The 72,089-nt window shown below is 36.8% G+C and overlaps 3 protein-coding genes and 1 long non-coding RNA gene across 6 annotated transcripts in view; 1 reads left to right on the top strand and 3 right to left on the bottom strand.

The window, feature by feature from the left end:
• Positions 1 to 21,968: 21,968 nt before the first annotated feature.
• Positions 21,969 to 24,220, bottom strand: LOC140978873 (indole-3-acetic acid-amido synthetase GH3.6-like). The gene is made up of 3 exons (XM_073444111.1): positions 23,842 to 24,220; positions 22,833 to 23,746; positions 21,969 to 22,736 (listed from the first exon to the last, which is right to left on the bottom strand). Exons 1-3 carry the CDS (start codon positions 24,162 to 24,164, stop codon positions 22,150 to 22,152), a joined length of 1,824 nt encoding a protein of 607 aa, XP_073300212.1. The 5' UTR covers positions 24,165 to 24,220; the 3' UTR covers positions 21,969 to 22,149.
• Positions 24,221 to 34,993: 10,773 nt separating this feature from the next.
• Positions 34,994 to 38,236, top strand: LOC140979075 (uncharacterized). The gene is made up of 3 exons (XM_073444428.1): positions 34,994 to 35,742; positions 36,411 to 36,631; positions 38,007 to 38,236. Exons 1-3 carry the CDS (start codon positions 34,994 to 34,996, stop codon positions 38,234 to 38,236), a joined length of 1,200 nt encoding a protein of 399 aa, XP_073300529.1.
• Positions 38,237 to 47,950: 9,714 nt separating this feature from the next.
• On the bottom strand, positions 47,951 to 50,239 carry LOC140979665 (uncharacterized). Of its 2 annotated transcripts, XR_012175785.1 has the most exons (4): positions 50,141 to 50,239; positions 48,301 to 48,464; positions 48,143 to 48,220; positions 47,951 to 48,068 (listed from the first exon to the last, which is right to left on the bottom strand). It is a non-coding gene; the product is annotated as an uncharacterized lncRNA (long non-coding RNA). The 2 variants fall into 2 exon arrangements; XR_012175784.1 differs by having other exon boundaries at positions 48,143 to 48,464.
• Positions 50,240 to 69,274: 19,035 nt separating this feature from the next.
• The window catches only part of LOC140979609 (uncharacterized), a 4,472-nt gene continuing 1,657 nt past the window's right edge, over positions 69,275 to 72,089 (bottom strand). For both annotated transcript variants that reach the window (XM_073445093.1, XM_073445092.1), the window contains exons 3-4: positions 71,660 to 72,089; positions 69,275 to 69,798 (exon numbers count right to left, since the gene is read on the bottom strand). The exon at positions 71,660 to 72,089 is cut by the window's right edge and continues 55 nt beyond it. In XM_073445093.1, the coding sequence (XP_073301194.1) occupies positions 69,427 to 69,798; positions 71,660 to 72,089 (802 nt within the window). In that variant the 3' untranslated portion in view covers positions 69,275 to 69,426. The remainder of the gene's footprint in view (positions 69,799 to 71,659) is intronic.

The following is a 72,089-nucleotide window of genomic DNA, read 5'->3' as shown; positions in this document are numbered from 1 at the left end:
CGGGCCGTGATGCGGCCTCTTATGCTGATGCTGATGCAGCTGAGGAGGAGGAGGGCGGTGTGGTACCTGAACTGGTCGCTTTCCCAAGCGATCCCTCTCTATATCGATCAGATCCTGCTCTGCAGCCAGAGCTCTAGAAACGGCAACCTCAAAGGTATTAGGGCCAGCAACCCTAACATCACAGCGTAAGATCGGCCGCAGTCCATCCAGAAAGTGCCTCAGCTTGGCACTGGCATAGTTCGCAATCAAGGGCACAAAGTGACAGCCCCTCTCAAATTTACGGATGAACTCCGTAACAGTCAACTCCCATTGCCTCAGGGTCATGAACTCTCTGGTCAGATGAGAACGCACCTCATCCGTGAAATACTTGGAGTAAAACACCTCCGTAAAGCACACCCATGACAGTGTAGCCAAGTTAAGGGCTACTGATGCTCCTTCCCACCATAGGCGGGCATCTCCTCCGAACAGATAAGAAGCACAACGAACTCGATCTGTATCTCCAAGCTCCATAAACTCGAAAATAACCTCGAGGGACTTGATCGATCCCTCAGCAATCATGGGGTCCGACGTCCCTGAAAGCTCCTTTGGACGCATCTTCATGAATCTCTCGTACACAGCCTCGGGCCCTGTCGGCCTGGTCGCCACGACGTTGTTCCCCGCAAACTGTGCGAAGAACTGCGTCATCCCAGCTAGCATCTGGGCATTCATATCTGGAGGAGGGGGTGGAGGTCCGTACCTCTCCTGCCTCTGCTCATCTCGGTCCTCCTGGCGAGGCTCATCCACTCTCGTACGCTCGAGGATGCGTCTAGGGGCCATACTGTTCCATACACAACCCATACGTAACTAAAATGCATAATTCCATAATTTATTTACATTTAAATACTGAACAATAAAAATATGGGCGCAAATATCTCATGAAATCATGCTGCTGAAATTAATTCATGCTTTAAATAAAATACGTAAATGAAAAACTTACAGACGAAGAATTGACTTCGTGAGCTTCTTGAGGTCAGTAGTAGTACAACCCTTTACAGAACCATTGCTCTGATACCAGCTGTAAAGGCCTAAAAATCCGTGCCTGAAAAATTGCGGAAAATTTAAAAATTTTCTTTTTAAATAAATAAAATTGCCCCATTCGTAATTGAACTGATAAATAAAGTTTGATGTTCAAAGTGGAAGCTGAAGTAATTAACATTTTTCGAAACAACAGTTAAAAATTTATTCAACAATATATAAAAATGTCTGAGCAATCAAATAATAATAAATGCTGAACTGAGGTCCTCGGGTCCTACTACTGCCGACTCGAGCTGGCTCACTGGTCCCCGCCCTCGATCCCGACATCATCATCAGCACCTACAACAAACAAGTCTAGTGAGTCTAAAGAATCAACATGCATATATCGTAAATAACAAGTAGATAAATAATAAGCTTTCATGCAAGTGAGGATATCATGTCATGAGGCATATCGTAAAAATAACGTGTCATGATTAATTATAATACGTGCATAACTGAACTAAGAAATCATAAATGAAAATGGTTGCTCCTTGGAGCCCTGTCATTAAATAACTTGTAATAATTTTCTGGTGAGATTATGGTCTACGCAAGTGGTCCCTGAACTGAGCTGACCGGTAACTGGCGACCGGAATGAAACTGAACTGACCGGTAACTGACGACCGGACCGGTAACTAGCGACCGGGTTTAATAATGTACGTTTGATCAGACTACTGCCACAATATACTGGGTGAAACAACTGAACTGACCGATAACTGACGACCGGATTTAATCATGATAATAGAGTGACCACAAGCAATATCGCATAAATCTCAAAATTAATATTTTTTTTTACACGTAATATAATTAATTAACATAATTAAATATCATGTCATAATTTTACTGATTGGATTGGATCGCTCCCAAGCTCGCTGCAACCTAAATGTGCCATGAAAAATATGCAATAGCTTTATAATGTCCAACTATGCAATTAAATCCGAAAATGCGACAATTACGTCCAACGACTCCGTATTTAATCATGACCCCGAACCAACCCGAATCAACACTAAACCATCATATAGTCATGATTAAAATACGCTTAGAATGATGAAATAATGCTCCAAAAATGGTGAGGGTCGAAATTTAGGTGAAATAGAGGCCAAAACATGAAACGCTCTTTCGAGAGTCAATTTAGCACATCGCACCGTAAATTCTCGTACGACCTCAAAAATGATCCGAATCACAAACGGTCAAAAACATGACTTTCCTAACTCGATGAGGCACTGTCCAGTCCAAGGCCATATGCTAAAAGCCAACCGAGAACTCGAAACACGCCTGAGAACAACAGCACCAATTGCTGTCAAATTACAGCAGCTGTGCAATCTCATTTCTTGTGTCGTTCTCGAGACTACCGGCCATTGGGGCTTGAATCACCGACCAGAGACTCTTACCAACATCCCAAGGAATGATTTGAACCATGGCTAATGGCCCTAGGCCAGCCACAATTCGCAACATTCCAGCAAACATCAGAAAANATAAAAACCGATTCACCATAGACCAAGCCACCAAAAGGGTGACTTAGTCACGTCTTAGACATGCTAGGGAAGTGATCTAACCATGGCTATAGGCCTTGGGGCAGCCATGATCAGAGACTTTTCCCTTTTGACAGCAAGCTGGATTTTCGAAAACACAAATGGCTAAGATTGAAGAGTTGCTGTAAAATTCGAATTCTATCATGCATGGGGCTTGTTTGAATGGACCAACATGGTCTTAAAGCCTCCTATTACATGTCTAGATGTCTCCTTAGGAGCCTGGAATCGAACCAATACCTGAAACCATCAAAACAATTGAAACCCGGGAGGAGCACAATGAAAGCCGAAATCTGAATCTTTATTTTCTGAAAAGTTTTTGATAGATTTCGGTTTTTGCCATGGAAATGATGATCATGTAATGAAAATAAATGATAATAGGACTTGATTTAAGAGTCAAGGAAGAATATATGCATGCCTGGTTTCGTTTGAAAGAAAAACGAAAGAATGAGACGATACGGCGCGGAGGTGGTGGAGCGCTTTTGCTACTGATTTTTCTTTTTCTCTTGTTTTTCCCCTAGCACCTCACGATTTTTAACTCAATATACGCTCTGAAATCTCTCAGATTTCGGTGATGGGGAGGGGAAGAAATGGTGGTTAGGGGAATGAGGGAGATGGGTGCAAAATATAGGGAAAATGCAAGACCAAGTCTACTCTTTTTGAATTTTGAATTTTTTGTTTGATATCAAATATTTTTTGGGTGTTTTGTTAGAGGCAATGACCGAATCCTACATGTTTTACAAGGCTAGGATGTTGGTTATTAATTAATTAATTAAGGGTGATTAATAATTAAAAAGTTAGCATGCTAAAAATATAACAAAGAATGGGTCAAATGGTGAGTTGGCAAGGTATTGCTTAATATTCTAAGGTGGCCGAAATTTATAGATTAAGTGGAGGGGAAATGTTGATTATTTTGTAAATTTATAACCTTTAAAAGCCTTACCTATCTTTTAAATAATTTAGTGAACTAACCCCTCAATTATGGAACTTAAATGAATTAATTTCCTACTCACCTCAAGTTGCTTAAATAATTCTCTAAACCTCCTTTTAACTTAAATTAACTTACTAGCTAGCTAAAATAAATCCTGGGAACGTTTTCTGAATCTTAAATTTTATCTCAAAGCTCCAACTCCAGTCCGGCCTCACTGAATTAACTGAAATGATAAAGTTAAACTACTACGTAAAATAATTAAATTTAAATACTCATGCAATAAAAATCATTTTAATTTAAATACTAGAATTATGCATGGCTTATACGTAGTCTAAGTTACGGGCTCTATATTTTGGATTTGATAAAGTGCTAGTATCCATTTGTACGATACACATAGTATTATTTTATGTAATTAATTATTAAAATTTGTAAAATATTAGCCTTTAAATAAATACTCATGTTAGGATCGGAGATTGATTTAGAGAGAGGTGAAAAAATAATCTCATAAAATTCTAAGAATATTCCGGTTGGGCTTAGCAACACTAAAATGAAATTCTCGTCAGTTTGATATCAATAAACTAGCAGTTGAGTACTGCACAGAAAGAAGTTCACTGACATGGTTTGAACACATAAATGAGTTAATAAGTAATAATCAGTTTGAATATGAAATGAAAGCTAAAAGCAGGGTAACTGAAAATCAAATAATATAAATTTATTTCTGGATGTTCGGAGATTTGAATAATTCTTATTGCACCATTTCTTCCTCACGAAAGAATTTTCACTAAAATACTTTTGAAATTACAATATTTTGCAACAAACTGATTGAGTAGGTCTTACAATTGCCTAAGTGAAACTCCTCGTATCTCACAAACTTAACAAAACTTTATCAATAAACTTTTACTGTCAGATTACAAGTATTTCATAATGAAAATTCTATGCACAAAAGATTCTTGATGATATAATATAAACTCTTAAGTTTGTGCTTCTGAAAATCTTGTTCAATTTGTCTCTTAATAGCTGGCTATTAATAAATGATTTTTTTTAAAGTCAAAAGCTCGAGACTAATTGCTTACTTCTTCTATTTATAGTCTTTTACACAATTGTCGGCAAAAAAAAAATTTGATTACCTTTCCAAAGAAGTAGTCGTTGCTCACATTATTTTCCATGTCACTGTCCTTTCTGACATTTGAACACTGCAAATAGTTCTCTCGGAATTCTGACATTCTACTGGTAATTAATGATTGCTTTATGACGAAAAAATTTATCCGATAAATCATGGAATAAACTGATAGTTTTCAGAGAATGTTTATACGAGGAGTTTGACTAAAATTAAGTATGATGATCATCTCACTTCACAAATTAGTTGCCCTTTAATTTCAGTCTGTTCCTGATAATAGGCACACTTCAGTTCGGTAGAGCTCGAAAATCACTTTATCTTATGCAGTTTCAACTTGTCTCTATTTAAGATAGTCGTTTATTTTGTCTTTTGTTAAACTCCAAAACTTAATTGATCTAACAACTTAAAATTATTGATATTATGTAATGATATATTTAAATTTTAAATATTATTATAAAGAATTATTAAATCAAAAATATTATACCATTTGAGATAATAATCAGACGAGGATAACAATCTGTTGCTGTCAAATCGACTTCTTTACGATTATGCAGAAACTTACATGTTAGGATCAAGCACTTACCACTAGGCCAAAATGTATAGCTGTCAGCCAATGCATAACTTTATTTCCTTATACTTGTGGCAGCGTAGAGTGCACCTACTTGGGTGCTAATAGGTCGGGCTGTTAGGCCCATGAGTCCGGAGAGGTGCGTGTCTATATGCTGATGTAGTCTCATTTCCCTTAGAGATCAGTCTTACCCTTTCCCTACCGTCGGCCATATCCCCAGCAGACACAATATTTGAAACGTCTACTACTAAATTACTGAATATTTTTTTTAAAAAAAATAATTCAAGCCTTGACCGAAACCAGCATATACATAAAACTTATAAAATTCGAAACATGGTCCATAAAATAATTCCAACTACCGAGTAAAATCAACTTAAAAGTTACTGCTTAAAATAAACACCAACATATTACTAAAAATCTGTCAACCATGACAGCATAAAAATCATGAAATTTTGAAATACTGTTTTAACCATAACCCTCATAAAATCATAATCCGCAGAAGAATCGCAAGGTCCTCGGGCTTCTCTTGCACCACCAGCTTAGTCCACTCAGTCCTCAGCACCTCCAGTCTCCTCAACAACATGCTCACCTACATCAATCACACCTAGTGAGTCTATGGACTCAACACACCTGAACCGTATAACAAAGTACATATACATATCAAGCAACAGTGAAAAGTACCGTAATTAAAATAACTGTTATGATCTTCAAAAGCATGAACATAAACATAAGCATAAACATATTCATATTCAAATCATGTCATCTTATACATATTCGTTTTCCTTTTATCGAATTTTGATCATTAGTTGTGACTCGTATCAGCTGTTGGTCGATGGATCCATCTACGTATAACCATGGTACCAGACGGCGGGGACATCAGCGACACTTTCACCCATCAACTGAGCATTGGCCATACATGTTTCGTGTTCATGTTTGTATCTGTCACAACCAATTCTCCTCCTTCATATCATGTCATCATATTCATCACTTATAGAAATTCATTCATATACATACATTTTCTTGAACCAAGTATGCAATATATTTTCAGCATTTTTCATAAAAATTCCATATTCATATAAAATAAAAATTTTAAACATGCATTTTCAGTCGTCAGGGCACTGCCAGGACTGTTAACTCAATTCAGGTGCAAAATGACAATTTTGCTCCTGAAACCCTAATTTGACAATTTTACCCCTGGACCTTAAAATTTCGACCCGAATCCATCCAAACTTATTAAAACACCTTAAAATATACTTATAATCATTTCTTAGATGTAAACTCGAGTCATGCATTAAATTCTATAATTCGTTTTAAAACTTGGACCGAAGTCCTTGTTTTAACCCGAATCAAACCGAAACGCAACCAAACTTTTCCAAACTTAAACCATGACTTAATGACACCTAACCACACCTAAAACAACCATGTCCAGACCATACAAGACCCTCGAAAATCCCTTGCAAGCCACTGGAATTTCTGCACCCAAAACCCGAAGCCCTAACTTAACACTTAGGCTCTCACCGTCGGCCCTAGCCCCAAGCCGTCAAGACCAGGCTCTAACCAAACCACCCTAGGATGTCACTGGACCCTCCTGGACAGAACTAACCATGGTCCATAGCCCCATGCATGCGGACGCGCATGGTTCACCCGAGACAAGCCAAAGCCGATCCTTACCATCCTTAGCTCCCTCGATCTGCCCCTAGACCACAACCAGCTGTGCATGAGCCACCCTGGGCTAGGTCCCAGACCCACCAGGGTCTGATACAAGGCCTGGAACAAGCCTTGCACCACCGCTCCCCTCCTATAACCCAATCGAGCCAAAACCGAGCCAAACCATGAAGATCCGATCGCACCCTTCCACGACTCGTTCCAGATCTGAACCTAGCACTTAGAACACGTAAAAACCTGCTGTAGATCCTGACTCATACTCAAACCTGGCAGCCCCCTTCAAAGCGTGGTAAAAACGTGAGAAGCATGTCAAGAAATTCCATATTTTCATGTAAAAACCACACAAAACCGATTCATATTAGTAGATCTATTAGCTACCATGCAAAATCATTCCAAATACATATTATGATGTGATCGATGAGAGACAAAGGGTATAGGGCATGCCTTTGCGTCTAAACACTCGGAAAATCAAACCAACAAAGCGAGAGACGAACGTCGGAGGGACGAGACAATAAACCTACTGAATTCACCTTGAAAACGAGAAAAAAAGCTGCTGGTGTGCATGTGTGAGGGAGCGACCGAGAGGCGAGGTAGGGAATGCTAGGGTTGAGTGTGAGTTTTGGTAGAAATACGAGTGAATATTGGGCCTATGTTTTAAAATAATAAGGTGTAGCGGGTTTGGCCCAAAATATATTAAGACAATCCCATTGGCCCAATAACACACACGTAAAATATTTCGTTTTGGTACGTTTTCAAAAATATTACTCAAGCCCTCAAAAAGTCCTCCATTTTGTCAAAAATAACTATCGATTTAAAATATGGATCGACGTGTAAAAATATCCTAAAATCCCTATTTTCAAAAATCACCTATCAAATACATCATATATTAAATAATTAAAAATAATTATTTAATAAAAACATTTTTCTTAAAATATTCTCGGTCTCCGTTCCTCGTTTGAGCTTCGAATACAGCAAAAAGTCATATTACATGCAATCTAGTAAATGATGCAGTAAACATGTAATCATGTCATAAACATGCATATAATGCATTTAAAATATTTAATCAATTATTTTAATATTACCTTAGATTCGCATACAGTCAGGTTACGTCGTTTGAATTTCTAGGCCTTACAGTATTAGACGATAAGATCTGGTGTCACTCTTTTATGGCCCAATTAGCCAACCAGATCAATCGACACAATGTCAGCAGCTTGAAGCATGAGAACTTCCCTGGAGATCACACATCTCAGCACTACTCTCACTCATGCACACTTAACCCAACATTCCCCCCCAAGAAATACTTAAACCCATGACCTCGCTCTGGTACCAATTATTGGACCAAGCGCTTGCCACTTTACCAAAAGCTATACCTTGTGGTAATGGTGCAACTCAAATCTTTTAAACCGCACAACTTCAAATGCATGTGAATCTAAAAAAAATGAATAATAGCTAATTAAATTATTTTAATTGCTAAATTGATTATGTTGATATGTTTATATGATTTTAAAGTATTTTTCTACTTGAATGCATTAAAATATATTTTTAAAAGGTTATTCGAGTTGCGATCGAGGAACGGAAACCGAGTGCTGAAAAATGGAAAATAATTTTGTTAAATAATTGTTTTTAATTATTTAAAATAAGGTTGATGCTTTTTATTATTTTTTAAAATAAGAAGTTTTGATGTGATTTTATACGCTAAGACGTAATTTTTATCGGTATTCGATTTTCTAAAAAAATACGAACGTTTTGACAACTCGGCTAATAATTTCACGAACTTTCCTAAACGAAATAATTTTTAAATGTAAAATTGGACTTATTGGGCCTAGTATAGCTTTTTAATGGGCCCAAACTTGCACACTTATTATATTAAATAATAAAGCCCAAAATCTCTACCCCATCTTTTATCAAATACACGCCCACACCCCCAAAAATTCACAAGGACTCTTTTCCCTCACATACTACACGGCACACACAAGATTTCAGGCTAGGAAATCTTTGGTTCTTGAGGAAAATTCAGCCAAGGTTTTCTCGTCGTCGTTCTTCGCATCGTCAACAAAATTTCGTGCGTAAAATACGCAAAAGCATGCCATATTTCTTCCTTTACTCATCTATCATACCCTAAATATGTATTTGATTATGATTTGCATGAAAAACAAGTATATCTTTATTTATTTTCGCTTTTATGCAAAACATGTATTTTAAAGTATGATTTTTGCATCAAAACTTGTTAATTACTTACATGGAGGGGCTGCCGTGATTAGGGATTGTTTATGGAACATTTTTACACGAGTTAAGGGTCCTAGAAAGCATGTTGATAGGCTGCACACGAATTTGGAACAAGCTAGAACCATGGATGCACGTTTTTGTGTCTAGGGCTCGGTTAAGGGGTTAAACCATGCATGGCTCAGTTTGGGCGCGACCAGGGCTGAGCTGGGACATGGTTGGGTCAGGAGAGGAGTCCTAGCGTCGAGCACAATTGCTGGGACCGAGGCCATATCGCGAGGGGCTGCTGTGCGCTTGGGCATGTGACTCGGCCAGGGTGGTTAGGGCTGAGCTAGGCTAGGTCCCTAGAGTCCTAAGAGGATTCACGAGGGGCTGGGCTCATGGTTGGATAGAGGGCAAGGGTCCTAGGCGAGTTGCAAGAGTCCTAGTGCATGAGGGATTCTCGGCCGCAGCTTTCTTCTGATAGGGGTGACTTCGGCTCAGGCTAGGGTCGAGTCCTAGGGGTCCAGTAGGGTCCATAAAGGGTCTAGGAAGGGCTTGGCTTGGGTGGCTTGGGTGAGGTTTGAGGGAATTAAGAGATGGTTCGAGGGTTTAGCTTATTGTTCGAAATCAAGGTTTTAATGGTTAAGGCTTGAACCGTGGGTCCACGGGGGTGGTCCATGGGTCATAAGGGTAGATTAAGTAATTAAAAGTTTATGTTTAAAATTTAGAAATTTTATATTATATTTTGAATTTAATTCAGGATTAAAACGCATTAAGAATTTATAATTAAAGAATAAATAAAAGCCATGAATTTAAACTAAATAAAAAATATGAGAAATTTAATTTAAGCTTAAATAATTATTTAAGATGGTCTAGAGTCAAGGTAAATAAGAAAAAGTTTAAATCGTGAAATTTTACGTCAAGGGGTAAAACGGTAATTTTACACCTGAAAATTAGTAAACGTCATTGCAGTGTCCTGAATGCTGTAAAATATGTTAATATGATTATTTTAAATGTTTATGGAATTTGATGATGAAACATTAAAGCTAAAAGATATGTTGCATGCTTGGTTAAAAGAAAAACGATTTATGCATGTTTAATTTTTATAAAGTGATGAAAACATGAAATGTTGAAGGAAGTGAAGTAATTGTGACAAATACGATGATACGTAAGGCCGAGGCTCAGTTGACGGGTAAGAGTGTCGATGATGTCCCCGTCGTCTAGTACTGTGGTTACATGTAGATGGATCCATCGAACCCCTAATACGAAAATCACAATTAATGATCTGAATTCAACGAAAGGAAAATGTATACGTATATGATGAATACGAATATGTTTATGGTGATATGAAAAATGTTTATATTCATGCATGATTATGAAAATGATATTTTACGTAAAAGTATTTTCACTGTCCCATGTGATCTGTATACGTATTATTTGTTATCAAGATTATGGTTTGCTGAATCTTTAGACTCACTAGGTGTGATCGATGTAGATGAATAAGATAATAATGATAATTGAGGTCTTGATGGTTGATCTTGCTGGACCGAAGGTACACATAACCCGAGTATCAACGCTTGTTTTTCCGCACTTAAGTTTACTACTTATGACTTATGCTTTTAAATTTATGTTAAAGATATTTTTACGACTTTTATTATGCTTTTGAGTGGTTTTTGAGAGTTGTTAGTTTTAGCAATATTGTTAAGTTAGGAGTTGCAAACGTTTAACGATTTTATTATTTGAACTATTTCCTTTGAATTTTTTAAGCTTAGTTGGTTGTTTATTTTCAAAATAGTGTCAAAAATATTTTAAGTAAAGTTATATGTATTTCGGCTTAGGTTTAATGAGTAAAAAAAATTCTAGTACTTTTTAATAAATCGAGTAGTGGGCGTTTCAGTCGCTTTTCCAACAGGGACAATTATTGCACTCATCAATCTTCCTCCCAATAATTGCACTCTTTGCAATCAATGAGATCGAACCCGTGATCTTGGCTCTGATACCAATTGTAGGACCGAACGCTTCCAGCTTTACCAAAAGCTATAGCTGTTGGTGTGCAACTCAAATCTTTTAAACCGCATAGCAGCTCAAGTGCCACGGTTATATCGCTCTTCCAACAGAGACAATTATTACACCCAACATTACGTAATATAATCATTTCGCTTTTTAGCAATTTCATTTTGATATAAAAGTGTAATTATGTTTAAACTATGTTGCTCCAAATCTAGCAATCCAAATACAAACTTAAAAATATAAACCTTTTTACTGAATACGTGCTTCCGAAACATGTTTGTCTTTCCAACTTAAAGAACCTTTGTCAGATTGATGTTTCACTGAGAATTTATTTTAAAACATAGAGGAAAAAATAGAAGTTAATTAAGATATGAATTTCCTTTATAATATCTAAGCTAACTAGAGATCTTATATCATGATCAATTTTATAACATATAATCCGAGAAGTTGTAATTTATAAAGATACATATTGAATTAAGAACAAATTTTAAAAAAATAGTTATTTTTTTTAAAAAAAATAAAGACATAATTATTTTCCTGTCTGGAACCACTAATAATAGTGATATATGTGGATTATTTTTAATCCAACAATGATTGCACATGCAATACAGTTAGGATTAGTCAATCGCACGTAAAAAAAAATGTTTGCTCAATTAATATTATTATATAAAAAAAGAGGTGATATTTTCGCTCCATTTCTTGTTATTTACATTCTATTAGTGAATAAATTTGATACATATATTACACGAGTGGAGTTTATTTAACATAAAATAAAGTGTAAATATCAACTCTCATAAAAATTGGAGTCGCTAAGTTATTCAGATCAATAAAGCAACACTTGTTTATATACTATATATTATAAAAAACCATTTTCTTTTTTAACAAAAAGAAACCATATGTTATGGGTAATTTTGCTTAAATCCCACCCAAGTTTTTAACTTAGACATAAGTTCTTTTGTTAAAGATTATTATTAAGAGCTCCCTCCTGTCACTATTTTTTACTTCTAACTCCCAATGCACTTAAACGACTTGATATTTAAATTGTTTTGTTAATCCATTTCTCATTTTCTCTCTCCCCTCACTTTCGGCGTGGATTCTCCTCCGGCGAGCATCTTCAACAATTTTCCCTCCATGCACCTTCAGCAACATCTTCTGTGCGTCAATTTCTCCTCTTCCAACGTCGATTCTCCACTTCCGACGTCTACTATCCTCAATCGGCAACAGTAGAAAGATTTTAACTTAGTTTCGATGGGTTTAATAGATTTTCGAGTTATTTTGATTTCTAATTATCGAGGCTGGCAAGCCATTTGTAAAATTCCAACCGAGTGTTTATTCTTGTAACACTATGATCGAGCAAAACTTGTACTATAAAATCTTTAGTAAAAATTAATAATGCAGTCTCAAAATCACGATGTCAAGTAATAATATAGTGTACGAGAATCGTTCCTCTAGATACTATATTTCGCAATTGTTATTCTTAGTTATTAAATATTTAACAATGATAATTCAGATGATTGTTTACTACTACGATGATTAAATAAAAGCTCAGTTGAAATGATTCACAAATTAAATAATGAAATAAATAAGCTAAAATGATTGATTAAAGATTCAATGAGAAATGAATTTGTTGGGAATCTCAGTTCACCTACCCCTCGCTAATTTACTTAATTCGGTCGACAACAATCTATGCTTTCGACGGGATTTCTTATCCAATCAAACACGCCCTCTCGAGCTATGCCAAACTAATTCAACTCAGTGAAGTAATTAAATCTCTTTAATTATTTATCAAGGGTGGATTGCATGTCGTTCTATGAAATCCCCTAGCTTTCGACCTACTAGACTATGATTATCGACGTGTATCCGACTTCATATTTCTATGTAAATTGTAAATCCACGGTTTATGCAACTCGTTCCTATCACGGGCTATTCTCTCGAACTCACTAGCAATATGAAAGCGCTATTAAAGTTAGCTACGCTTCAACAATGCAATGAAAATAATAGCACAATCAAGAATAAATCAAAATTCGATAGATGAATTAACTAAACTCGGTTTCGGAGTAGGATCCCCGTAAATCACAACAAATAATGAAAATTAGCTACTAGAATTCATGATCAAACTAAGCAAAAAATATTTAAACAAGGATAATTAAGCTAGAAATACTAGATGTGACGAAAACGCGAAGAACGTTGCTTGGAAATCTTGAAATCTTCAACTCCAAGCTTTCTCTAAGCCTTTTCTCTCTTTCCAAACTCCTTGGCTGCTGAAAAGTGTCTTAATTTTCGACCCTAAGGTACCTTTGTGTAGCCACACTTGGCAACATCCCTCGGAAGACAAGAAATCATCTTCAATATTTTTTTCCAAATTGAGTACCGCTCGGACGGTAAGATTCTATCGCTCGAGCGCTGACTCTTCCGTAATTCTGCTTCTAAGGTGCGGCACTCGCGCTTGAGCGATAAGATTCTACCGCCCGAGCACCGAGTCTTCTGTAATATTCACCTGGCACGGGCACGAGTAAGATCCTACCGCTCAGACGAAAACTCTTCTGTTAACACTTCCGAAAATCCATCTTCGCACTCGAGCCGTAAGATTCTACCGCTCGAGCGTCGATCTTTTCTGCCAAGTGCTCTCCAGTTTCTTGTGGCTTGCATATTTCTGTCTCGATTTCAGTTCTCCGATCATTTTACCTGCAAATTCATCACGTACGAGTTAGGCACGATCATATGCATATGCTAATTCTAAAACGAACAAAATGTATATGAAATGCACGCACACACACACAAGACAAATACACACAAAACTAATGCAATAAAACACTTAAAAACAACACCTATCAACCCCCTCATACTGACCTGTTGCTTGCCCTCAAGTAGAATAGGTCATAGACCTCAACTAAGACATAAAATAAGACACCAAATAAAAGTACTAAAACAACCAAATCGATGGCGAAACAGCAACTGGCGTCTCATGCTTCTGCGGGGTTTTTTTTCTACATCCCATCAGTCATATCGCAACATCCATTAACACCACTTTTAAAGCACCACGTAGCATTTTTATTTTCAAAGAAAATGCGTCCGTGTGTGTGCTGTGGTTTCTACCATCTTGTACTTCAGATAACTTTATTTGCAAATCGTGTGAGTTACCAAATCAACAATTCGACACAAGTTTTCACTCTCCTGAGTTCCATTTCTATTCGTGACCAACCAGTAAATACAATGTAGTAGAATTTCATGGTTGCACAACGATATTTAGGGGGTGATGTCAACATGTGCTCAAGTGGTCAAAAAATATTGGGAATACACCGATCATTTTCATTATGCACTCATCAGAATTTTCATCCGACATTCCTCAACGCCGTACAGTTCCATATTTTCAGCCTAGGGATAGGATTTCATCCCTTTTTGGCTCCCCCACATCTTACATCCCCTTTTGTTTTTAACATTTTTTTTGAAAGTGCATAATTTTCTCATGTGTATTCCCTAGGCTCTAAATATAAGACATGTTCATTTATTTGGCCTAGGGACGAATTTTCAGGTTCTATGCACGATTGGGAAGAAGGTTATTCCAGGTTTACTAAGATTTTCTACTCGAGTTCATGCTACTGGTCAGTCACTCCTTTTAACAGACATTCATTCAAGTTATACTCGCATTTCATGTCTCTCCAGTTTCCCCACAAATTTTAAAAATCGACTATAATTCACAAAAAGTAACAAACTCACTATATGTGCATATAAAAATTCCACAATTCAAGCGAAAATAGATGATTTTACCAGATAGGGTATTAATAACGAGTGACAAGACTAAGAAACATGTAATTCATCAATTCCAACATCATCATCGGCTACCACGTATTTGCCTCACCATCAATTAACAACACATACAATACACAACCCAACCGACCACATGCAATACACAACCCAACCTATCCCCTCGTACTAAGTGTTTGCAATGTCCCCATTGCACAAAAGACTGAAACACATAAACGTCACACAGATGCATAACACAGAAACAAATGCAATGTAAACGACTTAATGAAACAAAGATGATAACTAAAAAAAAACATAATGCAGAAGAAAACAACAACGAAAAGAAGGGTAAACAGTGAACTCCCATGATCAATGCTCGTCCTCGTCGTGTTCCAGCGGTTGTACTCCAGTTGCATCCCCTTGCTGTTTACTTTTTTTTAATTAATAAATAAAATAATCAAAATCTAATTTAAAAACGCAACTAAATAAAAAAAATTAATGGGAAGGGAAAGAAATTAGTTCTCAATTTATATTCTAGAGCTAGACTATAAGTCCATCTCAGCTCTGATTGTTTTGGAATCGAGAGACTCCAATTTGTGGCTCCACTATGCCACCTAAATAGTGCTTCAGTCGTTGAGCATTGACTGTGAACGTCTCATTTTTCCCATCTCTCAAAGTTATGGTTCCTGAGGGGAACACCTTGGTAATAATGTAAGGGCCCGTTGACCTTGTCTTGAGCTTGTCAGGAAATAAGCGCAACTTGGAGTTGTACAGGAGCACCGCTTTGCCTTCGTTAAATTCCCTCGGTGTAATGCGCTTGTCGGGTGCTAGCTTTTTATGCTCTAAGTACACGTACTTCAGGTGTAGAGGCAGTGGTTTGAGCTTACGTGTCGGCGGTTCCTCAATGCTTGACTTCTGAGGGGTCAAGTCTATTCGATCTCCAAAATCCTCCAATTTCATCCTTACTGGCTTCTTCAATGGATGGTTGATATTAAACTATGCCACTCTTTCAGATTTTTCTTCATCAAGTTAATCATCCTTCAATTCAGTGGTGAAAATGGCTTCCAATGGATCCTTCATAACATCCTGCACAAAATGACACACGAGTGAATCCAAAGAATTAACTATAAAACAATCATTAGTGTGCAGTGTGTGTTTAAGAGCGTTAAAAATATTAAAAGTGATTTCCTTCTCTCCCATTCTCAATCTCAACTTCCCTTCTTGCACATCAATCATGGCCTTTCCAGTTTCAAGGAACGGTCTTCCTAAAATCAAAGGCATCTCCCTATCTTCTTCCATGTCAAGCACCACAAAATCTGTAGGAAATATAAAATTTCCCACTTTCACTAATACATCCTCTATGACTCCTTGTGTTTTGGTGGGATCTTGTTTTACACCATTGCAGAGCAGTTTTCAGTTAAGAGTACCATCATATGGTCTTTCAACTTCTTCTTATTTTCTAAGATGTCCTTCAGAAATTTAACATAACTAGACATTTGCATCAAAGCATCAGCAAAAGGAATATTAATGTGCAATTTCTTAAATACTTCAAGGAACTTACCGAATTGCGCACCAAATTTAGCTTTTTTCAATGCTGTTGGAAAAGGCAGAGGAATAACAATTCTAGATTGTATATTGGGTGCATGTGTAGAGTTAGAAGACTTACCCTTGGGTGTTTCGACCTGTTCCTCTTGCTAGTCCTTTTTGTGTCCTCCTCTGACTCTAAAGTTTTCACAATCCTTAACTTAATGGCATTCACTCGCTCTTTAGGATTAGTCTCGGCATTGCTTAGCAAGGTGCCCAGATCTCTACTCGAAAGTATCTTGTCTAGCTGTCCTATCTAAGTTTCCAAGCCTTTGAGAGCTGCATCTTGATTTTGTAGTCTAGTTTCCGTTGCAGACATAAATTGAGTCATCGTCTGCTCTAAATATGATTTCTCCTCTTGAGGCTTAGATCTTTTCATCGGTTGCTTCCCATACTGTTGGCCTCCTTGTGGGCGACCCTGATTGTTTTGACCACCCCATAAAGAAATTTGGGTGCTGTCTCCATCCAGCATTAAATGTGTTGGAATATGGGTCATTCTTAGAATGATTCTGAGTCCCCACATGGTTAACAGGTGCCTCATTTTGCACATAGTTTGGGCCTAAGCTAAACCCTCGAGCCAACCCTCAATTTTCTTGGACCATGGTCGAGCCATCTCGAGCCATCACCTGAACAGACCTCCTAGGGACCCAACCGAACCCCCCTGAACCACGCATGAGCCCCCAGCCCACGCGAGAAGCCCCTGCATACAAGAACAAGCCGCGCCAGTCCCCTCACGTTTTGCTCGAGTCGGCATGCACCTGCCCCTGACGCAACCCTTAGCCATCCTCCTAGACCCTACTGGACCGACTCTGAACCACCCTGCCCTAGTAGCATGCCTCCTTGGCTGCTTCCGCCTTACGCGAGCATGGGGAAGGAGTCTTACTTCGCGTGGACTCTTCCCCCGCCTATGAACTCGAGTCCTAGCCCTGCTAGGACTCTTCCCAATGCCACCTAGCCGAGCCCTGCGTAGCCATGCACCGAGCCGCCCCTTGTAATCATGTGTGAACCATTCAAAAACCCTAGGACAATACCCTCAGCATGCTCGGCCCCTTCTAGCTGATGTCCAGCCCTTTTTTTACTCCTAAATAGCCTTTGTTCTATCCATAAATCATCCTATGTTGGCACCGTATTCCTTGGGAATCATAATACGTTCATATATACATAAAAATCTTCAAAACCTTGAAAATAATCGTTCTGTCGTAAAAATAATCGAGCGTCGATATTTTTCATGCAACAATAAACAAAAGATTCATATTATGGTTTGAATGATGCTTCAAAGTGTTTAGAAAACGTGCATTTGCATTTTAAAATGCTCGAACACACGATCGTAGGCGAGGGGCACGAGAAGTACAAACGGGCAACGAAGACTCCTAGCATTCTTCCTTCCTTATTTTTGAATTTTTGTGTGTGTGTAATTCGATTGGTATGTGCTCTCAAAAGACCTAGGATTTTATTTTATAGATTTTAATTTGCATGTTAATGGGCTTGGGTTTTAGACTTTCAAGTATAGGAGCAGTTGGGCCAACTCAAATTAGTTAAATTGGGCACAATAACTCTTCTTTAATTGATATATAAAAGTTTATAAAAATTAGTTTCCAAAAATAATATTTTTGATCTTTTAAAAACTTCTCGTTTGCCCAAAACCGGCTTCCCGGGTAAAATCGAGCTCATCTAGTAAAATAATTCAAAATTTATCATTTTTAGAAAAAATTTAATCATTTTAATAAGTCTTGAAAATATTTTTTGAAAAATATTTATTCTTGTCTTAGTCGTCCCCGGTCTCCTTTCCCCAGCCTATTATCGAATATTCGGATAAAATCTACAATTATCATGAAACCATGCCATATAATCGTTTAATCATGCAATCATGTCTTTAATCATATAATATGTATCATGCAAGCATTTAAAATCAATTAGATAAAACAATTAAGCAATTCAAATAATTTGCATGCATGTGGTTTACGTAGGTTGGTTTTTTGGACACTACAAATCTCTCTCCCCCCCTTCGTCCTCGAAATTTGTCTTGTCTTGATAATTGAAAATCTTGGATCCCTTATTCACTTCATACTTAACCTTTTTTGCTTAAATTTTGCTCTTCATTTTGGTCTTTCAAATCTCGAAAATTTGCATTTCAATCCCAATAATTTCCCATGTTAAATCCAGCTCAGGTAGAGCATACAACCTGTTATCCTCTAAGTTCTTCATTATTCCAATCAATTCCCATAACCACATTTCATGAAATAGAAGCATCGTAAAAACGTTAAACAACTAGGTTATCAGTAATCAGTGTTGTGTCGGCTCTGCTTCAGCCTCCTTAGCATGCATCACATAGACCCTTCCAGTCGTGGGTTGCTTGAGATTTGGGAAATCCCCAGCCTTGTGTCCCATATCTCCGCACTTGTAGGTGCCCCACATACACTTGCCATAATGTTAACGATTGCACTCCTTGAAAAGTGGTTTTTCAGCAGTCTTCGGGGCGTTTTCTCTAGGTGGTTGTCCTTGTGGTTTCGGCGGTTCCGTTTGCCTAGGTGGTCCTGTAAATGGCTTCTTATTATGCTGATTAGCTTGCTGGGCACGATTCCTCTTTCGCTGTATCTCCTACTCAATATCCTTCAAAGATTGCTCGGCTTGAAATGCTTTGGAAACAGCAGTAGTATAGTCAATAGGATCAGTCAGCATCACATTTCGATGGATAGTCGGCCTCAAACCATCTAGGAAGTGTCGTAACTTCTCCGCAACATCATTAGTAATCAAGGGCACAAAATGACAGCCCCTATCAAACCTTTGCACAAACTCAGCAATAGACCAATCCCCCTGACTCATAAACTCTCTCTTCAGCCTTGAACGAATGTCAGTATTGAAGTATTTATCATAGAACACCCTTTTGAAGTCTTCCCAAGTCATTGTCGCTAAGTTCACCCCTCGCTCCCCTCCCTCCCACTATAAGGAAGTGTCGCTCTTCAGCAGATATATGGTACAACGAACTCGGTTGGCATCCACCATATACATATAATGAAAGATCACCTCTAACGATCTAATACATCCCTCAGCCACGAATGGATCAGTAGTGCCATGAAAATCCTTGGGGTTCATCCTCCTAAATCGCTCATATGCATCCTCCGATCGAACTCTCGCTCCATTTCCTACGTGTTGCTCTAGTAAACGAACCATGTCGGCTAGTACACGTGCACTAGCATCCTGATTAGATGGCGGCTGTGGAATCTCCTCCTCATGTCTATCCTCATCATTGCTACGTAAAATCCTTCTAGGAGGCATCTCTGTACACGTCGTTCAAACCACATAATCAACATGTGTTTAACGTTTTACATGGAACATGCAACTAACATTTATATCATGTATCATGAAAAGCATTTAATGAAATAAAGCCTTTTCCTAACAGATTGATTGTGAAGTCATGATTAGTCCTTCAGCAAAGGACGTGGAATTAATGATAGACTGGTAATGTTCATCGTACTCTCTCACCGTTAAGGGATAAGATGACTTCTTAAAAACATATGTCCAGTACTTGTTATTGTTCTTCAAATATCTCTGCATCAGCCGACCACAACAAACAAACATGAGATAAAAACAACATTTAATATGCATACTTGCTAAAAAAAATTAAAACAATTTGGTAAAAGTACAAAAACAAAAATATAACACAAAATGCGTAACTTTCTTACAAAGTTATCAACTAAATGCCTTAGAAAATAACCATGACGACTGTTTGGGAGCATCGCTTCAACGATCTTTATGATCTCAAGATGTCTATCAGAAAAATATAATGATCAACGATTGTCCCATGTTGCGAAAGCAGCTCATTTCTCAAATTCCAACAAAACCACATCAAATTATCATCATTTCCGCATCCACCACCACGTATGACATTGAAAACATATCACCATTAGCATCTTTGGACACGACCACCAATATGATGCATCTATGTTTATTCTTAATATGATTATCATCCAAAAAAAGAAAAAGGCCGACAACCATTTACAAATCAAAAAACTGATGAATTTAGGCAAATGAATAACATATGAATTTTTTTTTTCTCATTCTCTATTTCACATTCTACGATGCTACATGGATTAGTTTGTACAACCACTCTACAATACCATCACAATTAATCATACGACCCCCACTATTCGTATTGTGTATATCATGCATTGCTAGCTCCTTACCTATCAAAGATTTTTGACACTGGAATTCAGTTCCGTAATCTCTATGGATATATTTTATGATTGTGGAAGGCCGATAAAGTGGTTCTCCTATCAATTTATCCTTCACAAGATTAGCCACCTATGAACCATCAGCTCTATGATGCCCTCTACTACGAAGATTATCCTCACCACAAGTGTAATTTAGATTGCAAGCTGAATGACAAAGACAATGTATTCTTTTTGCCTCAAAGCATAAATTATCTGCTCACAATTCTTCTCGCTATAAATAGATATAACCTTACGACTATAGTTTTCTTATATATATAAGATCTTCTTGTAGCAACCAGATAATTTTTGAAACATATCCTAAACTTATTTGAATCTTTAAAATTCTGACCGTCCTCACGTGCACAATTATGCCAAGCTTAAATGGAGTTTGCAAATGGAATCAGTTCCGTATTGATGTACTTTGCACAATACATTTCATCTTCATTAGAAGACTTGTAAATCAATCGATGTAGTACAATTCATCCACGAAATCAGTTTTAAAATAATTGCAGTAATAAAAAAAATTAAAATCATAATGGAAAAAAAAAGAAAGATAAATACCATTCAACATATATGTTATTTTGAATGATGATGATGATGTCTCGAACATAATTAAACTCTTCATGCATTTGTTCAATTCGCATCCCTCAAATATGCGACCACCCCCGGTCCCTTGGTATTGATTAGGGCCTAAAATAATTTATTTACTCAATTTCTCCTCCAATATTTGCTCTTGCCCCTTTTAATTTTTTTTTTAAATTTCTTTTGCGCCTCAACCTCTATTTTCTGGCTCCGTCCCTGTCTATACATGTAAAATATTTAATACACATACTCGACATAATACCCATTTTAGCATATTCATATCCGACCTAAAAGAACCGGATACGGCTCGGATACTCGTTATATCTGAATTCATTGTTATTCATAAATACAACTGAAATGTAAGTAATAACTTTTCAATATCTTAACTTTTGATTTGGAGAAAAATTTAAAAATAGTTCTAATAAAAGAATCATAGTTGACATTGTATAGTAGTTATTTTATTACTCTTAACTTTAAACTAATTATCAATAATAAAAGAAATGGAGCGATATTATGTGATCTTATAAATGGTCGGTGATATACTCTCTCTCTCACACACAAAAATAATAATAATAATATATATATATATATCGATATACTCTCTCTCTCACATACAANTGGCGTCGTCAGTCTGTTCATATTCTAAAGAAGAGACCATTTAAAAAATTTTAAAACAAAACTTACTCACCAGATTCAGATTTTTTTTCAAGAGTACTTTGAAAAAAATTGTATTATATATTTATTTAAAGAAGATATTCTATTGTCTCGGCGAGTTTCAAGTTTAAAGAAACAAAGCCTTCTCGAAACAGAAGTGTTTATAGATGGCTGCTTATGATAATTCTACCATGATTTAAAGAAAGAAGACATAACAACAATTGGTCAAATTAAGTAGGATCCATCAAGTTCTAAATACTAAACTGATCAAAGAAATAATTCATCTGAAAATGAAGCTTTCAGTTCATATCAGTCCATTGCTTGAGGGCAGGAGTAGTCCATTTTGGGCACTTTTGACTGAAATAAGTCGACAGGACCCGCGAGTTCAAAAGCTCGACAATGGGAGCGAATTTCACACACCGGGGCGTTTTGTACTGATTAATGGAGGCACCTAGGCTAATGGCATAGTCCATGAGCTTATCAAAGGTCCCAACTTCCACTACCTTGATCTCCAGAGGACCTATTGCGTCGAAAACTCGATTCTGGCGGTAAACAGAGTCGAGGGATTCTTCAATGGTCAGGCAACAGTCTTCGAATATCGATTCAGGAATTTGAGGGGAGCCATTGTGGCTGAGCTCCCAATATAGTACATAGTGGCCTGGAATCGTGGTCGTATCGGCATAGCTCGTGTACTCGGTGAGACATGCATTGAATGGCATCAAAACGCTCACTGCTTTCTTGACAGCATTTTGCAGCTCAACTTCGTCGGTTTTATCGGTGTCGATGCTCAAGACTACATTTTTTCTGCAGATGAAGTTGAATTGAGGTGCATTGTTCTTGAATCCAGCAACTCGAAGCACATCGCCAACTCTATACCTATACAGCCCTGCAATAAGATAGAAATAAAGTTAAAGAAAACATCATTAAAAGCATTATTCCACAAAACCATTCAAGAATATACTGCTAATTTTCTTGAATTTACCAGCATAAGTGGTGACAACAAGCTCATATTCCTGTCCAATCTTGACATCAACCAAGTCAACCAAATCTTGTTCATTCTGATCATCAAGAGATTTCGGTACGACGCCATTGTTACGCTGCACCGGCAAGAATTCGAAGTAGGCCATGGTTGGGATAAGAGTGTAGGTCACATCACTAGGCTGGCAAAGGGGGTTAAGATTCACACCGAAATAACACTCGGAAGAGGCATACATTGAGCACACAAGAGGCAATCCATTGCTATAATACTCCAGAGTCGGTATGTACTGTGACATTGTCCCCGTCACGATAACATCTATGTATTTTGTATTAGGCCACAACCTGGTGATAATTCCCTGCCAGCTGTCTTTCTTGCATTCGGCCTCGATGAAGTCCGCAAGATTCGGGTCAGTTTTGTTGATCCGCATCACCGCCTCCCTCACCGATTGATCAGTGATAATGGAATTGAGGGTTCCAGCTCTGATGTCGTGACAAAGAAGGGTCCAGTGCTTCTCCAAGAAGCGGATAGCCCGGATGAACCCGGAGGCGAAAACGGCGCCGACTCGGAGGACTTGCTTGTTCTGACAAAGGCCACAAAGCATCTGAGAATACATACTTTGGTAAAAATCAGTGCAAAGAATGGTTTCATTCGGGCTAGTGTAGTTTGTGTAGGGATCATAAGGCCTGTCCTTGAAATGGGAGCTTTTGTAGTAGCTGGTTAAAATAGGCCGAGCTGGTAGCCCACCTGGTGTCTTGGTCTCACATTTTATGAACAAGAAATACATCCCTTTTCCCTTATCTAAACCAGGCACAAATTGGCTCATCACAGGCATTAAAAGACTGTAAAGCAATGATCTTCTCCCCATTTCCTCTTCAATGGTGGGCATCACTTTTCTTTCCCCACCCGATGTCCCAGAACTGCACAAAGAAAACCACCATTTTTGTCAAATTCAAAATCCAAAACAAATCAACTAGTTTAAAACTCAAAAGTTTCACATCTAAGTCACACACACCTAGTTAAAAATTCAGAGATGGCTTCAGAACAGATAATGGGAGAGGTGTCCCCATTGGCTATCCGGTTGATATCGGGCAAAATGTCCTCGTAAGTGATGACAGGAATGATTTTCTTGAAAGTTTCCCTGTCAATCCGCCCATTAAGGCCATGTCTTTTCATGTACTCAACATGGGCATTTCTGGTCAGGATTTCAGCGAGAACTTTCCTCTGAATCTCATCAGCATTCTTGGTGACTTCCTCAATGAACTCTAGTTTATTCTTGTTGTTTTCAACCACACTATATTCAGTGTGGTTGGCAACTTCCATTGCTGCCTCGCGCATGGTTTTCAGCACAGAAAAGGGAAGCTCTTGGTGGGCTTGTTGTGTAAATATAGAAGTATATATATGTTTATAGAGAGAGCTTGGGAGGCTGAGCAGTAGAGGTGGTGGAAGGTCCGAGGGCTTATATAGAAGAAGGGGGAAGGAGTGTGGTGACCATTTTCTGATTAAACCGAGTAATGGGCGTATGATGGATAGCAACAGTACTTTTTCACTTTTATTTTTTTAATTTTCAAAATTAAATTTATATAGATTTTTTGAGTTTGTGAACTTTGTTTTGGTCTTTGTAAAAAAATGTTGATATTTAAAAGTGTTAAGATTTTGTAATTCTTCAATATAATGAATGTCTTTATTGTATATATGGATGGGACTTGTTTGCATTTGCTTTCTTTTTCATTTGGACATTCGACTTTCATGCTTCACATTATTTGTCTCTCCCAATCCAAGCCTTCTAGTAAGTACGTTTTGTTTGTTATTAGCTTTCTTTTTCAACCGAGTGGAAAAGGTCGAAAGTTTTCAATAAATTAGACATGCTGTATATGGATGTTGATTGTCCCACAAGAGATGATCTGAAAACCAAAAATTTTTAACCATCAAATTCAAGAAATTAAGGGTATAATCAGCTGAAGTAAGATGAAGTTATAATAATCTTTTTAACAATCATTATCAATAATAAATTGAGTTGTAACAACTGCTCCTTCAGTTGATCATTCTAATCTATAAATACCTCACAATCTGATGAAGAACTACACCAAAAAAAAGAAGAAGAAAAAAACAGAAACCTCCTCATATTTCGAGAAGTAGCATCTACAAGAGGTGGGCGATATGCTGTAAAAATTTCTATCGAGCTGGTAGCATCCAGTGTACAGCGAGTTGATCAAGTTTATGTCCAACTTCAGAGCAAGAAACTGGAATATTCCAACGAGAATTCCATGTTTTTACTTAATCTTGAGCAACTAGTCTCGCTTTGTTTCTAACTATTGAACCGTTTTCATCCATCTTGTTTCTAAACACCCATCTAGTATCAATAACATGCACATTAGCAGGTCGAAGAACTAAATTTCAAACTTTGCTTCTTTCGAATTGATTAAGTTCTTCCTGCATGGCATCAATCCAATTGGTATCATTGAAAGCATCATCGATTTTCTTAGGTTCTAACTGAGAAAAAAAAGCATGATGCATAAATTTATCTATCATTTCTTTTGTGGTTCTAAGAGAAGCGGTTGGGTTACCAATGACCAGCTCAAGTGGATGATCCTTTTTCCACCAGAGACATGGTCCAAATGGATTGGGCTATGTTGGTTGAGCTGTTGCATCTCCTTGTTCTGCTATTTCCTCCTCCATCTGATTAGTTTCCTGTGGGTGATTGTTCACCGGTTCATCTGCCTTATGAAGTTGTTCTTGGACGGTTGAACTTTGTTCAGAAATGTTTTCAACCGTTCTTCTTAAATCTATCTCATCATCACTGCTAGATTCATGATTAGTATCTCCTAATTTATTAATTAAATCATGAATGATGCTACTACTATTGTCGTGACAGATGTATGATTCATCAAATACAATATGTATGGATTCTTCAACAGTGAGAGTTCTGTGATTATATACTCTGTATGCTTTGCTCACTGATTAATATCCCAGGAAGACACAATTATCAGATTTAACGTCAAAAGCAGTTAAATATGTCTTTCCATTATTATGAATAAAACACTTACAACCGAATATGCAAAAGTATCCAATTCTGGGATGTTTGCCGGCCCAGACCTCATATTGTGCCTTTTCATGATTCTTGTTGATCATGGACCGGTTCTGAGTATAACAGGCAGTGTTGACACCCTCTGCCCAAAATCCCTGAGATATTCCGGATTCTGCTAGCATAGTCCTAGTTGCTTCATTGAGAGTGCAGATTCTTCTTTCAGCAACTCCATTCTGTTGTGGTGATCTGGTGGCTGAGAGCTCATGCTTGATGCCATGATCTTCAAGATAAGATGATAGGAGTTGGTTTAGAAATTCAGTTCCTCTATCACTCCTGATCCTGTCCATCACTACAGTCTTTTCATTTTGAAGTCTCTTAAGGAGCTTGATGAGCTGGGTGGCAGTTCGATCTTTGGAACTCAAGAATATTACCTATGTGAACCGGGAAAAGTCATCAATTACAACTAAGGTTTATTTCCTTCCTCCTAAGCTCATTACTGGTATGGGTCCAAATAGGTCCATGTGGAGTAGTTCCAGGCAATGAGCTGATGAATTTCTTCCTTTGTTTTTTAGTGTTCAGCGAACCTGTTTACCTAGTTGACAAGCATTGCAGATTTTATCTTTTGCGAAATCAATGTTAGGTAAACCAGATACCAATTTAAGCTCGCTGATACTGGCAATGGATTTGAAATTAAGGTGATTGTGTATTTTGTGCCAAAGCCAATTTTTGTTTCCATTTAAGGCGATGAAGCAAGTATGAGCATTTAAACTATCATCATTCCATGTCACCTTATATGTGTTATGCTCTCTAAGACCAGTCAATATAATATTGTCTGCAACAGATTTAACAGTGTACGTGTGCTTGTGAAACTCAACGGTGTAATCGTTGTCACATAATTGGCTTATGATAATCAAGTTATAGCACAAATTTTCAACTAAAAGCACATCTTTAATGATAATCTTGTCATGGGTGATCTTACCTTTACCCACAGCTTTACCTTTAAAGTTATCACCAAAGGTGATTCTGGATTTTTTGTAGTCTACGACTTCTGATAGGAGATTTTTATTTCCTTTGATATATCTTGACAACCTCTGTCAAAAAACCAGATGGATTCTTCCAAGTTCTTCTTCTTCACCTGAAATCGTTGAAATGAGAACTTGGTACCCTTTTCTATTTTGGGTCCTGAACTGATTAGACTCTTAGGGACCCATACCTGGATTATCCTGATAGATTTTCCGTTGCGTGTCCCAAGATGTATGCATTATATGCATAATCTGGTGGTGTGTGCAATGGTGTTTCTTTTACAGCATGTTGTCTTGGTCGTCTGTCGTTATCACTCAATCTGTACATATTTTGAACTGGTCGGCCGCTGTAGTGTCGGTTAGGTCTTATTTTCGAGTGATATCTTATTGAACTTGGCTTTCTGCGAGGCCAATATGAATCGTTGTGAGCGGTTGGATTTGGCCTGTGCCATGATAGGTTGGACATTTCTCTTTCAAATTTGACATATCCTATACCACGTCGCCTTCCATAGTTCTCAAGATTTACATTCTGTTTGATTTGGAATTCAAGCTTGTTTTGTTCATGTACCGTACTAGATCTGACAAATTTAATTGATTTTAAACTGTCTTTCTCTAGTAGCGGTTGAGTTTTTCATTCAGAGGTGCTGCATTCATTAATGTTGTAACCTAGCCCAGTTCTGTCTCGGGCCGGTTTCTTCATCTCATGCATCCTTTCAAGACAGGTGGAGGACTTATTCCATGAGTTGACTTTGTACATCAACCGTTTATTTTTTAAAAAAAGTGACATGGAATAATCTTCTCAACTCATCATTCTCAGCCGCTAGCAGATTTAATTTTACTTTCAAACCGTCAACCTCCTTTTGCTGCGAGCAGTTGGAGAGGGTTGACTTGTTTTTCAAGTCTTGTTTTTCTGCCTTAGCCTCATCGAATTGCTGTGATAGTCTCTTAAACTCATCTACCATGTCATGCAGTGCTCTGACGAGGTCTTCCCGTGTAAATTCCAGAGAGTCAAAGTCAAATTCCATTTCTTCGGTGGATTCTGATGTTTCATCAGCCATGAGACATTTTATTGCCTCATCATCGTTTTCACTCGAAGATTCCTCCGAGATGGATCTTTCTGAATCTGAATCGGCCCATTTGGTTTTTCCTTCTTCTGCAATTAAAACTCATTCTTTCATTTTGGTGAACTTTTTAACATCTTTGGACCGTCTCCCATCAACCGGTCTCTTCTCATCCTTCTTGGGCCTGTTACACTCTGCTTAAAACAAGCTTGACCATCATCTGTATGATCTTTCTTGTAATATGGTTTAGCAAATTAAGATTGATTTTTACGCATAAATTTATCAAACTTCTTGACAAATAGGGACATAGCTTCATTGCTCAGTTGCTCAGCTGATTTTTTACTTGTGGAATCTTCGATCGGAAGAGTCACTGTGGTAACTGCCATGGCCTTGGTTTGTTGAGAAGTGGATGGTTCTTCTTCAGTTCGAATTCCGAGCTCGAACTCGTACGCCTTAAGATTGGCAAAGAGATCGTGAAGCTCTAGTTTGTTCAGATCTTTTGATTCCCACATCGGTACTGTCTTCACGTCCCATTCTTCGGGAAGAGCTCTCATTACCTTCAAGGAAATTTCACGGTTATAATATTCTTTACCTAGATAAATAAGTTCAATAATAATACCACTAAACCGTTCATCAAATTTGGAGAGAGTTTCTCATGGCTTCATTTTGGCGTTGTCAAACTTCTGGATTGCAACTATCAATTTATTTTCTTTTTTCTGGTCATTGCCTTCACACAGCTGTGTGAGTTTTTCCGATATCTCCTTTGCTGTGGAGCAAGTTTTAATCTTGACAAAAATATTCTTATCCAGAGTCTTATAAAGGATATCTTTGACGACGTTGTCAAGATTCGCCTTCTTCTTATTCTCAGCTGTCAATTCGGATCGATTCTTTTCTACTATTTGGGGAGCACCTTCAGTTATAGCTACAGCTGGATTGACATTCAAGATTTTCATAGGCCCATCAGTGATGACATACCACATGTCATCGTCTTGGGCGGCTAATGTACCTGCATACATATTTTCCAGTCATCATAATCTTCTTTAAAGAACATAGGAATCTTGTTAAAAGATGTCATATCGATTGTAGATATCATTGTTCAAGAAAACTCCTCTCTGATACCACTTGTCAGGATAGAGAAAGAGTTTAGAGGGGGGTGAATAAACTCTTTAAAAATATTTTCTTTTTCAATCGGTTTTCAAACGTTTTTAGGCGGTTGAAAGTTTTTCTTGAACGGTTAGAAATATGAACAACTCGATAAGTGCGGAAAACGGTTAACAATTTCTAATAATAGCTTCAACTGGTTGTGTGGCTTGTTAACAAGAAACGGTTCGAAAAGTAGGTGCACACGAAAAGTAAAGACGCAGGATTTTTATGGATGTTCGGAGATAAAAAAATCCTATGTCACCCCTTCTTCCTCTTTAGGAAGAATTCCACTTAAAGACTTTGGCTTTACAAATTTTTGTAACAGCCAAGTCCAATTAGGACTTATCACACTGCCTGTTTTGGAACTTTTAGTGATCACTTTACACTTCTAAATTTTAAGAACCCTCGGTTCACTAGACAACACAATCAATCAAATAACCAAAAGGTTACTAATAAAAAAAAAACACTGTATGTTTTGAGTAGCATGAAATTGATCCTTAAATGATCAGATATCTTTCTGCTAAGTGCGTGCTTGATGAGCGATGAAGTATATGAACTTTAAGAGCACTCAGATCTTAGAGTATGCAAGCTTCACTAGTATGTCAATCACGTGGTTGGAAAGCTTAAAGTTGATCAAAACTGGTATTTACATTCTTCAGCTCTTCTTTTATAAGCTATCATCCCAATGGTCAGAAAAGACACATAACGTAAACATGTAGCGTTGGAATGATGTGTCACTATCAGCTGTAATTTCATTAAATGTTCTTCAACAAAGAATTTAATGTTCTATTTGTTTGCACAGCTTTGAATCATGTTCCTTGAATAGTTGCTGCTGAGCATCCTTTTACGGCAACTGTTATTAACATAAAAACTTGTATGATGTATAAGCAATATTTCTATCCTGGGATAGTGACATTAATGCAAATCAATATCGAGACTCGTGCAAGACATGGTTTACTTGTAGCGGTGCAAAACCATGAATGTCCTGAGCCGGTCAGAGAATGTATTTCATTAAGTGAGCAATAAATAGCTCTTTAATGAAGCGGTTTGAAGAATTTGATCAACCGGTCGAAAGTCTTCTAATGGTTGAAACTTCTTCAAGCGGTCGAAGACCAAGCGGTTGAGATCTAGATGATTGAACTGGTTCCTGTTATACATAGAAGATTGCAGCTGTTTCATGAAACAATTAAGTTCTGTTTTGATTTTGTCAATCGCCAAAACTTTAGGATAATAATAATTTCTTAACAATTATTATTATTATTATTATATAATTAAAACATATATTTTATTTAGACGATAGCGTGGTTCTGCCGGTTGTTCAAAATACAATATTGTGATTTTATACTAACATCTAACAATCGAACATTTACTTTATTAATTGCAACTAAAATTTACCTTATTTCAATTAACATTTACCATATTACACTAACATTAACATTATTAAATCATATATTTCATTTAAACGATAGCGTGCCTCTGTCGGTTGTTTTAAATGAAATATGATGATTTAAATTAACCTTTACTTATACGCAATTTTTCGTTATATATAATTTTGGTACCCTATAATAATTTTTGGTTAATCTGATAACTAATAGTGGAAACCATATTATTTACACGTACTTATTTTATTTTTTGGGAACATTATATTGGTTTCCTTTCATGCTTTTAATTTTTATTAAATAATCTTATGGAACTCAAGAATAATCCTTTAACCTTGACAATCTCATAATTTGTGTATTTGTCGTTTTCATTATTTTTTTGAAATTAAAATTGTAAACATATTTGTAAAAAAAAAAAGTGTAAGATAATTAAGTTTAAACTTAAAAATATCCTCTCCATGGTACGATCTCTTACTTACTAAATATATTACTTGCAGACAACCTACACTTGGGTAAAAATTAAGTTTAAATGTGTTATTTATGTTTTAATATAAATATTATGTTTTTTTTACTTGTATGAGTATTTGGATTCGTAAACAAAGTGGTAGACTTATTTGAATATCTGAAAATATTTTAAACATGGATGATGATTCTAATAATCAAGATAATAATAATAATAATAATAATCAAGGAAATGATCAAGACAGAACACTTAGGCACCTTATGAATCCAATTAGAACTAGTGCACCATCTTGTTTAGTATTTGCACCCGATGTGTCTAATTTCAATTTTAAATCTCAAATTATTCAAAATTTACCAAATTTTCATGGCTTAGATTCTGAAAATTCATATTTATATCTAAGAAAATTTTAGGAAGTTTGTAACACTTATAATGATCAAAATTATAGCATGAATATAGTTCTGTAGAGCCCAAAAATCAATACACGTAAATCTCATGCATTTATTTAATTGCTAAATCATTTATTTAAGTTTAAAATGATTTTTGTGATGCATGTTTTATGAAATTGCATTATTTTAAATTATTTATGTTTATGTGATGCACGTTAAAAGTTTTCTTGAGTTTCATGTTTCAGGCGATTATTGGATGCGGAATCGAGGAAAAGAGACCGGCGACGATTTTGGAAATTTTAAATGTGGTATTTTATTTTTTTAAGTTAAGATTGGGGTATTTTAAATAATTTATTAAGTTTAACAATTTAAAGCCTAAATTATTTATTTAGTAGTTTTGGAATTTTAAAACTTTTAAAGTTAATCTCTTGTGTGCTTTATTTTAAATTTATTGATGCTAGTATTTTAGTAAGGTATTAGTATTTTATGTAGTGGGTTTATCTGTAATTAATAATTTTAATTAGCCAATTAACTCACTAATTACCTCCATAATCACACTAACTCATGCACACACCCACTAAAACATACACATGTTATCGGCTAAGACACACACACCCACTTCATTGTTCACTTTCATAGTTTTTAAAAGAGAAAACTAGGGTTCTTAGTAGAGAGAGGAGTCGTCCCTACTCTTCATCTTTTCCAGCAATTTTCGTGAGTTTTCTTCAAGAGAAAACGAGCCACTAATTCGGGATCAAGCCTCACACCGTTTCCGCTTCGGTATCGTCGTATCGTGAATTTAAACATCAAAAGGCATGTATATACTGTTTTTCCTGCGTCGATCTAGTCATATTATGTGTTGTGATATTTGTATGCGAGAAAATTCACGTGGGATGTAAATGGTTTGAGCCGAAAATTGTTTGATCAATCTATGCAACGTTTTTAGATCTCAAAATTTCGTTTTTTACTATATTTTGAATTACTGCGGTTTTTTGGTCGAGATTTTGAGAAAACTTTCAACACAACATATGAAATGTAGAAATTTTTGATACCTTCGATTTGATATAAAATTTGAAATATTTAGACAAAAATTGAGTGAGTTATGACCGTTTTTGTGGGACTGCTCAAACCGTGTTTTTCTGAAATATATGCTATTGATGTGTTCTTGAAGTTTTATTGTTGCGGGCTTCGTTGGGGATCGACGGATGATCGTTACTGCGTTTAGGTATGTCGTTAATGATGTTGGGATGATTATTGACATTTCGTTTCGGGTCTTTAGGCACTTGGGAGAGTTAGTAGTCATAAAAATCGTTTTGTGGTCAAAAGTCGTGTTCACGGGTTTATTGTGTTACTTGTGATGCGTGGTTGTTTTGGGACAATTGTATAGGCTGGAGTCAGTGCTATAGTATCCTAGGATGGGTCTCGAATTGTCGATTCATGGTCGGGATGATCGAGTTAGGGAGATTAAGTCACAAGCACAGAATTTCCGTTGGTTTACGGTAATATCTCAACCTTTTAGCATTTTATTGTTTATGATATTATTTTTGGTTGGGTGTTTAGGAAATATGGTTATTGGATATTTATGGTTTATTATGGTAATGGATATTTCATATAGTTTGATGGTTGAGATTATGTGTAATGGTTATGTTTATTGGAATGGTTAATATATGGTCATTTTTTATGGTATTGTTTTGGTATTATGTTCATAGTTGGTGATGATTATGGAAATGAATGGATAGAATAGAAAGTTGATTTTGAGCCAAATAGGAAATGGAAGTGCAGAAATGGTATGAAAAATTTGGCAGTAGTTGTGGTTTTTAGCATAATGTTTTGTATATTGATTCAATTGATGTGAGGTCACTTCCATTAGAAAGATAATATATAAGGCTATAACTTTTATGTTTCGAGTTTTGTTCAAATCGTTAGGAAAGACGAGCCAAAAGTGACCCGAAGTGTGTCGTTTTTTTTCGTTGTTCTTGCACTGACACATGCTGGGAGAATGAGCATAATTTTTTACTCAAACCTTCAAATGACATGAGGCTAATTGAAGATGCAAGAAAACACATAGATCTACAACTTTCATGTTGACCACTTTCGCAAATTCAGAAGCCAAAAATGAGTTTTTGGGCAGAATGTAGCGCGCATATGCGCCGGGTGCTGAGGTTTAATGTTTGGGCAGAAGGGGCCGCGCATATGCGCCCGCATATGCGCCCGGCAGCCTGTATAAAAAAAATAAAACACGTTTTTTATGGATTTGACGTCTTTTATACCCATTTCTAGATACTTCCTCACACTTCTCATTTCTCTCCTTTCCTTTGATCGTTCCCTACCCTTTTCTCTCAAAGTTTTCTTTCCTTCATTTCTCTACTCCAAGTGCTAGGATTTTAGTTGATTTCTTAGTGGTTTCTACCTAATTCTCCAAGATTCAAGGTAAGAACTTTTATATTCTTGGAATTGGAAGGGTTTGAAGTGATGAAAGGTTAAGTTGAATTCTTGAATTCTTGGATTTATGGTGATGATTTATGGTTATTATTATGTTTATTGTTGTGGGATTCATTCAAGATCACTTTAGCCATCATTTACTTGTTGGGTTGTAAGTAGAAGCTTCCTTTCAAGTGCTCACATTATTTTATATGTATCAAGCCATGTTATTGCTAATTAGCTCCTTTCATTGGTATATAGTTGATCTATATATTGTTATATGTTCATTGTTCAAGCATTTCCTTTGAATTCATTGATCAAGGAGCTAATACACCATTGTGCCTACCAAGTGTTTGTTTAAATGCCTCAATGAGATTTCCTATGATTAAAGCCAAGGAAAGATAGTAATTCATGCATGTCATTGGCCAATTTCATGATTATGAGTATCTCTCACAGTTTTGATATATTTATATATCAAAGAGATACTATCCACAGGTCACAGGTCACAGAACTATCATTTCCTTTCCTTTAATTCATGCCATGAAATACCATCTATATTGCTTTGTTATCTATTGTTCATTGAAGATGGTATTATTAATTGTTTATTGCTATTGATTTATTGGCCATTGCCACTGATTCATTGTTCATTGCCATTGCTATAGCCATGTTTCAAGCAAATCCTATGTATATGTATTTGTTATGTACAGCTTTCTGCTTACTGAGTTTTATCTCATTCCAGTTAATATCATGTGAAGTAGGTGATAATAAGGATTGAAGCGGATTGTCTGAGGCCGAAGAAGTCATATAAAAGGCAATGGGAAAGATTTTATTTGGAAATGTCACTTTTGTTTTGGGTTTAGTGAACATGTGAAGTTTTAAAATATCATGTATTTTGCTAAATGAATGATGGGGAAAAATTTATGTTGGCTTTTGGCTATGTGTTGAAGGATATGATTGTGAATGGTTATGTATATTAGTTTTGGACATGTTTATGAGGTACATGGTATGTTGTTCTTTCCCTTTCAAATGTTAATGCTTCCGCGTATGTTTTTCCTTTTAAATTTAAACGTCACGAGAGGCGGTTGTTTCAATTGGTATCAGAGCGAAAGTTCTTTGGACCTTATATGACTTCTTCTACCTAGGACAATCCGGTATGTTTTCGATCCTGCATCTATTGATTTTATCTTTGAGAATTGATTCTATTTCATTGTCATTGATGTACTCTTTCTTCTTATCTATGTTAATGTGAGCTTATGTGTAGGACATGCCTCCCAAGCGAAAGACTATTGAAGGGGACGATAGGACCCCTCCCATTGATAAGACGGTAAAAGTTGTAGATGAATTTAGTAGGCTATTTAAAGAACAAGCGAAGGTTCATGGTGAGCAAATCCATCAGTTACTGAGCATGCATACCTCGACTCAGGGTCATGGTGGTGGAAGAGTTCAAGGCACAACAGAAAGTTCTGAAGATGGTGCATATGATCGTTTCAGACGTATGAACCCTCCAGAGTTTATAGGTGGTGCCGATCCACTCGTAGCTCTTGAATGGGTCAAATCATTGGAGGCTATATTTGATTACTTGAAGTTCATTGATCAAGACAAGGTTAGTTGTGCTGTGTTTATGTTAGTCAAAGCTGCTCGCATCTGGTGGGAAGCTACGAAAGTGACTGTCAATGTTCGCGAGTTAAAATGGGATGAGTTCAAAGAGTTTTTTTACGCCAAATACTTTTCACGTGAAGTAAAAGCCAAGAAGGTGAAGGAATGTCTGGAATTGAAGCATGATGCTTTGTCTGTTACTGAATATACGTTGAATTTTGAGGAAGGATGTGTTTTTGTTCCTTTTATTGCTGAGAATGATAAAGATAAAGGAGAACACTTCCTTCGTGGGTTGAAGCCAGAAATTCGAAGGGATGTGCATATGTCCAAGGTAGTCACGTATCAAGATATCGTGGAGCGAGCTTTGCTTGCGGAACATGATGAGCAAGAAATTGAGAAAGAGAGACAATTAAGAAGGTAAGCTTTCCAGGCTAGAGGACAAGGTGCAAATGCAAATGTTCGTGGTGGCCACAAAGGTAAGGGTAAGATGGAGCAGCGATCTAAACCTCCTGTGCCTTCTTCTGATACTGAACGACCGATATGTCCTAAGTGTGGAAAGCCACACAAGGGTGAGTGTTTGGTGGGTAGTGGATGATGTTTTAGATGCGAGGAGATGGGGCACACGGCACTGAAATGTCCTCTCTCCTAAGGCAAAGGAAAATTCCAGGGCAGAATTTTTGCTATGACGAAGGAAAGTGTTAATCCTGATTCTTCTGTGATATCAGGTAATATTTTAATCTATGGCAAAGAAGCAATTATATTGATTGACACTGGTGCAACCCATTCTTTTATGTCTGAAGTGTTTATGCATTCTATATCTGTGGAACCTACTGTTATGCCATTGCACTTCACTATTATGTTTCCTTCTGGTGATGATATTTGTCCTACTAGTATTCTTAAGGCATGTCCCGTACAGATGGGTACGAGATTGTTGTTTGCTGCTCTTTTTGTTATTCCGATGGTTGCATTCGATGTTATATTGGGTATGGATTGGTTATCTGCGTATCGTGCGGTGATTGATTGTGTGGGTAAGACGGTGAAATTTTTAGCCGATAACCATGATAGTGATGTTTTTGTTGGTCTAGTCTCGTCGGTGGATATTCCTATTATTTCTTGCCTTCAAGCTATAAGTTGTTGCACAAAGGTTGTATGGGTTATCTAGCTTCAGTGGTTGATGTGCGAAAGGAAATTAATTTGCAATTTCAGGACATTGATGTGGTTCAGGATTATCCTGATGTTTTTGCTGATGACGTGTCTGGTTTACCACCTGATCGAGAGGTGGAGTTTGTTATTGACTTAATTCCAGGTACAGCTCAAATTTCCAAGGCTCCATACAGAATGACTCCTACTGAAATGAAAGAATTGAAGACTCAATTGCAGGAGCTATTAGATAAAGGTTTTATCAGACCTAGTTTCTCACCGTGGGGAGCTCCAGTTTTGTTTGTAAAGAAGAAGGATGGATCATTGCGATTATGAATTGACTACCGAGAACTCAACAAGGTAGCAGTGAAGAATAAATATCCTTTGCCACGCATTGATGATCTCTTTGATCAATTGCAAGGAGCAGCAACATTTTCGAAGATCGACCTTCGGTCCGGTTACCATCAACTGAAGGTGAAAAATGAGGACATACCAAAGACTGCGTTTAGAACGAGGTATGGCCATTATGAGTTTTTGGTGATGTCGTTTGGGCTAACCAATGCTCCTTCAGTTTTTATGGATTTTATGAATCGTGTCTTTAAGCCGTATTTGGATACTTTTGTCATTGTTTTTGTTGATGACATCTTGATCTACTCAAAGACACGAGAACTCCATCGTGAGCATTTGAGGATTGTGTTGCAGCTGTTGAGGGATAAGGAATTGTATGCCCAAGTTAAAGAAATGTGAGTTCTGGTTAGAGCAGGTGGCATTTTTGGGCCATATTATTTCGAAAGAAGGAATATCTGTTGATCCATCCAAGATTGAGTCCATCAAGCAATGGTCCATTCCAAAGACAGTTTCAGAGGTAAGGAGTTTTCTTGATTTAGCAGGGTATTACAGACGGTTCATAGCGAACTTTTCGAAGATAGCATTGCCACTGACGAGTTTGACACGGAAGGCTACCAAGTTCGAATGGACCATCGAGTGCCGAAGAGCATTCCAAACATTGAAAGATAAGTTGACTTCTGCTCCTGTTTTAGTACTTCCTTGTGGTACTGAAGATTTTGTTGTATATACAGATGCTTCAAAGCAGTGGTTAGGTGCCGTGTTGGTGCAGCGTGGGAAAGTGATAGCATATGCTTCTCGTCAGTTGAAGGAATACGAGAAGAACTATCCCACTCATGACTTGGAGTTGGTGGCTGTGGTGTTTGCTTTAAAGATTTGGCGGCATTATTTATATGGTGAAAAATGTGAAATATTTACAGATCACAAAAGTTTGAGTTATTTGTTTTCGCAGAAAGATTTGAATATGCGGCAGCGGAGATGCTTAGAACTGGTGAAAGACTACGATTGCACCACTAGCTATCATCCTGGAAAAGCTAATGTGGTTGCGGATGCTTTGAGTCGCAAATCGAGTTCTTTATTGGGTTCCATGGTTTCTAAACCTTTGCTGCTTGATTTGCAAAGAAATGAGATCAATTTGGTATCTTCAGGTACAGTTGCTCGATTGTCTGCTCTAGTTCTTCACTCAACTTTATTAGATCGAATTTGGAAGGGACAACAGCTGAATGCTCAGTTATTAGAGTTGAAGAGGAAAAGTGATCTGACAGGAGTTTCTAAATTTGGGTCGAATCGTAATGGGTTACTGACCTTTCGAGGCAGGATATGTGTTCCTATGGGTGATGACAATCGAAAAGAGGTACTTCTTGAAGCTCATACAACGCCATATTCTGTACATCACGGTAGTACCAAGATGTACCAAGATCTTTGACGTCTGTACTGGTGGTCAGGTATGAAGAAAGATATCATGTTATTTGTATCTGAATGTCTAACCTGTCAGCAGGTTAAGATTGAGCACCAGAGACCGGCGGGATTGTTGCAATCCTTGCCTATACCGCAATGGAAGTGGGAGCATATAACTATGGATTTTGTTGTTGGGTTGCCAAGGACTCAGAAAGGCTTGAATTCTATTTGGGTGATCGTGGATCGATTGACCAAGTCATCACATTTTCTTTCTGTCAAGACGACTTATTCTATGAATCAATATGTTGAGGCGTATATTCAAGAGATTGTGAGACTTCATGGGATACCGGTGACGATAGTTTCATATCGTGATCCAAGGTTTACATCCGAGTTTTGGAAGAGTTTGCATCGAGCTTTGGGAACGAAATTGGCTTTTAGCACCACGTATCATCCTCAAAGTGACGGTCAATCAGAAAGGGTTATCCAAATTCTTGAAGATATGCTAAGGGCTTGTACGATTGATTTCCCAGGAAGTTGGGATTCTAAGTTGCCTTTGGTAGAGTTCACATATAATAACAGTTTCCAGTCTTCAATCGGCATGGCACCTTATGAAGCTTTATACGGAAGAAAGTGCCGCTCTCCTTTGTATTGGGAAGAGGTAGGTGAAAGAAAGATGTTGGGCCCGGAGTTGGTTCAACAGACAGCAGATGTTGTGGCCTTGATCCAAGAAAGAATGAAGACAACTCAGTCGAGACAGAAGAGTTATGCTGATGTTTGTCGGCGGCCTTTGGCATTCGAGGTTGGTGATTATGTATTTATCAAAATAGCTCCTCTTAAGGGAGTTATGCGATTTGGAAAGAAAGGTAAGTTAAGTCCTCGATACATTGGACCGTTCGGGATTCTTGATAAGATTGGAGACCGAGCCTATCGTCTTGCATTGCCACAGGACTTGGATCGAGTTCATAACGTATTTCATGTTTCAATGCTACATAAGTACCTTTCTAATCCATCTCATGTTCTTTGGTACGAATCATTGGATCTTTTGCCTAACCTAAGCTACGAGGAAATGCCAGTTCAAATTCTTGATCGCAAAGTTAAAGTGTTGAGGAACAAAGAATTTGGCCTTGTCAAAGTTATTTGGAGGAATCATGTTATTGAAGAGGCCACATGGGAACCGGAAGAGGAGATGAAACATCGTTATCCGAATTTATTTGACGGTAAGCAAATTTCGGGGACGAAATTTTTATAAGGAGGGGAGATTGTAATATCTCAACTTTTTAGCATTTTATTGTTTATGATATTATTTTTGCTTGGGTGTTTAGGAAATATGGTTATTGTATATTTATGGTTTATATGGTAATGGATATTTCATATAGTTTGATGGTTGAGATTATGTGTAATGGTTATGTTTATTGGAATGGTTAATATATGGTTATTGTTTATGGTATTGTTTTGGTATTATGTTCATAGTTGGTGATGATTATGGAAATGAATGGATAGAATAGAAAGTTGATTTTGAGTCAAATAGGAAATGGAAGTGCAGAAATGGTATGAAAAATTTGGCAGTAGTTGTGGTTTTTAGTATAATGTTTTGTATATTGATCCAATTGATGTGAGGCTACTTTCATTAGAAAGATAATATATAAGGCTATAATTTTTATGTTTCGAGTTTTGTTCAAATCATTAGGAAAGATGAGCCAAAAGCGGCCCGAAGTGTGTCCTTTGTTTCGTTGTTCTTGCACTGACACATATTGGGAGAATGAGCATAATTTTTTACTCAGACCTTCAAATGACATGAGGCTAATTAGAGATGCAAGAAAACACATAGGTCTACAATTTTCATTTTGACCACTTTCGCACATTCGGAAGCCAAAAATGAGTTTTTGGGCAGAATGTGGCGTACATATGCGCTAGAACTCGCGCATATGCGCTAGAACTCGCGCATATGCGCCGGGAGCTGAAGTTTAATGTTTGGGCAGAAGGGGCCGCGCATCTGCGCCCGGCAGCCTGTATAAAAAAAAATAAAACACGTTTTTTATGGATTGGAAGTCTTTTATACCCATTTCTAGATACTTCCTCACACTTCTCATTTCTCTCATTTCCTTTGATCGTTCCCAACCCTTTTCTCTCAAAGTTTTCTTTCCTTCATTTCTCTACTCCAAGTGCTAGGATTTTAGTTGATTTCTTAGTGGTTTCTACCTAATTCTCCAAGATTCAAGGTAAGAACTTTTATATTCTTGGAATTGGAAGGGTTTGAAGTGATGAAGGGTTAAGTTGAATTCTTCAATTCTTGGATTTATGGTGATGATTTATGGTTATTATTATGTTTATTGTTGTAGGATTCATTCAAGATCACTTTAGCCAACATTTACTTGTTGGGTTGTAAGTAGAAGCTTCCTTTCAAGTGCTCACATGATTTTATGTGTATCAAGCCATGTTATTGCTAATTAGCTCCTTTCATTGGTATATAGTTGATCTATATATTGTTATATGTTCATTGTTCAAGCATTTCCATTGAATTCATTGATCAAGGAGCTAATACACCATTGTGCCTACCAAGTGTTTGTTTAAATGCCTCAATGAGATTTCCTATGATTAAAGCCAAGGAATGATAGTAATTCATGCATGTCNTATGTATATGTATTTGTTATGTACAGCTTTCTGCTTACTGAGTTTTATCTCATTCCAGTTAATATCATGTGAAGCAGGTGATAATAAGGATTGAAGCGGATTGTCTGAGGCCGGAGAAGTCATATAAAAGGCAATGGGAAAGATTTTATTTGGACATGTCACTTTTGTTTTGGGTTTAGTGAACATGTGAAGTTTTAAAATATCATGTATTTTGCTAAATGAATGATGGGGAAAAATTTATGTTGGCTTTTGGCTATGTGTTGAAGGATATGATTGTGAATGGTTATGTATATTAGTTTTGGACATGTTTATGAGGTACATGGTATATTGTTCTTTCCCTTTCAAATGTTAATGCTTCCGCGTATGTTTTTCCTTTTAAATTTAAACGTCACGAGAGGGGGTTGTTTCATTTACATTCACAGTGGGTACACGGACCCCCTGCCAGGGTCCGTGCCTTTGTTTCTTCCGAAGTGTCATTTTCCAAAGCCTACACGGACCCTTAGACGGACCCAGGCACGGGGTCCGTGTCCTTACTTCTTTTCGGGTATGAATTTACAGAACCTGCACAGACCCGTAGCCGGACCTGGGCACGGGGTCCGTGTACTCGAGATTTTGGGAAAAATTATATTGTTTGCTTTGGGGTTTTATGTCATGGTTTAGTACGATGATTAAACGAGGTCAAGTCTCGAGTGATTTATAATGTCATAAGCTATTCATTTCCTTCGGTGGTGAGCACGAGTACCTACGTCTAAGATATGAAAGATAAGTGATTGAACTCATGTTAGTATGTGCTGCCGTGGCTCCAAGCGAGATCCAACGAATCCCTCAACGCCAAGTAAGTATGTTCGAAGTGCAAGAAAATACTTTTAAGTTTTTGGAGGTATGCTAAATATCTTGTGGCCAAATTATGTATGAGATTGGAAAGCGGTAAAGTATGACCAGGGACCAATCCACCCCGTTAAATTATGAACATGTTTAGATCAGGATTGGAAAGCGGTATGACCAGGGACCAATCCACCCGTTAAATTATGAACGGGGATCTCATGTATGTGGCAGTGGATCTTTCCTGTCAACCGAGTACTGTGGTTTAGTCTGATCAGGGGCATTTATGTACAGGTCACTTTCTTTGAAACATGCCTCTACGCAAAATGATGAAGTTTATGTATGTACAAGTATGCAAGCATGTTTAAGAAAAATTTTATGTTGATGGCACGTCTATGATATGTACGTATGTTCAAGCTTATGTATGCATGTTAAAGTTCAAGTATGTACGTTCTATTTTAAAGTTTCATGTGATTTTATTACATATTACTTGTTACTTCCTGTTTATACATGTTGAATTTTTAGACTCACTAGACTTGATCGATTCAGGTCAGGATGAGTTTGAAGAGACGAGAGGTGGGGACCAGTGAGGTGGCTTGGACTGAGCGGGAGGCTAAACCCGAGGACCGCCATATTTTTAGTACTTATGAAATGTTCAAAATACTCTGATTTCACGTTTTGATTACATTGTTTAAACAAGAATTTTTCCTTAGTATCTTTAGTTATGTTCACTCTTTTGCAAATATTTTCGGTTTGGACTGTTCGTTTATGATCACAGATTGAAAGCTTATTGGTATTTATGAAAATTTTTATTTTTCCGCAAATTTTAAAATAGTTCAAAAGTACGGTACGTTACAAGTTCGATTAAAGCTTTTCCCATTTTCTTTGAAAGATAAAGCTGAAACATGCCTACAATGAAACGCCCACTACTTTTTTAAATCATATACTCGAAAATTACTAATTAAAATAACTTAATATTTCCATAAATCATAATACTTTAACAATTCGCATCTCAAGTGCGTAAAAATTCCTAAATCGTCAACTAACCAAAAATCCTACGTCGACCTTTAGAAAGATCAACTAATATCAAAATAAAGCATAAAAATATCTCTAATAAAATCACTAACAATAATCTTTTAAATCTTTTATCTATCAAGTTAGAGCGGAAAATAAATGTCCCTCGGGAGTGCACTGCCGCAATCGATCCACTCAAGCGTCAGCGCCTCTTCAAATCATCAAATCCTGCAACATTCTAATCTAGTGAGTCTAATGACCCAACACGTTCTAAGCATGAGTATCAAATAATACATATACAATCACATGCATTAAAATTCATACTTTTATTTAAAATAGCTTTTAAGCATAAATAAATAGTAAATCGTTTAATCGTAAACTAAGTTTGATCTTTGAAAGTGACTAGCTTTTATGCTATGGTCGATTGATCAGCCTTCAACTCCACATGGCCCATGGGAGCGAGCACTAGGCTCCGCCATAGAAATACGATCGTCGGGCTCCTTTTGGGGTCTTTTCCCTCACGACATTCCCACAAAATTGTAAGTTCAGCGTTCCTTCTTAAAACAGATCCCCCACATATCATTTATCATTTGTCTCATTCAATTCACATCCCTTAAAATATTTTTCCTTTTCTTTTAAAAGCATAGAATATCATAACTTTCGAAAAATAGTATTTTAACAGTAAAAATTGCACAGCTTTACCATAAATCATAAATATCATTTTTTTCATCAAAATAATCATTTTAAATCATTTAACATGCATTATGACCCCTTCGGGACGTTGCCAAACTTTTACGTATTACCCAAGTGTAAAGCGACCGTTTTGCCCCTAGACGTAATATTTCTCGATTTTGACTTTTTCTTACTTTTAATGACATGCGTTTAAACCAAATAATTATTTAAGTTTAAATATAATTTTCATAATTTTATTTAACTTAAATTCGAGGCTTTTGATTTAATTCTTTAATTAATAATTCGTGAAGCGTTTAATTCTCGAATAAATTCAAAACTTAATATTTCCTTCTCATATTTTAAAAATAGACTTTTTATTACCTAAACTACCCTTGTGAGCTATGAACCACCCCTGTGGACCCATAATTCGAATTTTAATTCATTCATTTTTGTAATTTGACCCTTAACAAGACCACCGAGCCAAATCCCAAATTTGTCGAGCCACGGTCGAGACACCTCAAGCCAGTCCCTAGCCAACCCACCTAGGTACCCTCTTGACCAGCCCTGATCCTTTGAACCAGCCCCTAGCTTGCGCACGAGCCATGAAACCATGACATGAGTTCACGCGTGAGCTTCCTACCTTTACTAGGACTCCTAGCCAACTAAGACTCTCCTAATCGAGCCACCACAGAGCACACCTAACCCTCACTGACCTTGGACCACGTTCAAACCCCACCAAACCCAGACCAAGCCCTGAATCAGCACCTCGAGGGACCTGCACAAAAAACAGCAGCCACGCGCATCTTGTTGCTCCTTCACGCTGTGGTCAAGCCATCAGCAAACCACCCTGGACCAACCCATGACCCGACCCCTGACCATCTTCCCTAGACCATATTGGACCAACCCTGAGCCGCCCAGCCCCTGCCGTGAGTCCCTGCAGCCGAGTGAGCCCCCTGCGTGATCCAAGGAAGTGTCCTAGCCTTACAGGACTCTTCCTTGGTTGTTGCCCAAGAGTCATAGCTCTTCCTAACCCTGACCCACATAAAGCACAGGCCCCAACCCAAGCCCTGGCCAAGCCACGAGCCACCATGCTCAAAATCGAGCCACTTTCCCAAGTTAATCGCTAGGAAAACCCTAGTTCCCTCTCTTTGCTTTCCCTTAAATTTCCAGCCCTCGTTTTATCACTTTTACAACTCTTTTCCGTCCCTTAAACATCCCTTAATGTCAGCGTGTCCTTAGGTTTCATAACGTTTTTCATATAAGCACAAAATCGTCATTGTTTTTGAAAATAATCGTTCTACCGTAAAAATAATCAAACACCTATATTTTTCATGCATAAACAATTAAAGCATGCATATTATGATTTGAATGATGCGTCGAAGGGTTCAGGAAAAGTGACTTTGCGTTTAAAACGCTCGAATAAACGATCGTAGGCGTGGGGCGCGAATAAGAACGAACGGACGATGAAGACTCCTTGATTTTCTTTCTTCCAAATTCTCAAAATTCTAGTGTGTGTATGAGTGTGTATTTCGGCTGCAATATGGTGTCCAAGGGCCTATGTATCTTATTTATAGATTTAATTTGCAAGAATAATGGGCTTTGGTTTTGGACCTCCCTACTCAATTTAGTTAAATTGGGCTCGATAACTCTCATTTAATTAAAACATAAATTTTTATAACATTTAGTTTCCAAAAATAAAATTTTTTAATCTTTTAAGAACCCCTCGTTTGCCCAAAATCGGATTCCGGGAAAAATCGAGCTCGACTCGTAAAATAATTCGAACTCTATCATTTTTTTATAAAAATTAAATCATTTTTAATCATATTAAAAAGCCTTGAAAATATTTAGTGAAAATAATTATTCTTGTCTCGGTTGTTCCCGTTCTCCTTTCCCCAGCCTATTATCGAATATTTGGGTAAAATCCTTCAATTTCATGAAATCATACAATATAATCATTTAATCATGCAATCATACCTTTAATCATTTAACATACATTAATTAAGTATTTAAAATCAATTAAATAAAATAATTAAGCAATTCGAATAATTTGAATGCATGTGGTTTTCGTAGGTTGGTTTTTCGGACGTTACATACAAAATTGGAGATCAAGTTCAACAAGATTGTGGGAAGAAATTCAACAACAACTTCTCAAAAAGTTTTTCCTCTCCCATAGAACAAACTCTTTTAAAAAAAAAATTACAACTTTTTCCCAGAAACAAGGAGAAACATTTTATCGATGTTGAGATAGATATAAATAATTACTTAATACATGCCCACATAATAGTTTTAAAACATAGAGAATAGTTTCTCATTTTTATAAAGGTCTAATACCTAAAGATAAACCAATGATAGAATTCATGTGTAATAGAACTTTTGAAGATAAAAACTCAAATGATAGAATTCATGTGTAATAGAACTTTTGAAGATAAAAACTCACTTCCCGTTCGTTTTTTCCAGTCGACGGAATTAGGCAAAGTGAGGATTTTCTTTGCAAATGTACAATTTTTTTTATATATAATGTAGATATTTGTGTTTGTTTCAAGAAATTTGGGATTTGTTTCTGCTTTAATTTGGGTATGTAAACGCTTATGTCTGGTTTAATTCGGGTGGGAAACCCGTGAATACTCGTCTGTTTCTGCATTTACATATGTGCGCGAAGCTTTTCTGTACGGGCATCCTTTTCTTGTGGTAAAGGAGATTTTCTGTAATGTTTTGACCTGATTTGAGGAAAATCTGGTTTTCTTTTGTTGAGTTAACAATTTCTTTGTTAAGTTGGGCACCTTTTCTCTTTAGTTTTACTGTTGTTTTATCATGGGTTTATCGAACTGTTCTACTTTGGTTTTGTTTTTTAATGTCTGAACGATGTTGATTGAGAGTGTCTTGCATATTGATTCTTTTTGGTTTTGGTTTTCTGGTGATTATTTTTCCGGTGTATATTCTAAAAAGTGACATTTCTTAATTAATCTATAACACTGAAAGAAAATCTTGGCTCAAAATTTGTTGGGATTGAGTTGTTGTATGGTGATTCATACATTGAAAATTTCATTTTCTGAAACTGAATCGTGTATTTTGAAGAAAGAGGAGAGATACATGGGCCCAATGGTGCTAAAGGTTTTGTGCTCCTCTGGAAATGTTCCTGAATATCTCGGTGGTTTGAAGGGGGTTTTGCTCGAACCTAGCCGATAAATTTGGAGCTAATGATTTTCTTTAATGTTACTTGTGGTGAAACCTAAGCAAGAAGCCAAATAATTTACATGAATTTACGCAATGAAGGATTCAACATTTATTTTGATAAGATCTGAAATGTATGTAGTGACTCTCTATTTTTTTGTTGCAGTAAAAAAAAAACCATTTGGCATACCATTATTTTCGTTTATGGTGAGCGCCTTTGTTATTTTAATTTTTTCTGTTAATTATATTAATTATTTAATGTTAACTTTTTAAGTTCTTTATTTATTTTTTTGATATAGGGGAAAACATAAGTAGTTTTCATTGGGCGTAAACCTGGTGTGCATGACACTTGGGAAGAGGCACAAAAACAAGTTAATAAATTTAGCGGTGTGTCTCACAGGTCATTCTCTTCTAGGGATGATGCAGTAAAATCTTTTGGTTCGTATCTGGACAAACAAGTTGCAGCTTCTTCCTCTACTCCGAGTGTTGAAAGAACGTCGTACAAACCTTCTAGTGCAAGTGCAAGTGCAAGTGTCACTCAAGCTGAGAAGATAGTTAAATTGGAAGTTGCACTTGCAAATTTAGTAGAGATGACGGAGGAGATAAAAAAACAAATTGAATCTCTGAAAATTAATAGTGATGATTAGATATTTTTTTGTCAATGTAATCTCCCATTTATTTTTGCAGTAAAATGTTTGTTCTGTTGCCTCTGATATCGATTAATGTGCATTGGATTTGATCCATTTTATTATTAGCTGCAATTTGTTGGAAGAGTTGTGAATTGGATTTGACGTTGGCGCATCCTCTTTGAAGCTTTGCGAGTATAGTTTCTGTTCAGAGGCGTTAGGCAATATTCATCGTCCGAAATGTTATGTTTGCCGTAATATTGGGCAGAGGTGGTGTAGTAATCGTAGTTTTTTTGCATTTTCTTGGCTTGTTTTAGCCGTCCTTGTTGCCTGCCCTGGAAGAGTTGTGGAATAAAATTCCAAATTTATAGATGGTTCATGTCCAAAAGATATAGATGGTTCATGACTTGCGAAGAAACCATTATATAACTTATTGATCAATTGATGTCGATAACTCCTGGAGTTGTTTTTTCCCGTAATTAGCTTGGCATTAATCAGACTATAGCCTTTATTCCATTTTAAGAATATTTTAATGATTGTTCTTTCAAAGGAATATAAAAAGGGTGATTCTCCAGCATTAGTGGGAAAATGAGAACCCAAAAAATACAAAAAAAAAAAAAAAAAGAGACAGAAATCAAAATAACCATGTGCAGCAGAGGCTAAAAGGCTAAAAGGTAACTCAACAAGATTTAGATAGAACTCATAACAGGTCAGATGTACAATCACCATTGTCTTGGATCAATGATCATTCAAAAAGCAGTTCGCACTAGTGGCACTAAATAATAGCATGAGGTAAAACATTTGCTTCCAACAAAGATCCATAATGTATGATGAAAAGTCTACAAAAATACTAAGAAACATTGTCTTCGTGTGCAATTACACTACTGAACTTGCACAAAGGGTCTTCCTTCAATTACCACGTCCCTAAACAATATTAAAACATTAATTAGAAACAATTTATAAAAAAGTTAAAAAAAAATGCAAACAAAATTCCTTACTCGTGATGAATGAGGACCCCCGAAATTGTAAGGAAATAAATTCATTTGATCACCTAAATGGATGTTTGCATTACCCTCCTGTATCTTAAACAGAAAAAAATATATAACATAGCAAATCAAAAAAAGTAACTTATAAGGAAATAAAGTCATTTGATAACCATTATATTTGGCGACGGAAGAAATTGTTGAGTGTGTACGAATGTGGAAGGGAATTGCGATATTGTCAAATTTGAGTGTTGTTGTGATGAAATTCCATTGCTCATTTCTCGTGTGTTGGTGGTTTTTTGTGAACTTTGTCCCTTCTTTTTTGCTCCTTTAGCACCTAGGAAATCAAACAAAGTAGCAACAATTAATTCAAATCAAACATCGTACGCAACGTTACAACAACATAACTACTCACTTAATTGAAAATATGCAAACTTACTTGAAACTTCTATTTTCTCCCTAAAGAAAAATTTCATCACCCTATCGTCATCATCCAATTGAACATTCCAGTAAAAATAATTCTCCTTATTAGCCTTGTTTATAAAATATTGAATAAGTGCAGTGGCATCTCCATTCTCAACTTTGGTATGTTTTTTCAACCGACTCATATGGTCATATGCGTCTTTTCTAATAAAACCTATATTTTGTGGCCCACATGCTTCATTTTCCATAAAAGAGACAGCATTAGAGACGGATATTCCAGCATTTACCATAGCTTCTAAAGTAGACTTCTTTGCATGTGATATATTACGTGCCGATCTTAGCAAGTGAGTTTGATCAGGTGCAAACATCTCATGGTTATGCTCTTCAAAAAATCTACTCACCCGCCATTCACACCCTTTTTCCCTTGTAATCTTCAATTTGGCTTTACATTGTGTTCTAACGACCGGCTTTTGATAAACTGGAATCCTTTTACTTGAACATTTCTCATCTTTTAAACCTTCACATGAACAATGAAATTCTTTTGATTGAAGTTCATTGGTTTGGGAAAAATATCGTTGATCACCTTTCCTCACACTAAATCCCTTGGCATGCGCATATTGACAATACAATAAATAAGCATCTTCAACGCTGTTCACAACCTGACCCACTTCCAATTTACTCTCCAAAACATGGACAAAAGAGTTTTCATTCGGTACCTCAACATTTCCAGCTTCTTGATTGTTGTCTCCTCCCACCTCTTCAAGTGACAGTTGATTGTTATCTTCCATTCTCAAGCAGGAAATCAACTGGATCAATTAAAAAAACAAGATGAATTTAAGTATTTACTATAACACAAGGCAAATGAACTTCATCAACTTGACTCGTGTCATACCGCAATTCTTTCTACTCTTATGGAGAAATCTTTGAATATATATATATTTTAACTATTTAAAAAGTTGTATAATACGACATATTTTAACATTGGGGCAGCGGAGCAAGCAAATCCCAATTCCGCGGACAAAAAGAATCAACCATTGGGGCAACGGAGCAAACAGAAGATTCTACCATGGAGTTCATGGGAATTATTTCAACAAATGTATTTGTTAGATTGTGTTCGTTCACTTGCCAGTCTGAGGATAAATTAAATGCAATATAGATTCCAGGATTTTCAGTCTCCTCCGACTAAATGTTGGTAACCGTATCCATTTCCTCCGCACAAAAATTCAAATTACTCTGATATAGTACCAATTACACCTCTCCCAGAAAAATCAGTAACAATAATGAGCTTCCTGGATTAGAATGAACAGCTTTAATTTTAATCAAAATGGTTAAAGAAATTAAAAAGGAATATAAAGATAAACAGAGAGCAAAAGATTCAGAGAGCATTGCTCGATTATTTTTCCTTGATATGTTTCAAGTGTTCAAATTCAACACTCAAAACTAGTCTTCAGAAAACATCTAAAAAGAGGGAAAAATCATTGCCGCCTAAAAAAAAATGTGTACAGTGGCTTCTTTCTTAGGTTTATTTACATTTACATGAACCTACGCAATGAAGGATTTATTTAGAAAACATCTAAAGAAAACTCTCACCTTGAGGTTGTATCCGTCGACTGAGAAAAACGAACGGGAAGTGAGAGAGTTTTGTGGAGAGACAGCTTGCTTTCTTTTGAAAAATAACGAGAAGTGAGAGGTTCTTTTGTGGAGGAGAGAGGTTGCTTGATGTTGTAAAACGGAACCATGGTTGATTTTTGCTTACAAAAAAAATATATAATATTGATGCCACGTGTCAAAAAATGAATGGCTTGGGGCAGTGCCCCAAGTAGTAGCGTCGAACTAACCCACCAGCCGACACTCCCTTATTTCAGAATTCCCCTTTCGTTTTAAGCAAACCCAGCAGCTGAAGGGATTCGGTCTTAGCTTGTTCTTGTGAGATAAATTCCCCGGCGCTCTCCCGACGTTCGATCTTCGATCTTCGATCTTCTCACGTAAATACATAAAAGGCACGCATGCATTCTCTTTTATGTATCATTCATGCCATATTTATGTTAAATGTGTGATAAACCATGTAAAAACATTCGATCTAGCAATTTCACATGAGGAATTAGCGGTTCGTTTATATTTCTTGTATTCCCTCATTCACCACTCACGTTTTTCTGAATTTTTGGTGCAAGGGGCAGCGGTTCTTGATTTTATAGAGGCTGCTAGTGGTGTCAAGGTGCTGTCATGGGGTTTAGAAAGTTGCTGGACGTTTACGGGTGAAGGGACGAGAGGAGGGTTCTTCGGGGGTGGCTCGATCTTTGGTTTTTCAGCGTGCAGGGTTCAACCAGCACTGCAGGGACCTCGCTGAAGCTTAGACCAGACCCTGGTGGGTCTGAGACAAGGCTTGGAAGGGCTCGGCTCGTGCTGGAACCATCCCAAGCGCTGTGGATCGAGAAGGTAGAGGCTTGGCTCGGGTTAGACGTTTTGGTGAGATTAGCGATTTGAAGGGGGTTGCGGTTTGCATGGGATGATTTGCATGGGTTCAATAGGTTCCCGGGAGTCCTAGGGTGGTCTAGATAAGGTGGAGTCGAGGCTTGATCCGTCGGTGGTGAGCTAGGACGTGACCTTGGAGGTTAGTGCACAAGGGTGACTTAAGTGGGTGTTAGAGTAGATGCCCTGCAAGCCAACTGTTGGCAAGGGATTTTATAGACTCAGTTGTAATTAACAATCTTTATTTTAATATAATTCATTATTTCATGGTTTGTTATTTCTTTATCTGTATACTCATGTTATCAAACATAGATAATGACCTTGATTATACTTTAATACAAATAAATCGTAATTCGATGTTGAAACTCGTTTGAAAACACTGTATGATCTAAACACGTTCCTAGTCAATTCAGCCGCCTAAAACATGGATAAAGGTCGCTTGAGCTCGAGACTAGCATCTGTGATGTAGTGTACTGCGTTTCTTGGTAAGGGCATAGAGATGTCCAAACATGCAGATGGGTAGTCATATTATGATTATACCGAACAACCCTCCCTCGGACTTTCCAAGTGGTTATCATTCATCAAGAAGATAAGTTTGTGGTTATGATTGTACACCATTAGTCCTTACGACCCAGGACAACACTGAGGCTCTATATGCTAGGGCTATGCTTTGACTCGTTTACCGGCTCCAGAAGAGTCATCAGGTGGCGAGGTTGGGTATAGTTGCGAAACATATAGGAGCCAGTGCATTGTAGTCGGGGATTCAGCGCTCACCTGTGGGTGTGGATATCCTATGTGATCTGATGAAATTATAGTACATGGAATCTCTGGCCAGAGTATGAGATGTACGTTAGAGAAGGAGTTCTCGAACGGCACATGCGATGCTACTATTTATAGTTATCACATAGTTATCGAATTAATATGCAACCCTCGATGAACCAATGGTTGCAGATTCAATCGGGATATATGAGATGAAGGGACCGTACTGTATGTTAATCATAATCGACTAGTTCTTGCAGGCACTATCAGTGATACCTAAGGGATCATGGGGCAATGCTACTAGACGCTCTTACCATGATCCGATAAGTGCAATCAGAAATAAGTTCTGACATTCTTGATCAAGGTGTTGATGAAAAGAATGGGGCTAACTAGGGTAAGCCCGAATAAGGAATTATGTCCTGAATCACAAAGAGTTGTGAACCCACGGCTAGCTGTATCCCTGAACCATTGAGGGTCACACAAGTACTGGATCGTTTGTTCCCGTTGAGAGAATAAATTCAAGAAGTTGAATTTATATTATTGGGCTTGTAGAAAACCGAGATCAAACAGTGGTATCAGAGCCAAGTTTTTTTCTAAAAACGTATGGTTTGATATTGAATAATTTGTCTCTAACCACACAAGAAAATTTTCAGAAAATTGTTGCACCATCAAAATTATTTTTTTTCAGAAAACACAAAAAAAAAAAATTTCGCAGTTCCGGGCAGACCCGCGCGCAGCGCGGCGCGGCGTGCTGAGTGTCCGCACGCCGTACGCTGCCCTGCGCAGCACCGCGGAGCGTCCGCACGCCTGTGCGCAGGGGTGCCGCCACTGCCTGAAAGGTTCGAGCAGCGGGCGGGCAGCGAGGGCGGCTGCCGGGGATCGTCTCGAGAAGCACGCTGGATGATGGGCTTGAACTGTTTGGGCCTAGGGTGCAATTTTCTGATTTTTCAAATTTTTGGGCAAAATTGATATTTTTGAAAATTGATTCAATTTTTGTTTTGAAAATTAATTTTTAAAATTAATAATTTTCTTGTAAAATAAATAATTAGAATATGATTTTAATTATTTATGGTAAAAATGAGTTTTTACAAGAAATCAATTATTATTGATTTAATTGAAAATTAAATAAATGTATTTATTTAATTTATTAAATTCTTTAATAATTGTGGTGGTTAGTGATAAAATTATTAGATATATGATTTATCAGTTAATTAAATTTGTTTAATTAATTGATGTTAATATTTGATATTAAAAGCATGAAGGATGATCGAGAGCCTTGACCAATGTGTTAGATGTATGTTAGGATATTTTACTGTTTTATTCGTTTTGTTAATATTTTATATTATTAAAGTGGGCCTAGTTTATGGTCCGTTCCCATCCCATGAGATGTATCCCTTATGTGCCATAGCTATTTAAATATAATCATTAGAAATAGTGGGAGATCAAGACTGAAAGATGGTGGACCCGATGCACAAGATGAAAACATGTAAAATATTTGAAGCTCTTGTAATAGTTGCATTTGCATCCCTGCATTCACCTAGGTTTTGGACCTAGATCCATGTATGGCTCACATGGATCTAATAGTGTTGGCGATCGATCATCCTTATTTATTGTTGTATGTCATATTATGATATATGCGATATATAGTAGTATGCATGTATGTATATTATTATATAATATAGTTGCAAGAATCCGGCAAACATACAAACTCGTGGCACGCGATTTTTAAATTAAAATGATGAGACAATTTTAAAATTAAAATCTCTCATTTTGAATAAGATTCAAAATTTATATCAAACCGAAAAAGTAAAAATTAAAAGAGTTTAATTTTTCCTTGCCTTCCATCAACCGTGGTTGCATGTTGATCGCTACCCGCGGACAGTGTCTGGCTCATATTATTGGGGAGGCATGGACGCCGGAAAGCTGTGACTTCCACTGGACATATGATGTGAATTGAGTGGAAGTCCCATGACTTCGGCTCATATTATTGGGGAACTCATGGCGACTGCCCACTACAATTCAATATTGATGGGTTGGTTTGACACGTGAAAATAAACGGCGTCATATTATTGGGCCCTTATTAAACGTGAGGCAAAACACGCAGAGGTTGCGTAGGGATGCAATCGAATTCTACCTTTTAGAAATTATAATTGGCTGATATTATTCGGGATTATAATTGGCTAATTGGACTCTACGTGCCTAATAATGAAATACGATTTCCCTTTTTCATCAGAGGGTGGTGGAAATGTCAAAATAGTGGGAGGGAAATTTATAAAATGAAAATCCATATTTTATATCTTAGAATTATTTTAAAATTATCAGTTACTATTATCTGGTTTTATTTTCAGTATACTTACGTTGTCTACTCGTAACCCACTTTCAATCATTCTCGATCAAAACAAATTGACTGGCCCTAACTATCATGATTGGTTCCGAAATTTAAAGATTGTTCTGAACTCCGAGAGGATTGCGTATGTGCTTGATAAGAAGCCACCCAAGGAGGCATCTCCTGATATCAGTAGGACTGAGTTAGCTAAGCTTGAGAAATGGTGGGACCATGATCTTCAGGCTAAGAGCTACATGTTGGCTTCTATGTCGAATGAACTTCAGAGGAGGTTCGAGGAGGCGGTGAATGCTGCTGACATTTACCTTCATCTGAAAGAATTGTATGCTGTACAAACTCGTTCAGAGAGACATGCTACTGTTAAAGAACTTATGACTACACGCTTGCGAGAGGTGGCTTCGGTCCATGAGCATGGTGTTAGGATGATTGGGCTCATCGAGAAGTTGGTGGGACTCGACTTGGTCATGCCTAGTGAGCTCTCGACTGATATTCTATTGTTGTCTTTACCTACCTCGTTCGATGAATTTGTGGTTAATTTTAATATGAACAAGCTTGAGGTCAGCCTTGATGAGTTGGTCAATATGCTCACTAATTATGAGGTCACTATTAAAAAAGAAAAGCCTGTTCTTCTGGTGGGTTCTTCGTATGGTACGAAAAAAAGAGCCCCAAATAAAGGCAAGAAGCGTTCTGCCCCTCCAAAGAAGAACAAGCCTAACAAGAAGCCATACAAGAAACCAAATCCGAGGCCCACAAATTCTGACAAGTCAGAACAAGTTCGTTTCCACTGCAACAAGCCTGGACATTGGAGGCGTAATTGCGAGGAGTGTCTAGCCCAGAAGCGTTCTGGCCATGGTATGTTTAATATTGAAGTTAATGTTTTTATTAATTCCTCTTCTTGGGTATTGGATACCGGATGTGGTTCTCATCTATGCAATGATTTGCAGGTGATGGGAAGATGCAAGAGGCTTAGAGATGGTGAGACCTTTATAAGACTGAGAAATAGAGCAAGAGTTGCTGCCACTGTCATTGGAGACGTTACTTTAATTTTGGATAATAATTTTAAGTTGTTTTTGAGAGATGTTTTATTTGTTCCTGAATTGGTTAAAAATATTATTTCTATTTCTATGCTTGATAGGGATGATTATTCTTGTGTTTTTGATAAAGGTGTTTGCAATTTATACAAGAATGAATGTTTGATTGGAACTGGAGAATTAACAAACGATCTCTATAGCTTAAAATTAAAAGATATTCCGTTGAACAATATCCAAGCGCGTACGAAAACAACAACAAACAAAAGAAAAATAGAAGATCCAAATCCCGCACAAATATGGCACGCTAGACTAGGTCATATTTCCCAAAGAATGATGCACAAGCTAGTGGAAGAAGGCATGTTTGACCTGTCAGACATAAATTCTCTACCAACTTGTGAGTCTTGTCTAAAAGGAAAAATGACTAAAACTCCATTCAGTGGAAACGTGGAACGTGCACATGGTCTACTGGATTTAATCCACACGGACGTTTGTGGCCCCCTAAGTGTTATCACAAAATTTGGGCATTACTACTTCATTACCTTTACTGATGACCATTCGAGGTATGGGTACGTTTATTTGATGAAAAACAAATCTGAAGCATTTGAAAAGTTCAAAGAATTCAGATCTGAAGTAGAAATTCAGTTACAAAGAAGTATTAAAGCACTTTGATCTGATCGAGGTGGAGAATACTTGAGTGCTGAATTTTTGGGTTTTCTAAAAGAGAATGAGATTCTCTCACAGTGGACTCCACCAGCAACACCACAATTGAATGGTGTTTCTGAACGTCGAAATCGAACCCTGATGGACATGGTTCGATCCATGATGGGATTCACTGAACTGCCTACATCGTTTTGGGGCTTTGCGCTTGAAACGGTGGCAATGTTGTTGAATAATATCCATACCAAAGCAGTGGATAAAATACCATATGAGATATGGATGGGAAAACTCCCAAATATTCTTACATGAGAATATGGGGATGTCCTGCTTACGTGAAGCAGACAGTGGGAGACAAATTGGATAGTAGATCCACTTTGTACTACTTTGTAGGATATCTAAAGAATTCTGTCGGATATTATTTCTATCATCCTAATGAAGCAAAAGTGTTTGTTTCAAGAAATACAACCTTTTTGAAAAGGGAGTTTCTATTAGATAGAAAAGGTAAGATGCTAGAACTTGAAGAAATTCAAGATACTCCCTCAACTATAGTAGTTAGAACTAATCCTCAACAACCATTAGTTGAAGTACAAGCTCCTAGAAGGTCTGATAAGTTTATTAGACCACCTGCAAGATATACACTTCTTCATGAACAAGGCCATGATGAGCCTTGTATTGGATGTGATCCAATGAATTTCAAAGAAGCAATATCTGATACTGATTCAACCAAATGGTTTGAAGCCATGCAGTCAGAAATGAACTCTATGTATTCAAACCAAGTCTGGACATTAGTGGATCCACCTGAGGGAATCGTTCCCATAGGATGCAAATGGATCTACAAAAGAAAACTTGGGGCGGATGGGAAGGTAGTGACCTTCAAAGCAAGACTGGTTACAAAAGATTATACTCAAAGCCAAGGAATTGACTATGAGGAAACTTTTTCACCAGTAGCTATGTTTAAGTCCATTAGAATACTACTAGCCATAGCAGCATGGTATGAGTATGAGATATGACAAATGAATGTAAAGATTGCATTCCTCAATGGAGACATCAAAGAAGAAATCTATATGTCTCAACCTGAGGGATACACATCAGTAGGAAGTGAGCATAAGGTATGCAAACTTCATAGATCTATATATGGTCTCAAGCAGGCGTCAAGGACTTGGAATCTCAGATTTGATAGCACTATCAAAGAGTTTGGTTTTGCTAAGAATCCCGAGGAACCATGTGTGTACAAGAAAGTTAGTGGGAGTGCAGTGACATTCTTTATACTTTATGTTGATGACATCCTACTCATTGAGAATGATATAGGATTATTGCAATCAACTAAAGTATGGTTAGCAAGTAAATTCTCCATGAAAGACATGGGTGAAGCATCCTATGTATTGGGAATACAAATCTATAGAGATAGATCAAAAAAGATGTTGGGGCTCACCCAAGCCACTTATATCGATACCATTATAAAGAGATTCTCTATGGAAGAGTCCAAGAGAGGATACTTACCAATGTGTCATGGTATTACTCTATCTAAAGCTATGTGTCCAAAAACTGATGAAGAGATAGAGATGATGACATGTATTCCATATGCGTCAGCCATTGGTAGTATCATGTATGGTATGATATCAACAAGTCCCGATGTTGCTTACGCCCTGAGTGTTACAAGCAGATATCAGGCGAACCCTGGTCCAATGCATTGGAAGGCCGTGAAAGATATTATTAAGTACTTGAGAAGGACTAAGAATTTGTTCATGGTCTATGGAGGTGGAGAATTGAAATTGGAAGGCTACACTGATTCTAGCTTCCAATGTGACGTAGATGATTCGAAATCGACCTCTGGTTTTGTATTCATGCTTAATGGTGCGGCTGTCTCTTGAAAAAGTTCCAAGCAAGACACCGTTGCGGATTCGACCACTGAAGCTGAATACATCGCTGCATCTGATGCAGCCAAAGAGGCAGTTTGGATGAGGAATTTTGTCAAAGAGTTGGGCGTTATTCCTAATGGAGTTGATCAAGTTCCGGTATACTGAGACAACACTGGTGCCGTTGCGCAAGCAAAGGAACCAAGGTCTCGTCAGCGATCCAAACATGTACTGAGGAAGTTCCACATCATCCGGGAGATTGTTGGAAGAGGAGATATATCAGTCGAAAGAATCCCCTCTGCAGATAATGTTGCTGATCCACTTACAAAGCCCTTGTCAGGACCATTGTTTGAAAAGCATCGCGAAGCAATAGGATTAAATTTTATGGGTAGTTGGCTCTAGGGAAAGTGGGAGATTGTTAGAGTAGATGCCCTGTAAGCCAACTGTTGGCTAGGGATTTTATTGACTCAGTTGTAATTAACCATCTTTATTTTAATATAATTCATTATTTCATGGTTTGTTATTTCTTTATCTGTATACCCATGTTATCAAACATAGATAAAGACCTTGATTATACTTTAATACAAATGAATCGTAATTCGATGTTGAAACTCGTTTGTAAACACTGTATGATCTAAATTCGTTCCTAGTTGATTCAGCCGCCTAAAGCATGGATAAAGGTCGCTTGAGCTCGAGACTAGCATCTGTGATGTTGTGTACTGCGTTTCTTGTTAAGGGCATAGAGATGTCCAAACATGCAGATGGGTAGTCATATGATGATTATACCGAACAACCCTCCCTCGGACTTTCCAAGTGGTTATCATTCATCGAGAGGATAAGTCTGTGGTTATGATTGTACACCATTAGTCCTTACGACCCGGGACAACACTGAGGCTCTATATGCTAGGGCTGTGCTTTGACTCGTTTACCGGCTCCAAGAGATTCATCAGGTGGCGAGGTTGGGTATAGTTGCGAAACATATAAGAGCCAGTGCATTGTAGTCGTGGATTCACCACTCACCTGCGGGTGTGGATATCTTATGTGATCTGATGAAATTATAGTGCATGGAATATCTGGCCAGAGTATGAGATGTACGTTAGAGAAGGAGTTCTCGAACGGTACATGCGATGCTACTTTTTATAGTTATCACATAGTTATCGAATTAATATGCAACCCTCGATGAACCAATGGCTGCAGATTCGATCGGGATATATGAGATGAAGCGACCGTACTGTATGTTAATCATAATCGACTGGTTTTTGCAGGCACTATCAGTGATACCTAGGGGATCATGGGGCGATGCTACTAGACGCTCTTACCATGATCCGATGGGTGCAATCAGAAATGAGTTCTGACATTCTTGATCAAGGTGTTGATTAAAAGAATGGGGCTAACTAGGGTAAGCCCGAATTAGGAATTATGTCCTGAATCACAAAGAGTTGTCAACCCCCGGCTAGCTGTATCCCTGAACCATTGAGGGTCACACAAGTACTGGATCGTTTGTTCCCGTTGAGAGAATAAATTCAAGAAGTTGAATTTATATTAAATAGTAAATTAATGGAGTTAAATTTATGATAATTAAATTTTGAGAGAATAAATTCAAGAAGTTAAATTTATAAAATTTGAGAATTTAATTTATTAAACTCAAATGTTGGGTTTATTAGATATTAAATTTTGGAGGTGATATAAATTCAAGTAGTTGAATTTACAATTTAAATAATAAATTCAAATGTTGAATTTATAATGAATTTAATTAATTAAGCTCAAAAGTTGAGTTGATTAAATATTAAATTAAATATAGTGGGAGTATGTTTAATGGGCTTGTAGCCTGTAGGAGTACAAGTCCAACATATGAAATAATTAAAGTTATTAATGGACTTTGATTAATTAATTAAACTAGTTGGACTAGCCCAATTAATTAATAAGCTCATTAATGTTAATTATGAAATTTAGGTCAAGACTATTGTTTTTAAGGAAATAAAAAGGAAAAATTGACCTAGCCTCCAAAGTTGAAAAAGTGATTCACGTGAATCACATCTCAACAATTCTCCAATTTTTGGCCACTTTTCAAGAAAAAGAAATTTGAGTCCTCTCAAATTTTTGGTCTCAACGTAAAAACTTCTTTCAAATATTCTAGTGCTATTTGAAAGAAGAACAAATCTTCTGGTCGTGGACTTGATAGAAAGAAACTCGAAGAAAGTTCGTAGAGAATTTATCAAGAGCTATCTCCGCTAACCCCGGAATAGTTGGAGCCAAGTGATTTAATTCACAAAGGTATAATTTCTAACGCCCTATGAATGTTTGATTCAGAACACCATACGAACGCCCAATCAAATATATTTTGATTGTCAAAATAAAATAAAAATTTTAAAACTTCCGTTGTGTTTGGGTGTGTAGAAAACCGAGATCCAACAGTGGGAAGGACAGAGAGCTTCATTCACTTGCTGGACCATCAGCCGTGGTTTAAGGGTCTGAGATTAATATTTAGGACCATTATAGTGTTTTTAAGATATGACAAAATGTTGGGAAAAATTCGGTTAAGTTTCAAGTCGATTCGGGTTAAAACCGGGACCCCGGTTCAAGTTTTAAAACGAATCGGTGAAGTTCTGAAATGGGCTCGAGTTTACGTATAGGAATGCTTATAAATATGTTTTGGGACATTTTAAGGAGTTTGGTAAGTTTCGAGTTCAATAATGATACTGCAAAATCTTTCATCAAACTCATTTAGAGTTTCTCCAGGATTCATTTTGACATTGTCAAACTTCTGGATAGCCACGGTCATTTGTTCTCTTTTGTCTGGTCGTTGCCCTCACGGATTTGGGTCAGCTTCTCCTAGATCTCTTTGGTTGTAGACCAATTTTTAATTTTACTAAACATGTTTTTATCTAGAGTTTTATAAAGGATATCTTTGACCGCATTTTCAAGATTTTCTGAAACGTCTACTACTTAAATACTACAATTTTTTATTTTTTTTGTAAGCTCATTTTCAAAAATTATATCTTTATGCATGCATGCAATAGTATCTGAAAATTTCACATTTTAAAATAAAAGTAATCAACTAACAGATGGAAATACTGTAGTTTAAAAAAAGACAATTCGTCAACCCTCGACATACGTTTTAAAAATAAAACAAATATGAAACGTGTGAAATTCTTGATAACCATCAACATAATAAAAAGAATGAGTATGAAAATATCCATCCACTCCTAACTCAAAACATGATGTGCGGAAAATACGGTTCTCGGGTTCGCGCGCGCACATCCAACTCTACCTACTCAGTCTTCGACACCTCCAATATCCTGATCAATATGCTCATCTGCATCATTCACACCTAGTGAGTCTAAAGACTCAACACACCTATAACGTTATAATGAGTACCTATACATAACATGCAACAGTGAAAAGTATTGTAATCAACATACATTTCATGATCTTAAAAGTGTAAACTTAAACGTAATAAGGCATAACGTGTCAAAACATGTCTCAACATATCATCATATACGTATTCATATTCTTTAATTGAATTCAGTTTATTATTTGTGACTTTCATATCAGCTCTATTCGATGGATCCATCTGCGTATAACCGTGGTACCCGACGACGGGAACATCAGCGAGAGTATTACCCATCCACTGAGCCTTGGCCTTAGATTTCATCGTATACATATACATATTAGTCACAACCAACTCTCATCCTTCAAAACATGCCATCATATTCACCACTTATCAAAATCATGCATATACGTAATTTTCCTTAAAATCTAGCATGCAACGTATTTTTCATAATTTTCTAAAAGTCATGTTCATGATAACATAAACATTTAAAACATGTCAAATTGTGTTTAGCGCGCTGCCAGGACAAAAAACTCGACTCGGGTACAAAATGACTATTTTGCCCCTGGAAACCCTAATTGACCATATTACCCCTTGACCTCAGAATTTCGACCCAAAGCCAACCAAACTCCTTATAACACCTCAAAACATATTTATAAGTGTTTCTTAGAGGTAAACTCGAGCTCGTTCTGTAACTTATATGATTCATTTTAAAACATGGACCGGGGTCCCGATTTTAACTCGAATCAACTTGAAAATTAACCAAATGTTCCCCAACTTATACCATGACTTGAACCTACACAACCAGCCCCTAAACCACTCGTTCCAAACCCCTTAGGACCTACAAACCATGCTTGGAAGTTGCTGGAAATTTCCAGCGCACAAGCTAGTAAACCCTAGTTGCGTCTATACTCCGATTTCTCGACTCTAGCCCAAACCAACGAGGACCACCCCCGAACCAACACTCCCTAGCACACCTCTGGAACCTCCTGGACCGACCTAACCCAAACCCTCAGCCCCATGCATGCTGTGGAGCGCAACAACCCGATAGCCCCTTCAATCAAACCACCTGAGCCACTCCTCAACGAAACCCCTTTGATCGGTTACAAGACCACAATCAGGTGTTCATAGTCCTCTACCAGCCCTGTCACGACCCATGAGGGTCAACTTCCTGGCTGGAATCGAACCATTCACGGCTGCAACGCCCTCATCTCTCGATCTAGCCACAAGGACGATAGTTTCCTCAACACAAAGCCGATCGGCCCTCACCTAAAACAACCAAGCCTCGACTCCAACACTTAATCCCCTTCATTCTCGACATTAACAGCTCTCTAGAAACCCAAGATGGCATCCTCTTACACAACCACAAAGAAAACGTGAGTATGTAACAAAAAGATGCACTTTTCATGTCAAAGTTTTGCAAAATGATACCACATGATAAATCAAATAATTCCTCATGAAAATACATATACATCAGCATATAAATGACGTGAATGATGAGAAAAAGGGATACATGGCATGCCTTAACATTTGTGTGCTCAAAACTTGAAGTTTTGCGCGTAAGACTTGCACCAGAGAGGCGAGGAGGAGTTTTTCTTGAAAGATTTGCGGGAAAACCGATATGGCTGCTGGATATTTTTGAAAATGGAGGCTGTTGAATGAGGGAGGGGCAACCACTTGATGATATTAGGTTTAGGGTTTTGCTTCTTTAGGTTTAAGTCAAAAATAATACACTAATGGGCCCTTAATTAACAATTAAAGGGTTAAAACGGTTTTGGGCCCATTAAGCACTAAATTAAACCCATCAAGCCCAATAACACTCTAGAAAAATATTTCGTTTAGGTACGTTTTTGAAAATATTGTCCGAACTCTCAAAAGTCCTCCGAATCGTTAAAATTTTCTTACCGGTAAAAATATAACTCGGCGAGTAAAAATACCCAACCAAGGCCCATTTTCAAAAATCATACTTAAATACACCAAATATTAAATAATTAAAAATAATTATTTAATAAAAAAATTTTCTTGATTATCTCCGATCTCCGTTACTCGTTCGAGCGCGAAATGCAACTTAACACACTAATGCATGAAAATTTGACAAACAAAGAATTAAACACATATCCATGTCATAATCATGCAATAAATGAATAAAAATCATTAAAAACCTATTTTAAATAAAACCCTAGATTGCATGTAGTCAGGTTACGTAGTTCGAATTTCCTGGACCTTACATTGTCCTTCTTCTTATCATCAGTTTTCCATTCTGACCGGTGCTTTTCTACCATCTGAGATCCTCCTTCTATGAAAAAAATAGTTGTATTGTCTTTGAGGATCTTCACGGGACCTTCAGTGATGATATACTATATATGTCATCGTCTTGTGCAGATAAGTGTGCGAGCATGCACATTTTTCAATCTTCATAATAATCTTTTGAAAACATTGGAATTTTTTTGAAAGAATTCATTTGAGTATATGTATATCAGAGGTCGAGAAAAACCTTCTCTGACACCATTTTTTAGGATTGAGTTAGTTAAAGGGGAGGAGGTGAATAAAATCTTTTTAATATTTTTTCTAAAACACTAATAAATAATGCGACTGGTCTTGATACTGTTATCAATTAAAGACCTATTTTTCTCAATACCTAAGAAACGGTCATGAAACATCTACTGCTTATTTTTTAAAAAAATATAATAGAAATTTTTTTTTAAANAAATCCAAAATTGCAGTGCAAACTTAAAATCATCAAACCAAACCTAAAGCTAGCAGTTTTTAAAAATAGCATAAACTCTTAAATCTCCTCAAAAACACTCAAAAGCATAAAAGTCATAAAATCTTTAAAGTACTGTAAAATCATCATAATGCGGAAAAACTAGCATCGATCTTCGGGTTATGTGCACCATCAGTCCAGCCAGTTCAACCATCAAGTCCTCTAATATCATCATAAACATCCTTACCTGCATCATTCACACCTAGTGAGTCTAATAACTCAGCAACCCTTAACCGTGATAACAGTATCATGTATACATCCACATGAAACAGTGAAAATACTTTTAATAAGATAGCTTTATCATGAACATGCATAAACTTTAAAACCTTTTCTTTCATCATATACCTTTCCCTTCATCATTTACATATACGTTTCCCTTTTACTGAATTCATAACATTAATTGTGATTTTCGTTTCAGCTGTTGGTCAATTGATCAATCTTACGTATTATCATGGTACCAGGCGATAGAGACATCAACGACACTCACACCCATCAACTGAGCCTTGGCCTTACATGTCATCATATCATTTCGTATTCGTATTCGTATTCGTATTAGTCACAATCAAATCACCTCCTCCAAAACCTTTTATCATATCCATCACTTATAAAAATTCATACATAGATGTCATTTTTCTTTTAAACCAAGCATGCAATACATCTTTTAATTTTATTGTTTGTCATCATGAAATCCCATAACCTTTCAAAATAAAAATTTTAACATTCATTACAGCATTCAGGACACTATCAGGACGTCTGGCATTTTTCATGTGTAAAATGATCGTTTTGTCCCTGAAACTCTAACTTTCCCAATTTACCCTAGGACCTTAAAGCGACGACCGGAATCTATCAGATGTAAACTTAATCTCCTCGACTAAATTCGTCATTCGTTTTAAAACTTGAATCGAAGTCCCGGTTTTAACCCGAACCAACTCAAAAATTAACCAAATTTTAGCAAATTTTAACCATAGATTACTAACACCTAATCAATCCTTTTTTAACCCAATTCAAGCCATCTAAATCCCATAGGAAAGCATAGTAAGCTTCTGAATTTTCTACACCTTAGTCAACCAAACCCAAGCCCTAAGCCAACTAAAAATCCTTCGAACCTAGACCCTAACCGAGTGGACCAGACCCTGACCACCCCTCCTAGGACCTAGACCGGACCCCTTATGACCCATTTGGACCAGCCCTAGTGAGCCATGCACGAGGATGTGCATGGTTTGATCAGACTTGCGTGCGGCTCTTGATTGTGCCGCCAAGTCATGCGCCCCTGCCTTAGCCCTTGCACCAGCCACCCCTCAGGCCCTCTAGGACCACAAGACAACCCTCTTAGGACTTTTGTACGTGCCCCAACTGCAGCACGCAGCCTTCGCCCTTCAAGATCCCTAGAAACCATGCCCTAGCTTCCTAGGACCAAACGTGCAGCCCTCTCCGTCTCCTGTCCATACTTTAACCGATATCTAGGGGCCCTTAAACATACTGAAATGTGTCCCTTTTCATGGCCCTAACCTGGCAACCCCTTTGTGCGACAATAACATGATTTAAAAAGCATGAAAACTCAAGTTTTAAAATGTATAAGGTAAAAAATAATAATAATAATAATAGAAGATCATATTTTTCATGAAAACATGTATAATCACACATAATATGGTATGAATGATGAGCAAAGAAAGCTTAAGGCGTGCGAAACACGTACAAAAACAATTCTTGATGCGAAGAACGTTGGCAGAGAGACGGAGGAGCCTTGCTGCGTTTTCTTCCTCAAATTTCACGTGAAAAGCCTTGAAAATAAATGTGTGTGTGTGTGTGCGCGCGCGCGTGCGCTAATGGAGGAGAAAAACCCTAGGTCTTTAGGTTGAAAGAGGCGTGTGTTTTGATGTAGATTAGGGTTTGGACAATCAAAGTTTGATATAAATAATTGGGTAGGAGTTTAGGCCCAATAACCTTTGTAGAATATGCCCAATTAAGCCCATTAGAATGTAGGAAAGATATTTTGTTTAGGAAAGTTTTCGAAAATATTAACTGAGTTCCCAAAAAATCTTTATTTTCGTCAAAAATCGATTACCAGTTTAAAATACGACTCGGCATGTAAAAACACCTCAAAAAATATCATTTTCGAAAATAACATATTAAATATACCATATATTAATTAATTAAAAATGATCATTTAATAAAAATATTTTCTCTTTACGGTCCCCGGTTTCCGTTCCTCTATCGCATCTCGAATAACCCTTAAAAACATTGTTTTATGCATTCTAATAGAAAAATATATATTAAACATGTAAACATGCCTATCACATTTAATTAATGTAATTAAAATACTTGAATTAGGTATTTTCAATTTTTCTTAGATTTGCATGCAGTTGGATACATTATCGCATTTTGGACCTTACAGGTCAGACCATAAGTAGTGAGAAAAATGGTCAAAGGGTTCTTATGATATTGTTAGACTCAAATATGGCAAGTCAACAAAATAACCAAGTGCAGTAAAGAAATATCACAAGGATTTTATGGATGTTCAGACTCAAGTTAATGCGTCACTTCTTCTTCCACTCAGGAAGGATTTACTAGAAAACTTTGGTTTTACAACTCTTTGTAACAACACATTTCAACATTAGGTCTTATCAACTACCTAAATTGAAACTTCTAGCTAACTCTTACAAGCAGTTGAGACACACAGTCAAACAACCAATACAACACAATTCAAAAATAACGAATCATCATATTCAAACTTGCGAACAACTATTCAAACGTTCTAGACAGAAACAGTTGAGTAGTTTAACAGAATCCCTTGATGTTCTGATATATGTTTTTTGAAGTGAGGGCTATTATGCAATAGTGAATGTCGGTATGAATAATGTTCAGAAATCTTTCATAGAATGGGAGCGAGAGCTTGAAAAATTTCTTCAAATGCGTGTACTTTTAATTTCCATAACTTCAGCACTTCTTGATATTCTCTATTTATAGTGTTCTTTTTGTGTTTGTTTGTTCAACGTTCAACTGTAGCTTAATAAATGAGCATTTATGCAAAAGTACTATGTCTCTGTTCTTTCTTGATTCATAGTACACTTCAATGAATGATCAATTTGACATTTACCTAATGTGGAAAGAAACGGTTACTGATAGCAAAAAGTAATCATCTCTGCGCTATATCTTTTTTGGAAAATATTCTGATTTTTTGATTCCTTCTTCGCAGTCTAGGATCAAATAGTCAACTTTTTTGATAAAGTAAGTGAGATCCTTGTATGAATTGTTGCTTATATATGAAGATATGTTACTCAATTTTTTACAAATGTACTTCGATAAAGTGAACAGTTGAGTAGTTCTTATGCTACAGACTTGTATGCTTGAGCTGTTGAGTAGATCAAATGAGCTACTAAGACTAAAACGGTTGGATACTTTTGCATCTTTAATCGGTTGAACAACTTCTTTTGAATATTTAGAAGGGTGGTCGAGTATCTGTAATACATTGTAAAGACAGCTTGATCTAGTACGATAAGTTATTGTTTGTTCTCATCAAAACTAAAGAGTCTAGCAGTTTAATTAATATTACTATTTATATATATGTAATTGGATTATTGTATCAATATTATTTAAGTGAATTTTATTACTTTTTTGGTTAATTCAACTGATATTTGAAGCGGTGATGGGGATAGTGATTTAATTCACGTCAGATCAGAGATGATGATGACAAATCTATCCTAGCTCGTTACTATTTCTAGATTATTTGAAGTGATGATGAGGAATATGATGGAGATTGAATGTTCGCGAAGTCGAGATGAAAATTTCCAGGCCAATTATATATAACTAGGTATGAGGATCGATGAGGACTTGATCATCGCGGAGATTAAACGGGGATTCCCTGATTATAAAAAATCGGGGATTCCCCATCCTCGCCCCGCCCCTTTGCTATCTGACGCAGAAACTATCAAAATTTAATTTAAAAAATTAAAAATAAACATATTATGTTTATCTTTAATAAAAAAAAAATTTATGCCAAAAACAAATAAGAAGACTTTTCTATGTTAGATCTGAATAGTTTCTTCTCATATGATGCTAAATTTTAACCTTATGCACAATGCATGATAACGTCCATTAAATATTGAGAATTCATATAAAATATGATAAACTACCTATGAAGTATATAACTTGAGAGAACCCCACCTTTCTTTATTCTTTTCCCCAATTTACCGTTCAAAGAGGTGATGGCCTTTTTTTAACTTATAAATTAAGCTTGTTTGATAGTTTTTTTTAAAAGATATTTTTTTATCTTATACTATATATTTAGATTGAGTCAGATAAAATAATGTTTTGGTATGTTTTTTAAACCCTACTAACCATATTTCCTTCTCTCTTTTTTGCCATCTATTTCTTTTTTTCATGAAAAATTAAATTTATGTAAAAATAATTCAAAAAAATTATTAAAAATTAAGAAAGATTTTAATTTGGTTTTTTATTTTTCTAATTTAGTTTATAATTTTTTAAACAAGAGTACTTATTGAGTACCGAACGTTTGCCACGTTAAGAAAGCTATTGGTAGTGGTAATTGTGCAACTCAAATCTTTAAAATTGTATTGCAGCTCAAACATAGTGTGACATTTCGATTGCTCTATATAGGATAGAAAAATATTACACCCAAAAAATTTATCTCCCAATAATTACATTTATTACAATAAATGAGAATAAAACTCGTAAGATGGAATGCTTGTGACCAAAATCTAATTAAAAAATCTATTATATAAACATATGCGCAATAAAGAAAAGCATTTAAAGAAAAAATGTTGATATTCAGACGACCATGCTTTTTTGCGCTTAGAAAATAAAATAATGAAATATATAAATATTAGAGAAAATGAAAAAAGTTTAAACTTCATTTTTTGATAAATTTTTTTGTGAAAATTACTCCCCTCTTTGTTATTTTAGTCTACTATATAATATAATTATAAATATTTTACTTATTTATATAGTCCACTCAATTAAATCAAAATTGAATCTTATAGTTATTTTAGTCCAGTTATTTGTTGAAACCCACAATTTTAAGACTACCAAGCCAAAAAGGGGCTTACCTATTTCCAAGCCCATAAAGCCATTAGAATTACCGAAAATAGCGCAAGTTCTCTCATTATTGAATATGGTATAAATGAATCGAGATGATTCACGAGCTATTTAATACAAATTGAAAAATATTTGATTTGATGTTTTAGTTTTTTTTAAACCAAATTCGAGTCTAAAATATATTGTTCGATAGTTCACGATTTGTTTAATTTTTTTTGACAATTTTGTTGGGAAAAACCCCTTCTCGAAATTTGATCATTTGGAATTAAAGCTTGCCTATGTGACACAAAAATTGGGAACCTTCAAAAATATACAGTTATTGATTAAAAAACATGGCTTGTTATGAATGGGGAAATGCGTCTTGAGTTTCGCAACCATTCTTCTGCGGAATGTCTTGTATGTCGCACATGAACAAATTTTAGCAAGCACAGATTATGTGGAAAATAGACAAATTTACGTACAAAGAGATCCACACAAATGCATTCCCATCTTAAAAAACACAGTTGGTTCACATATTTAAGTACCAAAAAAAAGAGGCAACATCCCAAATGGGGAAAGAAATACAACTCGATATATCCTGTAAATATATATCACACGACCCACAACTTGCTTACTGGAAGACAGAAACTTCTCCATTCCAACTACAACTAGCAACAGCATTAGGCATTGTGGGATGAAACACAACATCCACGCATGCTTGCTCGTAAGCCTTGATCTTTTTTAGGAGTTTGGAGGTTTTCGAGTCGTAGAAGTACATAAATCCATCGGATGAGCCAGAGGCAACTATCCCTCCATCTAAGCTGAAATTGCATTTGATAGGGAATCCAAATACACCATGACTTTCATATCTCTTGTACTTGTCCAGTTTGAATGGCGGCTGGGATGAGATAATTGCAATATAGTTTCCATTGGATTGAGCAATAAAGTATGGCTCAAAAGGATGACATCTTATACTTGGGCATGTGTATGCTTCTGTATAGACCTGAAATGTCAGATGTAAAGCGGGTTATGATATACAGAGTCTGGAAAATACAGAACATTTCAGAGATGGTAAAAGAAATACACAAAGACAAGCCACATATATTGAGCAAAGCCTTTGAGCATGCATGTCAATGCAACATAGATGAATATATCACGAGTGTATTTTATTTTTTCAATTTTAGATGCGCAACGTTTCTCGTTTTGGTTAAAGGGGAGATGAGAGGGAAAAGACTCCCATGGGATTAAATGGATAAACAATGAATTTGTTCTGATTTCACATCGATTTCGCTATAACTTGTGAAGTGACGTATAAGTAGTTTGACCTAAAAAACTAGTCTTTGGGCTCGGGCTCTCTTGAACTAATATCTAAAAAATTGATGCTCAGTGTAGGGATTAACATTCATGTCTAATACCAGTGAGGGAGTGAATACTGTCAAAAAAAAAAAACTACAATCCACCAGAAATTATGACAACCACCAGAAATGAGGCAAAAATGGATCTGATGGGCTGGAGCCAAGGAACAAAAGAACTCAAGAATCAAGAACATCAAATTGACATGACGGGAAAATTTGAAATTCCCAATGGGAGAGCCTCAGCAGAGATTACCGCTCGGGCAACAAAAAAAAGGAAAAGAAGAAGATACCCACTGCAGTTCTGGAAGTGGACACAACAATTGTTTTTTAGGAGAGGTAGAATTTGATAGGAGAGAGCATGGACAAGAAAGTGACAAAATGAAACAAGCCCTAACTCAAGCTTCCCAGTTTGAAGGAACCAATCCCATTAGTGGCTTTCTAAGTCTGATACAATGACATTATTTGAAATCCAAGGCACCCCAAACGGTCAATCAAGTCCCAAAAACATTCATCTGTATGGAAGGGCCGGATTGAAATTAAAAAAAAAAAAAAACCGAAATCGTGTAGAAAGATTTGTGAAGGGCTCATGAGTCGCTACAGTGAAACAAAAGAATCAAAACCACACAAACATCAATCATCTCTTATCTTAATTAAAATTATTTTGCAAGCAAACACGATGTTCAAAAATGGGATTTATAAACTCAAATATCTGGAAAATCAGCTAATAGCTTGGACTGGACAACAGCAGCAGGTATAGGCCACACCCTTGCACAGATACGAGGGCAAACTAGATGACAGGATATTTTGGTGTTCGGTGGGAATTATTGCAGCACCGAGACTATTGGTTGCAATACTAGCAAGAGTGTGTGCAGGAGAAAAAAGTGATTGTGCTTTACGAGTGGTCAAAATTATAACCCAAAATATCAATATGTCCGAGTAGATCTCTTTGGGTCAGAATATTGGCAGAGCCGCAGAAGATGAAAGGGAACGGAGAAGGGAATTTTGATGGGAAGATGAACAAGAGCATATATCAAGGATAAAATCAGAATTTGGAACTAATTTTGCTTTAGTTAATTGTTAATGGACCTAAGTCCAACCCCATAAGAATTTAGAAAGCAACTATCCAAAGCAACTATCCAAACAGGGATGCGAAAGGCAGGGCTAAGGAAAATAAAATGTGAATGAGGGAATCAGTATGGGGTACACAAATATAACTCAGTTTTGATGATACTAGCTTGGAGTCAGGGCAAGTGGTTTTACTCTTGTAATTGCACACTCGATCAATTTATTAATACTGTTGCAACCTTTGTAATCAGGTCATCAGATTTAGGAAGGAAAATTCCCTGTAGAGGAATTAATACCGAATAGAGCTGCGTCTCTTCATTTACATAAACCTTCTATCAGAGTAAACACTCCTTAGTAGATCCATTGTACTTATATGAATAAATTCACCATTTCGTATGCAATAATTTAACAATGAGCAAGTACCAGCACAAACAAAAATTTTACCTGATTAGATAATGGAACTTCTCGTGAAACGTCCCAAACAATAATCGCATTTTCACTAAGATTGCTTTTGGACACATCGCTGGAGGTGATAACTTGCTTGCCATCAACAGTGAATTCTACATCAAGAATGGGACCAAGACTTCGGACATATTGGTGTACCAACTTGCCAGCCCTAATATCCCATAATTTAAGCTGGCCTTTTGATCCCCCAGAGAGAAAAAGGTTGCAATTGCTTGGGAAAAATTTAACAACTTCTACGAATTGATCCTCCTTTAAAATCTGAAGCTCAATTCCCTTTTCTACATCAACCAACCGTGATGTGCAGTCGTAACCACAAGAGAGAACAGATAATCCATCATCTGACCATTTCACATCTTTTACTGCTGCATGGTGGCACTTTAATATCCTGGCTCTTTTCTGATCTCGACTC

The sequence above is a fragment of the Primulina huaijiensis genome, chromosome 6 (assembly GCF_012295235.1).
Source record: "Primulina huaijiensis isolate GDHJ02 chromosome 6, ASM1229523v2, whole genome shotgun sequence".
NCBI lineage: Eukaryota > Viridiplantae > Streptophyta > Magnoliopsida > Lamiales > Gesneriaceae > Primulina > Primulina huaijiensis.
The sequence above is the reverse complement of the archived record's forward strand: the minus strand, read 5'-3'. Positions and strand labels throughout refer to the sequence as shown.

Bases quoted from the DNA above. Each gene is read 5' to 3' on its own strand.
- LOC140979075 (XM_073444428.1), top strand. From the start codon at position 34,994: ATGCCTCCCAAGCGAAAGACTATTGAAGGGGACGATAGGACCCCTCCC. The intron at 35,743-36,410 runs GTAAGCTTTCCA...TTGTTGGTCTAG, and splicing joins AAAGAGAGACAATTAAGAAG to TCTCGTCGGTGGATATTCCT. The intron at 36,632-38,006 runs GTACAGCTCAAA...CAACTTTATTAG, and splicing joins TGTTATTGACTTAATTCCAG to ATCGAATTTGGAAGGGACAA.
- LOC140978873 (XM_073444111.1), bottom strand. From the start codon at position 24,164: ATGCGCGAGGCAGCAATGGAAGTTGCCAACCACACTGAATATAGTGTG. The intron at 23,747-23,841 runs GTGTGTGTGACT...TTCTTTGTGCAG, and splicing joins ATCTCTGAATTTTTAACTAG to TTCTGGGACATCGGGTGGGG. The intron at 22,737-22,832 runs GTAAATTCAAGA...ATCTTATTGCAG, and splicing joins TGTTGTCACCACTTATGCTG to GGCTGTATAGGTATAGAGTT.